This window comes from Pyrus communis, chromosome 2 (assembly GCF_041283825.1).
Source record: "Pyrus communis isolate YQ-2024b chromosome 2, ASM4128382v1, whole genome shotgun sequence".
NCBI classification, from domain to species: domain Eukaryota; kingdom Viridiplantae; phylum Streptophyta; class Magnoliopsida; order Rosales; family Rosaceae; genus Pyrus; species Pyrus communis.
In genome coordinates this window covers 15,619,651-15,691,417 of record NC_142566.1, presented here as the reverse complement: position 1 = coordinate 15,691,417, position 71,767 = coordinate 15,619,651, and the positions used below count along the sequence as shown (strand labels likewise).

Genomic DNA, 71,767 nt, shown 5'->3' with positions numbered 1-71,767 from the left:
TAATAGAAACTATTGGCCCTTTGTAAGTAGCATTTCATTGTACATCTTTCATTAACTGATCAAATTGTAAAGTAATCCTATATTTATCCACCTCCAAGAGTTCGCCCCTTTGTAGCTTCACCACTGCTATCAACAGTAATTCTCATTCATGGCTGGTGACGCTGAGGTTAAGTTAGTTTCTCCTGTTGTGATGTAGTCTGCAAATCAGACAACTCGAATTTGAACATGTGTATGTTTCTTGATGAGAGGAATTATGATTTCTCTCATCCATAATCATATTGTGAAATGAAACAAATGGATTATCTTCGTGTGTTGATGTGAGAATTACTTGACACTCAAATTAAACCCTCGTTTGACAATTGTAGTAGAATGGATAAGTGAGGGATCGTTCTAGACCGGGGATTAGGAGGGCTTGCTAAAACCTTCTAAATTGACTTAAAAACATAAAAACACAATATAAAACACTATTTAATGCTCGAAGAAAGCAAAACTAAAAATAAGAAAGATTAAGACTAAGATTTCAACGAAATAGGGGGGGAATTGGATTTGGACGAATTTAAACTAAAATGAATACTTGGAAACAAAACAAATTGTAAATATGGATTTGACGGAAATGAATGGATGGGAAGCTAGCTAAGGGTTCTTTCTCTACACATGATATTTATGCATATGAATCAATTTCCAGTTATTCCTTCATTGAATTATGAACGACAATGCCCCAAATTAACCGTGACATCACTAGTTAACCCTCAGATTTTCCTTATATTATTGGATTGGATGGCATCATTCGACAACCCAAAACATTCTCAAAAGTTCCCTACATGTCATCATAATAGAGATACAATCGAAGATCATTAAGAATAATGAAAACCATAAGCATTGACAAAGCATTTGCAACTATGACATCATGTTACTCATGCTAAGAATTAAACTTAACGCGATCGTGACAAGCAACCTTCACTACTTTCAAGTATAAGTTAGTAACGATTATGTGAAACCTTCTTAAACTTTAGCCACATATTCATGCATGCTAATTAAGTGTCGACCCTCAATCAACAAACACAAATAAGTTAATCATCAAATAGTTAAGCCAATTGCATTCACGAATCAAGAGTTCATAACCGGAATTCATCAATTCATATCACATAAATAATCATGGTATTGAAATCACCCCTAGCCAAAAAGGGTTTAGTTCCTCATAACTTTGAAATCAAAGAAACACCTAAACATTCCAACAACTCAAACTTGAATTGTATGAACGTTTAGGCACTCTTCTCTTCCATTCCTCATATTACAAAACAAAGAGAATTGAATTTAAACATTGAAATCAAAGAAACGCGTAAACATTCCAACAACTCAAACGTGAATTGTATGAACGTTTAGGCCCTCTTCTCTTCGTCTTCGTTGTAGCACAAGGACTAAGGGATATTGTTGGTGTGTTGAATGGATTGGGGGATTATGAAAATGGAAGAAATGGAGAAGAAAGGGAAGGGAATGGTGCAGAAAATGGAGAGACTCACGGCTAGGGAGAAGATGGAAGTGTTTGTGGTGTGTTGTGTATGAAAATGAGATATGGAGAGATGTCCATGAATGAATGAATGCAAGGGTATTTATAGGAGTAGTGGAGGGAACATATGGCTATGTCATTTGTAGGTGAAGTAGGTGGATGTTGTAGGTGAAGTAGGTGGATGTTGTAGGTGAAGTAGGTGGATGTTGTAGGTGAATTAGGTGGATGTTGTAGGTGAAGTAGGTGGATGTTGTAGGTGAAGTAGGTGGATGTTGTAGATGATTATGAGTGATAAGTGATAAGTGTATGATATGTTAAGTGATAAGTGAATGATTATGATAAGTGATAAATGAATGTATGATATGATAAGTGGTGATGATATGTGATAAGTAATGAGTGGTGATGATAAGTATGGAGCATGTGAATTAACTAATGAAGGAAATGCATGTGCAATGACAATGTGTTAGAATGGATGTGTGTTATGCATGGCATGATTGGGATTAGGAAAGGTTTTAAATGTCCTAAAACTAAAGAGAACAAGGTTCCAACACTTTGATCTTCAATTAGGTCTTCAATTTCATCTAACACTTTGGCTCCAAGCATAAGCTATCCATCCTTAGCCCAAAAGTGCTCCAAAAGTCTCCAAAATGCATCTTTTTGCTCCTTTAGCCCTTTGGACCTATAAACACACGAAAATAGCTTAAAGTACTAAAATAACTAAAGAAACATAACGTAAATGCACGAGAACAAGCCATTTAAGTCGCATGAATATGCTCCTATCAAATACCCCCACACTTAGCTTTTGCTAGTCCTCGAGCAAAACAAAACAAAAGAAACCAAAAACAAAACAAAACGAACAAAACACAACCTACACCTTCCAACAATCGTCTCAGATTTCCAATGCACATGACAAGTTAAAAATCATTAGTCCCATAGATTTTTAGCCATCTTTACAGTTAAGTACATTCTTAATCATAGTCACCACATACTAGTTCACAATTAAGCATTTAAAACACATTTCGAAAGTAGTAACATGCTTTTAGAGAATTTGCTCAAATCCTTACAAGATATGCACTCGTTTTTCACACAGATTTTCTGACTACACACCCTACACTAGTTATATGTGAGAAGATTGATGTAAATATGAATTCTAACACTCACATATGTTATAATAAAGAAAGCAATTTCTGGAGTTAATAAGCATGTTTAGATATGATCTCATGAATGGAATGCTACTACTTAGACGCGAGAACCAGTGATACCATATGCTCATACCAAGTTCAAACTCCACAAATTGAAATACACAACACTCAAGATAGAAGTCAAGGGTTGTAACGGGGCTTGGGGTATGTGGATAACAAAGAAGGGATATGGAAAACAAAGGTTTTTAAAGAAATAGTGAGCAAAGCATTTGAATCAACTTAGAATTCACTTTTGAATGAAAACTCAACTTTTGAACAAAAAGGGAGAATTTAGACAATTTACGCCCAGAATTGGTGTTTTGGAACCTTTCTTCAATCACTTATTCTTTCTTTTTTTTTTTTTTTTTTTTTTTTTTCCTTTTCTTTTTCTTTTCTTTTGAATCTCAAAACATAAACACTTAAACATTCTCTCCCCCACACTTATTTTCTTTCATAATGTAACTCAAAAGGAATTCAATTAAGTCATGCTCACTATCTTTTAAGAACAAGGGTGGGGATTGTCCTAAACTAGGCTAGGTGAGGAAAATGTGGGTAAACAAAGAATAAAGGCTAAACAAGGCTCAACGGGGTTAAAACTTACAACATATACGAAGTATGGGAAGTAAGGCTATTTGGCTATGGTGGTGGTCACTACACAACTTCTTCTTGAATATGTGTTATGCAAATCAATAACATGCTTTGAATGAAATGGGCATGAGTTCTAGCATTTGGAACTATATGATGAAACGCCTTCTAAGTAGTAACCAAGCAAAGAATAATGAGATCATGCAACGACTTTAGAAAACAAGAAATCACAGATTATACTCTCCAAAGAACGTTATAGGTTCAAGTCTCTCAGGGTTGTAGCGTTTGTTTGAGTTCCTTCCTTCAAGCATGTTACAAAAACGAATTTTTTTTCTTTTATGATTGCATGTGAAGTCATACATTATAACCATAACCAAGCATATACCAAGAGTAAATCAAACTTTTCTCTATGTTTATAACTCTTTTTAATAGTCATGCAATTACAAACCAAATCCTTATCATTGTGTTGGAAGGTATCCTAAGACACAAACACACAAAAACGACTCAAAACACTCTTTTTAGGCTTTTTAAAACACGTTTTTCAAATTTTTATGTGATTTTCGGAGTTATAAAAACAACACATACTAAAACACTCTAAAACAACTTAAAAACACCTTAAAACAGCAAGGAACAACATTTGAAGTTATGGGTGATAAAATCCCACGAATTTGCATCAAATATACTTAGTTACCCCCCCACACTTAAATCAAACATTGTCCTCAATGTTTTAAGCATAGATTCACACAAAACATAAGTAAACACACAAAAAGCAACTAAACATACTAAACATGGCAGAATGTAATTAACAAAGAGAAGAGTTTAGAGACGCAAATCTGGTTGTGGAATGTAAATTCCATCTTCTCCTTGTTGATTGCAATGAGGCTTGATGTTGTTGATTCCACAGGGGTTCCTCTCATCGTTGATTTTCCTTTGTGCTACTCTTGAAATGGGCAGCAGGATTCCCTTTAGTGTCTCCCCCGAAGGTCTGAACTTACTCCTTTGGTCTGTTTCTTTGTTCAATCTTTCCAATTCGTATTGAAAAGGGTTGGAGGATAACTCAGCCTAAGTTTGTCTCCACATGCTTCAATGTATCATTTTCACTTGCCTTACTCGCTCCCCTTTGCAGAAGTGGTCCCTTCTCTGGAAGTGTATCAACCGTTGAAGATGACTACTCGAGAGCAACGCTAGGTAAGCAATCAGGAATAGATTCCAGACAGTTGGCTCCAGATCGGAAGACTGACTCCCAATGCCGGCTGATTGCTTCTTTCACTTTGCCATGCAAGTAAGAACAAGGACAAAGAAAAGGACAGGGAAAGAGCATGATATGAGATACTTTTGCTTTAGACCTTGATGATATGAGATACCTTTGCTTTTGAAGAAACGGCGAATGAAGCAGCACATGTATTTGTTGTGGTTGTCTCCACATGCTTCGATCGACCGTTTCCTTCTGCTTCATTTGTACTCCAGGTTTCTGGTATCTTCTTTGGGGGAGAAAAAATTGAGTATTTCAAGAGGCTTTGCTGGGAGTGTGCCCTCAAAGGTGAGTGAGAGTTGGGCATTTTTCTTCAAGTTTGCCTTACCATAAAAGACGAAGGTCGACATATATAGAGATAATATCAAGTGGTGGTACTGTTCTTTTACCCTTGTCGACAAATGTCTCTTCGATATCAGAACGACGTCTCTTCGATTTCTGAGCAGGCGCCCCTTCGATTTCTGAACGACGCCCCTTTGCTTTCTGAACGACACGTAGTAGTGCGGATGCGGCTCCTTTTGACAAAGCTGCACGCGTCTTCTGAAAAGCAGAGAAAGCGTCGCCGAACTTTGCGCTTGTCGGCTAAAGATGTGTAGATGCGATGATGGCCTCCACGTGTTTTCAGCTTTGTCAGAAATCTTTTGACAAAGTTGAACGCGTTTTCTGAAAAGCCGAGGGAGCGTCGCCTAAATTACGCCGGAAAATCCGGCTCTTTGAATCGGTGGACGCGTCGTCTTGGCTTTTTATAGAGCTATCAATCACCCCAACACACACACTCTGAAGATTTCCCATTCCTGAAACTCGACTCCGGCCCTTTGAGAATTAACTCCATCCCTTCTCTTTGAACACTTTTGAAAAATGGCAAACTCATCGAACCTTAGCTTGGAATTGAGCCTTAGCAGTGATACGGGCGCACCGCGTCAAGGTAACGTATGGCGCCCTTCTTTCTTACCTTCTAACAGTCCTCTCACAGGTGAAGACTCAGTGATGCAGGACGCCACAACAGCTACAATAGTAGCTAGGAACCTCCTCACTCCAAAAGATAGTAGGCTGCTGTCAGGACGGTCCGATGAGTTGGCCGTTCAAGAGTCCCTCGCACTTAGTGTTCAGTGTGCGAGTTCTGTGTCCAACATGGGCCAACGCCTGCTTGCCCGCTCCCGTCAGGTGGAATCATTGATGGCAGAGGTGGAGAGTCTTAAGCAAGAGATCCAGCAGCTTAAGTATGAGAATAGAAGTTTGCATGTGCTTGCAAATAACTATTCGTCGGGCATGAAGAGGAAGCTTGATGAGCTGCAAGAATCTGAGGGTCGAATTCACAATGACCGTCAAAGGCTTGCGTCTTATCTCCAGAGGCACCTTTTTCCTGGGTCATCCAGCGCTTGGCCAAGTATTGAGGCCTGGAATGCTCTAGCTCCGATGCCTCCCGCTCCGATGCCTCCCGCTTCTATGCCTCCCGCTTCTGCGCCTTCCGCTTCTGCGCCTCGTAGTGGGGCTTCACGTAAACAACCTTTGTGAAGCTCCACCTTTCTCCATGTTTAGTATCTTTTTTTTTTTTTTTTTTTTTTTTTTTTTTTACATAAATAAAATCAAACGGCATGGAATTTATCTTTGAATGGGCGGTGATACTTGAAATGATCCGGTAATAGTTTAAATTCCAGATTGGGTGCCTGAATCATTAACCACATGTTAGTATAAAAGAAAATTGAAATTCGGGGAGGCGGCTTACCTGTGTGCTCCAAAATGAACTCCAGAATAAACACCCATTCGAAAGTTATGACTTGTCCCGTGTCATAAAATCCAACTTCCTTGGGAATTGTGGTTTCAAATATGTCCTCTTTGATGCCTTCTACATCTTCTCCAGCCACTACCTTCTCTTGAATCATTCTTCTTGGTGTACAAAGTCCTTTGAAGAATTCAACACCATCTAAAACTTGCTGTGTTGCACCAAGAATTTGAATAGCATTTTGCTCCTTTGGGAAGGCTTCCACGATGTCCTTTTTACTCTCTTCTTGGTTGGGAATCAAAAACCTGCTAGGAAAAGGGACATTGGGTGGAATAACATCAGAATAACATGGAATTGGGACGTCCTTACTGGTGGTGGGTGGTTTAGAGGGCTTAGGGGGCTGCGGCAAGGGTTGTTCTACCATTGCCGTGTGCATGTCTTCTTCCTCCTCCTCAATTAGCAGCTCTTCATCCACTTCTAGGCTATGTTTGGACATTTTTAGGTCAGCTCCAACCTCCATAGCACTTCCCAAAGTGATAGCATTATGGATTTCAAAATCTTCCTTCGAGTTTTCAATAGTTGAGTTGGAAAGTTCACTTTGCTCTTGAATTTGTTTCATGAACTCCATAATCTGCCCAAATTGCTCGTCCAATTTACCCAACTTCTTGTCTTGATTTTGTTCGTCCTGCGTCAAAGAGGTTAGTAATTGAAAATTTTTATCATTATCCATGGACATACTTGAACTTGATTGGAATTGTTGTGGGGGAGGTTGTGGTGGCTGCATAGGTGTTGTATTGAACTCCTCATATGGTTGCCAATATGCTTCTTGTTGAGCCTCCTTGGCTTGATTTTGTGACCCCTGCGCCAAAGAATTTATTTCATTAAGAATTTGAATATAATCTATTGGCGAACTTGAATTTAATTGAGCATATTGCATATGAAGTTGTGGTGGCTGCATAGGTCTTGAATAGAACTTCTCATATGGTTGCCAATATGCTTCACGTTGAACTTGTTGATCTTCCCACCATATAGAGTTTGAATGATCCCTCCAATCTCTTTGTGGACATTGATTGGCTTGAAATCCTTGCCTATATGAAGCACCAAATGTAGGGACACTCTGCATTGTGGTCCTTTCGGCATACGGCAACAATTTAGAAGTAAGATTTGCCAATTGAGCTTGAATGCTAGCAAAATCCATATCTTACTTCTCTAGTACCTAAAATCAAAGAAAGAGAACTAAATCAAATATCAAAAGTAACAACAAACAAAGAAAACAACACTAAGTTAGAAACTAAAACGAAAACAACTAAACCAAAAAAAAGAAAAGAACCAAGGGATTAGCAAAGTTGCTAATCCCAGGCAACGGCGCCAAAAATTTGATGCGAGAATTATACGCACACAAATTAAACCCTCGTTTGACAATTGTAGTAGAATGGATAAGTGAGGGATCGTTCTAGACCGGGGATTAAGAGGGCTTGCTAAAACCTTCTAAATTGACTTAAAAACATAAAAACACAATATAAAACACTATTTAATGCTCGAAGAAAGCAAAACTAAAAATAAGAAAGATTAAGACTAAGATTTCAACGAAATAGGGGGGGAATTGGATTTGGACGAATTTAAACTAAAATGAATACTTGGAAACAAAACAAATTGTAAATATGGATTTGACGGAAATGAATGGATGGGAAGCTAGCTAAGGGTTCTTTCTCTACACATGATATTTATGCATATGAATCAATTTCCAGTTATTCCTTCATTGAATTATGAACGACAATGCCCCAAATTAACCGTGACATCACTAGTTAACCCTCAGATTTTCCTTATATTATTGCATTGGATGGCATCATTCGACAACCCAAAACATTCTCAAAAGTTCCCTACATGTCATCATAATAGAGATACAATCGAAGATCATTAAGAATAATGAAAACCATAAGCATTGACAAAGCATTTGCAACTATGACATCATGTTACTCATGCTAAGAATTAAACTTAACGCGATCGTGACAAGCGACCTTCACTACTTTCAAGTATAAGTTAGTAACGATTATGTGAAACCTTCTTAAACTTTAGCCACATATTCATGCATGCTAATTAAGTGTCGACCCTCAATCAACAAACACAAATAAGTTAATCATCAAATAGTTAAGCCAATTGCATTCACGAATCAAGAGTTCATAACCGGAATTCATCAATTCATATCACATAAATAATCATGGTATTGAAATCACCCCTAGCCAAAAAGGGTTTAGTTCCTCATAACTTTGAAATCAAAGAAACACCTAAACATTCCAACAACTCAAACTTGAATTGTATGAACGTTTAGGCACTCTTCTCTTCCATTCCTCATATTACAAAACAAAGAGAATTGAATTTAAACATTGAAATCAAAGAAACGCGTAAACATTCCAACAACTCAAACGTGAATTGTATGAACGTTTAGGCCCTCTTCTCTTCGTCTTCGTTGTAGCACAAGGACTAAGGGATATTGTTGGTGTGTTGAATGGATTTGGGGATTATGGAAATGGAAGAAATGGAGAAGAAAGGGAAGGGAATGGTGCAGAAAATGGAGAGACTCACGGCTAGGGAGAAGATGGAAGTGTTTGTGGTGTGTTGTGTATGAAAATGAGATATGGAGAGATGTCCATGAATGAATGAATGCAAGGGTATTTATAGGAGTAGTGGAGGGAACATATGGCTATGTCATTTGTAGGTGAAGTAGGTGGATGTTGTAGGTGAAGTAGGTGGATGTTGTAGATGATTATGAGTGATAAGTGATAAGTGTATGATATGTTAAGTGATAAGTGAATGATTATGATAAGTGATAAATGAATGTATGATATGATAAGTGGTGATGATATGTGATAAGTAATGAGTGGTGATGATAAGTATGGAGCATGTGAATTAACTAATGAAGGAAATGCATGTGCAGTGACAATGTGTTAGAATGGATGTGTGTTATGCATGGCATGATTGGGATTAGGAAAGGTTTTAAATGTCCTAAAACTAAAGAGAACAAGGTTCCAACACTTTGGTCTTCAATTAGGTCTTCAATTTCATCTAACACTTTGGCTCCAAGCATAAGCTATCCATCCTTAGCCCAAAAGTGCTCCAAAAGTCTCCAAAATGCATCTTTTTGCTCCTTTAGCCCTTTGGACCTATAAACACACGAAAATAGCTTAAAGTACTAAAATAACTAAAGAAACATAACGTAAATGCACGAGAACAAGCCATTTAAGTCGCATGAATATGCTCCTATCATGTGTCTATTAAGGCTTCAGAAGAGCACGACCCCAAGTACGATGATTGGCTATCTGAAGATCAAAAAATAAAGAGTTGGTTACTGTCATCCATGAAACTGGAGATTATGAAATGATATATTTGTTTACCCACTGCAAAGGAATTTAGGATTCGTTGAAGATACCTTCAGCTAGAAGGTGTCACGCCTTTGCTAGAACGGCCGCTCCTTAGCTACCTACTTTGGAGAATTGATGGAAATCTTCCAGGAATTGGAGCACTTTAATAAAGTGGCTATGGAGTGTGCCAACGACATCAAAGCTTACAAGAATATTAAACCTAGCTCTGATACCATTAATAGAAAACAGGGATATAAAAAAGGGCGTAGGAATGGGAAGGTCTTACTACATGCCAATATTTCTGTTATTGAACCCCATTATCCCTCTTCTAGTCCCGTTGGAACTCCCCTTCCTTCAGAGGATGTTATGGCGGTGTTAAATCCGTTTGAAGCCCTTTAATTTTTGGAGATTGTCTTTGACTCTGATATTCAGGCCATTGCCTATTCAATACATCTCGTTGGCCTAACTGTATTTTGGGTAAGGATATTGATGCTCTCCCATCCCAGAGATTTCACCATAAGAAGAAGAAAAGGAAGAATAATAGAAGTAAAGGTACATCTAAGGCTGGTGGTAAGGGTTGTAGTGCCTATGATCGATCTCATTCAAACTCAAATGATTAATCTCACTTGTTGGAATATTAGGATGCTTAATGGGCTTCATAAGCAACTCAAGGTTCGTAATTTCATCGATATGAATAAGCTTTATTTGGTTGTTATGGTTGAGACTAAAGTACGTGTGAATAATATTGATGCTGTTACTCAATTTGTCTTTCATAATAGAAGAATATTGGTGGGTTAGAATCCTACCATTCTTCATGTTTCTCACTTGGCGGAGATTGATCAAGTTATCCATTATCATATTTAAATTCTTCTAACGGGGCAAAGTTTTTATGATTCCTTTGCTACGACTTCAATGATGAAAATCTTTGCAAGGCACTTTGGCCTAACCTTTGCTCTTATAGGCACTCCATTGGTGATGCCCCTTGGATTGTCCTTGGTGACTTCAATGTTGTTCGATCCACTAGAGAAATTGATGGGGGATCTAATTTGAGGTCTAATGTTATTATTGGGTTTGGGGATTGTTTACTTGATGTTGACCTTGATGATTTGAGATTCTCTAGTCAACTCCTTACTTGGTGCAATAAGCAATTCAATGGCATGGTTATCTATCACAAGTTGAATTGCGTCATTGTCAACATCGGTTGTTTATCTATGTTTCCTAATAACTTTGCTATTTTTTTGCCTCCTAGTGCCTCTAATCACTACCCAGTGGTGGTTTCTCAAACTCAAAGAAATTCACCTTTTAAATTCTTCAATTTCTATGCACCATGATAATTTTTTAGCTATTGTTGCACAAGCTTTTATACTCATATCCAAGGTTGCCATCAATTCCAGGTAGGAAAGAAGCTAAAGCTTGTTAAGGCTGAGTTGAAAAGGCTAAAGCTTGTTAAGGCTGAGTTGGGAAATTATTCAAAATTTATCAAAAAACAAGAAGGGGTTCAGCCACTACTGTGGAATTCAAAATTTATCAAAAAACAAGAAGGGGTTCAACCACTACTGTGGAATTCGGCCCCATGGTCTTATTTCAACTAAAAAATAAGTCTATGTCTAAGATTCTAATCTTCCATAAGTGTGATAGCATCTTGAAAGTCGGAAACCTTCATCTTTGCACTCTTCGGATCGTCCACTTGCACAAAGTTTGATTTAAACTTCTTACGACGAGAATGATATTCAGCTAGAACCCCTCATCTTGGCAAACACGGGACCAATGGTTCTTTGAACCACAATGATAACATATATCTGCATTTATAGTTTGAGGTGTTTTGCCCTTATTCTTAAAGTTTGGGGCCTTGGGAGCAAGGTTTAGGTGCTTTTGGGCTTTATTTCCTTCCTTAGATAGGCCTTGACTATGTTGACCTTGGTGGGATGGCTTTTGCCCGCCCCTACCACGTCTCTTTGGTGTTTCGAGCTTTGGTTTGTGCTATAGTGTGCTTCAGGCACAACAATCGCCCTAGTATGTCGAGCTTGATGATTATTCATTAACAACTGGTTCTTCTTTTCAGGGAGAAGTAAAACAGTGATCAAATTTGAGAACTTAGTGAACTTTTGAGCTCTATATTGTTGCTACATGACAATATTAGTAGCAGATAAGGTCGAATAGGTCTTCTCCAGGAGATCCTCTTCGATCAAAGTTTCATTACAAAACTTGAGAAGTGATTGGATTCGACGAACTTCAAAATTATTTTCATTGACAGACTTAAAGACTTGGAAGCACAAATGATGCCAGTCATGTCTTGCTTCAGGCAATAAGATGTCATTTTGGTAATCAAAACAATCAGCCAAAGTGACCCATAATACTCGTGGATCTTCCTCAGCAAGAAATTCAGTTTGCAAGGCGTCGTGTATATGTCTTCAGATGAAGATCATAGCGGTGGCTTTCTCAACTTCGCCAATAGGGTTCTCCGTCTCATCTTCAATGGTGGGACGCAAATTCTTTGCAGTGAGGTGGAGCTTCACATCTTGGACCCACTTGAGGTAGTTCATTCCAGAGACCTCCAAAGCGGTGAAGTCAAGTTTGTTCAAATTCGGCATGTTCCTATCGCAAAATAAAGGACAAGATGTGATTAGTGTAATGAAGAACAAAAATCAATCCATTCACATAGAAGTAGAATATTCATGTTCTAATAGACATGTATTAGTTAATATTCACATGAAAAAACTTCAGGTTTTCATGGGTGATGTTTTTAAGTGAAAAACTTCAGGTTTTCAAACAAGGCATATTTTTAGAAGCTTCATGTTTCAAAATAATTATGAACTTCAGGTTCATATGTTTCTACAAATAAATGCAAATATATACACATAAATATGCAACAAGAAAATATGCAAATAGAACTTCAAGTCTAAAATTATAATTGAATTAATTATTTGGACTTCAGGCCAAATTAAAAGTGTGGGTGAAAATATAAAACCCATTGAGCCTAAAAATAATTAGGCAATTAAACTCGGGGCCCAAAATAAGGCCTAAGCCCACGGGTGGGCTAAATAAATGGGTGCCATGCATCCTAGGCCCAAAGCTGGGCGAGTTTGGTCTCAAGCGGGCTGTAGGCCCAAAAGGAGAGAAGGAAAACGGGTCAGGCTAAAGTATCGGATCGCTTCAGGAGAGTCCAATAAAAAAAACACGGGCTGATCAGATGGTTTTGGGCCAATACAGGTGAGCCCAAAAAAGGAAAAAAAGAAAAGAAAAATGAGGCCGAGTAACAAAGCCCAAATAGGGCTTGAGTTAGGTCCAAAGACTCCCCAACCACAACTGGGTGCATTTGCCGGGGAAGAAGGTCGACGCTGTCGCTTCAGATGGCCATGCTTTGGGATAATGATGCTTGGGGAAAGTCTGTAGGTCAAGGGAGACCACAAATATGAACGGAGATTTGAAAAATCTCAACGTTCTACCAAAACCCTAGAAATACGAATCAGAAAATTGGAAAAATTCTGACGAGATTCAAGATAATCTCGGTCAATCGGTGTCGGGGATAAATTACAGATCGTCAAAACACGATGATCCATGGGTGAGGATTAGCTGCATGCCAACTTGCAACGATGGAGGCACCATGGAAGCTGTCGGTGTTTCTGGGTTTCAAACCTGGAGCCCTCGACTCCGGGTTTGGGACTCGTGGCTCGGCTCAGCCACCCAAGCTGCAGGCTTGAGGTCATGGGTTCGAAGAAACCAGGCCATGTTTTTTATTTCTCTTTTTTTTCCCCCTTTTTTTTCAATTCAATTCAATTTTATGCATATTCAATTCAATAATATAATGCATATATATATATATATATTTATAAATATATATATATATATATATATATATATATATATAAGCAATTCATCACAAATATCAAATTCAAATAATTCAACAATTATGAGTATAATGCATACACAATTTATGTAGAATATAAAATTCGAAAAACGTAAAGTTGGGTCATGCATTATGGTGAATGTTCATGCTATTAGGGCTGCAAAAATATCAAGATAAAAACTGTTATTTTGAAAGAACCTAATTGCGTGATGATATGGATGAACTGCTTTGATGTAGAAAAATCTTCAACGTCAGATTCTTAAGCGCAGCGGTAGGAGCGTGTTGTAGCCTATTTTATCTGATAAGGGGAAGGGGTCCGGTAGCAAGGGTAGAGAGAGAGGAGAGATGTGTTTGTAGAATTGTAGGGGAATTATGTATTGAGGATGTTGTTATCCCCCCATACATAGTGCCTTTATTTATAATAGTAAAAGGAGAGAAGAAATCATTCATCCCCAAGGAATTCAAGTCCATATAAGAAAGAATAACTAGAATTAAATCTAATATAGAATTTACACAATCACACTTAAACTAGGAAAGTTCACAACAAGTACTTATATGTTATAAAATGAGTAATTAATGCCACTTAGTACGGTCTAGCGGTATTCTTCTTCACTTGTACTTAGTACGGTCTAGTGGTATTCTTCTTCACTTGTAAGTGAGAGGTCTTAGGTTCGATTCTCACCAAAGACGAATTTGAACTAGATTATTACTAGCCTATTGTGAGGCTAAGTCTACCCCTCCCCCTTAGTGTAGATGATATCGTTTGTTCAAAAAAAGAAAAAAAAATGTTAGCATGTAATTTGCTTGAAACGAGAGCATGGGAGTTCGTCATTGTATAATACGTGGCACCCAAGGAATCCTATTTAGGACTAAAGCATTCATTAAGGATAAATAAGTCAATAAATAATAGTTCGATTATGTATTGAAATAAACTCCAAATTGTAAAAAGCTATCATTTTTCTTGGTCTAATCTTATATAAACACGCCCACATATAGTTATAATTATCAATGATTACAAAATATACAAGAAATTAAATATTTGGCGCCCAGGGAATCCTACTTAAGAAATGCAACATTCTTTAAAGATAAATAAGTCAATAACTAATATTTTCTAATTATTTCTCTATTATGTAATAACCTCTCTAAAATTATAAAATTGGTTTGATCCAAACTGTTTTAGTTTAGAGGAGTTTTACTGTATTGATAACCCTGGCTCTAGCGAGTAGCGTTTGGGTGATGTTCGACCATTTATTTATGATGACTGTCAAACCATAACGTGTATTTTTCTGCGTCACAAAGTTAGAGTTCATGTTTGGTAACCGGGGAATGGCTAACAAAGTTGGGAGTTCACATTAATACGTAATTAATAATCTAATTATCAACTAAAATTATTTTCAAAATATAGTTTAAATAGAAAGACTCGGAACATTCTCCTTTATTTTAATCATTGGATATGCCTTATTGTGGTTAAAACTCCTTACAAGCGAAAGTAACATCAGCCAAAATGGCGTTTTCCAGCAAGCCATGTCAGCTTATTAGCCTTCTCTCTCAAATCGCCGATTTTGAAACGACAATATTATCACCGTCGTCTGCATCGCACGACTCGATAAAATCCCTAATAATGTCGTACAGAGCTTGGGCCATGCTAGGGTCGAAGAGCTCCACGCTATGATAACCCCCCTCGTCAAACTTGGCCACCACGTGCGCCCCACGTGACTCAAGTAACGCCGCAAACTCCATCTGCCTATCCATCAGCGGGTCCCCACCGTACCCTCTAACCAAACACCTCGGCAACCGTTCGATCCTCCCATCCCCACCTCCCGCCGTCGGATTACAATACTCATGATCCCGATCAACGCCCTTTGGCAAGGCCATTGCCCACAGCAAGTCGGTGGCGACCAGCGGCAATATCCGGTCGTTGATCAACCTCGTCTCGGATTCAGTCCTATGGACCCCGCCGAAATAAGGCTGGTTTAGTATCAGCCCTCGGATCTTCATCGGCAAGAGATCATCACCCGAGAGGCGTAAACCCACGTGGTAGCTGATGTTAGCTCCGGCGCTGCTGCCCATTAGGAAGCACCTGGAGAAGTCAACGGCGTCTTTCAACCAGGGATCGCAGCCGTCGACGTCGGAGGCCTGGCGCTGGACCCAGGCGATGGTGTCGACGGCGTCATCGTAGGCTGAAGGAAGAGGGTGTTCGGGAGCCAAGCGGTACTCGACGGAGATAATTAGGGCTTGGAGAGCGAGGGCCATGCTAGAGCAGGAGTCGTGGAATGGTTTGGAGGCGGCGGAGAAGAGGACGAAGCCGCCTCCGTGGAAGTAGATGATGAGAGGGAGGCGGGGGTTTGGGGGGAGAGGGTGGGGTTTGAAGACCCTCAAGAAGGTTTTTGTTTCTGGGTTTAAGGGAATGTCCTTGGAGAGGACGAGTTGGGGAGAGTTGGAGTCTGACTCGGCGGCCGTGGCGGAAATGGACTCGGTGGGGGTGGGAGTTGGGGAGACGGTGGGGAAAGTGGTCAAGCGGGTGAGGGAGCCATCAGGGTTGGGGAGGATTTTGAGGAGTTTGTAGGGGTCAATGGAGGTTGGGGATGAAGAAGGTTGATCCGCCATGGATGTTGTTGAAACTTGCAGATGAAGTGTTTGTGCAAATGCTTAGCTGAAAAAAGAGGGTTTATAAGTTTACATGTGGAAGAAAATGAGTGACGAGTGATGAGGAAATAGTGGGAAAAATGGGTAGGTGTTTGGTGAAGAAAATTAAAGTCAATACTTGAAGACTACCTGTTTGAGTTGCATGCTATTGAATATTCGACCTAAAAGTCAACTGATTAATTGATTGGGAGTCAGCTAGGTTTGCACGCGGGTGGAGATATGTGTGTTAACAACCAAATTTCACAAGTCACTCAGTATTACAGTTTAGTGACATTTCTATTTGTTTGTAAGTGAAACGTTTTAGGTTCGATTATCGTCAAAAACTAATTTAAACCAAATTATTGCTAATCCGTTGTAAAGTTTAGTCCACCCACTTCTTAATGTAGATATATTGTTTGTTCGAGGGAAAAAAAAAAAAATCAGATCTCACAAAGATTAACATGCGGCTTGTAATCAGTAGCGGAAGGAGATAGGTAGGAAGTGGGGAAGGGTGGAATGAGTCACATGACCAAGCTTCACCCACTCTTCTTAATGTACATATATTGTTTGTTGATAAAAAAAAAAAAAATAAAAAAAAAAAAAAAAACAGATCTCACGAAGATTAACATGTGGCTTGTAATCAGTAGCGAAAGGAGACCATGACCCCAACAACTTTATATTACTCCACACAATTTTGCTATTAATCCCCATATGCCCCAATAAGTTTATATGTGGAAGAAAATGAGTGACCCCAACAACTTTATAGTACTCCACACAATCAATTTTGCTATTAATCCCCATATACCCCAATAAGTTTTTATATGTGGAAGAAAATGAGTGACCCCAACAACTTTATATCACTCCACACAATTTTGCTATTAATCCCCATATACCCCAACAAGAATTTCCAATAATTAGATTCAGTTTAAGTTTATGTCTGCATGCTTTTGATTTCTGTCATTTATCAAAACACTATTAATCAACAGTATTTCGTAGTGAGTTCAATCAATTGAAAGGATTGATCAATAATCTTTAAAAATGGTGTATTTGCTTATGGGAGTCAAATTAAAGGTTTTGGCTGCTTAAGTGGAAAAAATCTAATATTACAGTAAATAAACTTAAGATCATTATATGGTTATAATTGGTTGTATACGTCGAAATAAATAATGACACTATTGATAATGATGTCGTACAATGACTAGTCAAATTTTAAGAACCAATCATGAATTATATATCTAACAAACAAAATGTTAACACATCTACTTTGTAACGACCCGTCCCTAAAAATTATAGTTTTTATAATGTTAAAACTTGAATTTATGAAAACATGAATTTATATAGTTTTTATAATGTTAAAACATGAATTTACGTTGACTTTTGTTGACCGCATTTTCATGTCATGTAAGGTTCATTTTCTTGTTGTAATCTTGTAGTACTCGTTGCTATGAACGTGTGGGCGCAAACGAAACGTGATTTGGACTTATAATGAAGGAGATATTAACGTTTAAAGTCAGAGACATTTTAGTAAATTGAATATTTTCTGGAAAGCTCCAGATTTTTGGAGCAAAATCTAACCACCTAGAACCAACTCCATGACCTTCCTTCTTCATGTTTCACCCCAAAATCGAAGAAGATAGGCCCTAATTCATTGAGTTCGAAGTCGTCGGCTCTGACGACAACCCCGTGAGTTCCTGGGTAGCGATCCACCATTTCTGAATGCAATCACATCGAACCCCACCATCAAACAACTTCCCTTAAGCTCATGAACAATGCCCAATCATTGGTTGAGGCGTCGGAGCGAGGTTAGAGGTCAAATCAAGAAACACCCCTTATAGGGTTTCTGACAGGTTTTAGTGAAATTAAGGCTTTTCCCGGCCAAATTGGCCTTAGTCACAAATATGAAAGTTGTTCCGCTTATCGAGATCTTCATTCATCGCCGAAAGCGGTGTTGGACAGCTTCACTAGTTGCGGCTAGTGTCAGTGTGGATATATGTTATTTTATACAGCTTCACTTATGGGTGATGGACAGGTTATTCAGCTTCACCTATGGGTGATGGACAGGTTATTCAGCTTCACTTTCGGGTGATGGACAGGTACTGCCTTTGGGCGACTATGATACCCCTAGTTTGAGTACTTCACTGATGAGATTTACGGATTTGCCTTTGGGCAACGTTTTCAGCATTATTGAGCATGGTTTTACATGTACATGTTTTACAAATGTTTTACTTGTCATGCTAGGGTTTTTATAAAACCTATACATAGTATTATATATATGTTTTCAAAACATGGGGTTAGTATTTTCATAAATAATATGGTTTTCTTATTAGTATTATTATAACTTTGGTCCACTCACCTTTTCTATTTTTGCGCCCCCTTCAGGAGTTAGGATTCGAGGCACTTGATCCCGGCGTCAAGGCTTTACGACATAGGTATCCTTGAGTCTTCTCAACGTATGTATGCTCTGAACACGTTCCTGTTATGGTTTAACCGTTCTAATTGCATATATTTTATTTGTATGCATGTTTTAAATGGCTTCGTCACCCTCGGGTGTCGGCTAGCACGTGCCTACCCTGGTAGGCAGGGCCATCGGGGTTAGGGCGTGTCATACTTCTTTATCATGACCACAATGAGTTCAAATCCTGCATCTGCCACTGCTTGTAATTGAACTTGAAATTAAAATTAGTGATCTCCTTAGCATTATCCTATTACTTTAAAAATAATGACAGGGAGACCAAATAATTTAAACCAAATTTGCAAACCAAATGATGTGGTTGTTGATGATTGAATTATTACTTAAACATTGATTAACGTGCTTATTTTCTATTGGTGACAAATCATTTGATTTCAAATTTTTTTTAATGAAAGTAAGACAAAATACAAGGAAAAGAAACAGTCGACTTAGTCTTTTTTTTTTTTTTTTTAAATAAAAAAATTATTATCATAGTGTTTGGGCCCAAAATATTATTTTGGGCCGAGCCTAGGATTATTCTCGACCCAGTAGCGTTTATCTAGAATTTTCTTGTGGGCCGTCCAATTAGGGTCGACCAAATCCTATTGCAAGAAGGATTAGTTTAGATAATGGTGAAGTAGTCGACTCCTAATGCAACAACGAGTCTTAAAGTTGAAGATGCTTAAGATCAGGAGATGAATCTAGTTTGTTATGGAGCTTGGCTCAAAGTCCTATTGGAGCTAGGACTGGCTGAAATCTAATTAGATAGCGTTGAGGAGTTCTAATCTGAGTACATTTCTAGTTCAGTTATGAAGGGGTTTCGCTACTATAAATAGAGAAGGAAATGCATCATTCAAAGCCCCCTCCAATTCTACACACAAATTGCCTTGCGCAAAGTTTCTCAACAACCTTGAGATTTTACCTTCTTCCATTTTCTTCACGCCAACACATCTTCAGTTTGGATAAACAGTACTGTGAAGGTAACCGACGACATCTTCAGTTTGGATAAACAACACTAAAGCTGTAGAATCAGCCGATCAAAGAGCATCTTCACTTTGGTTAGACAGCACTGCTTCGAGACCGACTAGTTATTATCCAAGTTTTAGTCGACAAGGATTCCCGAGTCCTTGTTGGTAGAGGTCATCTCATCAGCCTTCTCGGCGAAGATAGGCGTTATAAGTTACTAGGCTCGGCACATTGAATGCCAAGTTTGTTTTATGATTGGGTATTCACAAGTACGTTTTAGAGTTCGGCATTCTGACGGCCGAACCACGTTTACCATCAAGACATTTATCTCATTCAAGTATTTGTGTCTGTATAGTCTGATGCAAGTTCGGCATGCTTATACTTTTACAAATATAATCAACGTGGCCGAACCCAATGTCGATGATCCGTGAACTTCGTAAGACTAGCAGCCTTATCTTCAAGCTCTAGAACCCAAAGGCAGAGATGTGTTCCTTCCTTGGCCGTAATCACAAGATCGAGAAGTCAGCAATGTGCTCAACGCGACATCAACATATTTGACTCTTGACTTGGCATGCCCCGCACATAACCAAATGATGTAGTTAGCTTATTAGTTATCGGCATGTGTACCACGTAAGCTTGGAAGTTTTTAGGGTCAACGTATATGAAGAGAAGAATTTTGAACCCATAACACATGGGCGTAAACCCTACACCCTAGCCACTAGGATATTGGACCACATGCGTGATCAACTCAGTCCCACATCAAATGGAGTCTGCCGAGGTCAAGCTTCTTAAAAGTTAACTTGGATGGGTCTATAGTTGGTGAAAAGACTATTGCAAAACTTTGTTATTAGGGGTTCTTGTCAATCAATCTCTTGGAAACATATCTTTGGAGAGACCAATTTCCTTGTAGATTTTGTCACTAGTGTGGGAATCAATATTAGTGATACTTATATACGAAATCACACCTTCCTACGAATGCTAGTCATGCTGTTGTGTTTGACCTTTTTGGAACTGGTTGTACTCGTCAATTTTCCCTTTAATTGATTTATTTTTTTGGAAGAAAAAAAAAAACACTATGTTTCTTCCTTTGTTACTATAATGAAAATTATAGTTTGCCAACCAAAACGTAATTATAATTATAATTTTGTGTGTTAGTGGAATGCATGTGGCATGAAAAAAAAGTTAGACTGTTAAAATGAGAATGTAACTGAGGATTGAAAGAACTTTATAGAAAGAAAATGAATGATTATGCGATATTTACTCATTGCTAAGCCAGACTTAAACTAGCTCAGTTTCTCCTTTAAAGAATTGGGCCTCCATCATCCCCAATCTATGGTACCCCAACTCAATAAGAAAACATTAAGATATGCTGGACCAAGGCGATGAAACCCAAAAATGCCAACCATTAACCATACGTCTAATAACGAAGGAAGCTTAAAACATCTTACAACATCATTACTGTTTAAGTCCCTTAAAATAGGGGTCATTCAGTATTACGGTTTGATGGTATTTCTCTTCATTTGTAAGTGAAAGGTCTTATGTTTGAACCTCGTAGATGACGAATTTGATACCAAATTATGTTACCCATTGTGTGGCTTAGCCGATCTCCTCCCTACCTTAGTGTAAAATATATCGTTGTTCTTACACAAACAAAAAAGGCCCCCAAAACAGAGATTTTCTAATATGTTATACACCGAGATTTTTGTGTCATTAAATTATTGGTCAATGATCTATACTTAAAGATCTAATGCTTAGAATCTAATGTTAAAAACACCCTGAGTGTATTTTTGCTCACAGCCCTAAAGTAAGGGTGATACTCACTCCATTTTGCTGTTAGATTAGTTTAAATTTCAAGATTCATGTCCCAAATCAATTAAAACAAACTAATCTAAACGGCAATCAATGAAGTGTGTTGATGCACAAAATCAGTGATGACTTTGGAACAATGTAAAGTGTTTGTGACCTTCACTTGGTTGCTCCGGTCACCTAGTGAGGATAATATGTAAAGAGATAGAGATAAGGAAGCAAACACAAGATGTACGTGGTTCACCCTAAGTTTGGTTATGTCCATGGAGTCTCTAGTTCTCATTAATAGTGAAGGGTTTACACAAATACATAGGTTCAAATATAATAATCATTAGTGAGCTCTAACGACTAGTTTAAGTACAATAATGACATTAGGGATTCATTGTAGGAGAATGATCTTCTTTTATAGTTGAGGAGAGTCTTCAGCTTTTGTCCGCAGTCGATGTGGGACTCAATGAGCTTTATTCTAACGTTGAAATGTGTCATGCTATGATTGACCTCTTGGTTAGAAGGAAACTCTTATGCTTTGGCAGGGATGCCTCAGCATGAACCCCTCAGTGGATCCTTGAAGCTATGAAGTTGGCCAGTGCTTGGTAATTTCGAGATTGGTCAAGTGTGGTACAAACAGTGGTCCCCTAAGTTCCCGTGTGAGGAAAGCTTCTTGGTTGGGGACTTGAAAAATCCAAGTCACTAAGTAATCATGAAACTTCTAAGTACCGAAGTGTAGTAGCATATAATGGGAGTCCCCCAAGTATCCAAGTGAAAAGGATAATCGAAGGAGGTGGCTTCATATTCTTGAGTCATTAGAAAAAGACTTCAAAAATTCTCTCCACCTTTTTTTTTATTTTTTGAATGTAGCTCAAGTATATATATATTTTCTTAAGTCCAATTCCTTCTTTCTTTTTTATGAGAAAAGAAAATGTGGTTGAAACCTTTTCCTTTGTGTACATACCTTGAATGGTTAAAGTTTTTGCCTTTGGGCACATAGCTTGAGTGGTTGAAGCTTTGTAGGTGAAACTTTTTTGTTGAAACTTTGTAGGTGAAGCTTTTTCCTTTGGGCACATAGATTGAGTGGTTGAAGCTTTGTAGGTGAAGCTTTTTGGTTGAACTTTGTGGGTGAAGCTTTGTAGGTGAAGGTTTTTGGTTGAAGCTTTGTAGGTGAAGTTTTTTGGTTGAAGCTTTGTAGGTGAAGCTTTTTGGTTGAAACTTTGTAGGTGAAGCTTTTTGGTTGAGGCTTTGTAGGTGAAACTTTTTGGTTAAAGCATTTTTTAACCACATAAATAGATTTTGCTTCCACACACTTGAGCAAAAGTGTGGAAGGTTTTTTGATTTTTTTTGTTGAAGCTTTTTTGAACCACATAAATAGATTTTGCTTCCACACTCTTGAGCAAGAGTGTGGAAGACTTTTTTAATTTTTTGTAGTTAGGCAAAGTGTGAAGCTTCCTCCTTTTAAGGTGTGGGAGGCTTCCCCCCTCAAAGTGTGTGAAGGCTTTTTCCCTTCAAAGGTGTGGGAAGCTCTTTGATGTGAAAATTAACTTGACACATAAATTATACCTTATTTGTGACAATTGTAGTATATGTGCAAGTAGGGATCGTTCTAGACCGGGGATTAACTAGGGATGCTAATCAGCACAACTAAGACTCAAAAACACTAAACTAGACTCTATAGACTCAAAACTAACTTTAAACACTCAAAACAGCAACAAACAATAAAAAAGACTCAATTCTAGACCTAACAAGTGATTTTGACGAAAATAAAACTTAACTTGACTCAAAAGACTAAAAGAAAACAGGTTTTGACTCAAGACTAAATAAAAGAGGGATTGTTTTTGATGAATTTAAAACTTAAAACAGAAACTTTGCATAAAACACTTTGTAAAAAACGAATTTGGTGAAGTTAAATGGGTGAGAGGCTAGTTAGAGGGTCCTTCTCCACACATGACATATGCATATAAACCAATTTCCAGTTATTATTCCTTTAGACTATGAATGACAACGCCTCAAGTTGATTGCATCGCACAACCAACCATTAGATTTTCCTTATCTCATTGAATTGAATGAAAACGCATTACAATCAAATTATCTTTCTCAAGTTCTCTATATGAAACGCATAATAAAGATACATATCAAAAGTCATTAAGTTTTATGAAAATCATAAGCATTGACAAGGCATTCATCACTATGAAATGCATGAGACTCATGCTAAGAATTCACTTAACACGATTGTGACTAACAACCTCCACTACTTGTGAATATAAGTGAATAACTATTACGTGAAACTCCCTTATACTCTAGCATCAAATTCATGCATGCAAATTAAGTGTCGACCCTCAACCAACATACATAAACAAGTTTTAATAACTCAGATAAGCAAATCACATTCAAGACTCAAGAAACAATAACTGGATGTAATCAATTCATATAAAACATATAATCATGGCTTTGAAATCTCCTCCAACTATAAAGAAATTAGTTCCTCATGTTCATCATAATTGAAAACCAAATAAAAACAAACATTGAACTAAAACTAAGGATAGAATACACCTAGAAACACTCCACACTCCAATGGCATGCACAGCACTCCCTTGGATGGCAGGTTGCACAAGTCTTCTTCTCCTTCCTTCCTTGCTTGCGGCACTAAGGTGATGTGGTGTGAATTATGGCTGAATGTATGAATGAGGGGATGGTGTTTAAATAGTGAGGCAAACACTTATATTTATAGGGCTAGGGAATACACAATTTCTGAAAGGAAAAGGATTGCACAATCCTAGGATGAAAAGGGTTAATGCTTTCAGAAACCAAGGGGGAAAGGGATAGGGAAATCAGATTAAGGTGTGGTAGTAATCAGGTGGGAAAATGACTAGCTATATGGCAGAAACCAAAGAGGAAAAGGGATTCAAAAAGTTCAGCAAGGAATAGGCCTTCTAAAGTGGGTATTATGGCAGATTTCTAGAAGGAAAGGGATGAAAGGTGCGACACCAATGTAGGAGAAGGATAGGGCTTCTAGAAATCTGATATTTAGGTGTTCTAATGTCATTTGGAGTCCCCTTTGCAGCAGGAATTAAGGTAGCAAAAGATTAGGATAGGATAGGATAAGATAAGGTTGGATAAGATTTGGATAAGATAAGGTTGTTTGGATAATGTTCCTTCTTTGAAGCTGATTCCTTATCTTCAAAACTTCCAATTTTGATTCTCCCACTCTTTAGCACATTCCTAGACACCTTTGGTCTTCAAATTCATTCATCCATCTTGCTCCACACATAAGCTATCCAATTAGTGCCCAGAATTGCTCCAAATGGCTCCAAAATGCACTTTCTTGCCAACTTTGCCATTAGGACCTACAAACACACAAAAATAGCTTAAAAGACTATAATAAGTAGTAATTAGCTAACTAAGTGCAAGGAAACAACATAACTAAGTAGCATAAATATGCTTCTATCAAAGGGTGTGGGAAGCTCTCTCCCTTCAAGGGTGTGGGTAGCTCTCTCCCTTGGGTGTGAGAAGTTCTCTCTTTTCAAGGGTGTGGGAAGCTTCATCCCTTCAAAGTGTGGGAAGCTTCCTTCCCTCAAAATATGGGAAGCTCCCTCCCTTCAAGGGTGTGGAAAGCTCAACCCTTCAATGTGTAAGAAGCTCAACCCTTCGACGTGTGGAAAGTTTCCTTCCCTTTGAAGTGTGGGAAGCTCCTTCCTTTCAAGGGTGTGGGAAGCTTCCTTCCCTCAAAGTGTGGGAAGCTCCCTTCCTTCAAGGGTGTGGAAAGCTCCTCCCTTCAAGGGTGTGGGAAGCTCTACCCTTCAAAGTGTGGGAAGCATTTTATAGGACTCCATAAATTGATTTTGCTTATGCACTCTTGGGCAAGAGTGTGGAAGGCAATCTACATGTTGTTAGGGCTGGGTTCGGTTCTAATCGGTTCGGTTTTTTCTCAAAACCGAAACCGAACCGAAATTTCGGTTCGGTTCAATTTTTTTTCGGTTTTTTTCGGTTCGGTTTTTTTCGGTTCGGTTTTTCTCGGTTCGGTTTCGGTTTTTTTCGGTTTTTTTTTTTTTTTTTTTTCTCCCTCCAAAATTATTAAAAAAAAAATGGAAATATGAAAGTTCACATTCAAAGCCACTTCTTCAAAGTCATCCACGGCATTATTAATTTTGTTTCCTTTGGGTCGAGGGCTGCTGCAGCATGAGAACATGGCAGCCTGCATAGCTGCCATCCACGGCATGAACAACAACGGGTACGAATATCCACCGTGACTGATCCTTCATGGGTTCTAACTTCAAATTCGGCTTCATTTGCACGAATCACATTGTAAGTACGAGCAAGCGCAACTGCATCTAAAACACACTTTTCGGCAGAAGGAACAAGTATGCCCGTCCATTGCATGCTCATTTCACGACGCTCGTTGAACCAAGTCATCAGATGCCGTCTGATACACTCCATCATCTGAATTATTGGAAGCCCAGATGCTTCTACTATCCAAGAATTTATAGATTCAACCATATGAGCAGTCAACTGCCCAAACCTTGTCCCCTCAAAATATGCTGTTGCCCACAGGCGAGGAGAAATTTGTTTAATCCAATGGGCTGCTTCCTGTGATATAGCTTCAATCTCAATAAGTTTTTGTTCAAACCCAATGCCAGTAAGAGCATAAGCAGCCTCCCAGAGAAGGTTAACAAGCAGAGGATTATTAAATTCCTTCCGTAAACTGTCACTTAAATAGCGCATACAAAACCCATGAAAAGCAGTCGGGAAGTTTAGTTCCACCCCATCAACAATACCCTTCTGTCTATCAGACAAAATGGTAAGCCTAGGCATGTACTCTGCATAATTTTCAAGCAGGACACGCAGCTCAGAGAGAAACCACATCCAATTTTCATCATTCTCTTCGTCAACCACATCCAATTTTCAGATGAGTCCTATCGAGACCAAGAAGAGGTCGACAGGCATTCAGAAACCCGTATATAGATGCATGTAATGAAACAAATAGGCGTTGGAAGGAACTATCATCAGGACTCCCATAAACCTGTGCAATACTTCCAGGATTGGTTCTTCTGATCTGGTCACAGTATTGAGGAAGGAGTCGATAATCTTCTTCAAAGGATCCACGAACAGCTGCCATGAGGCGTTCCTTTCCCCTCCATGCCTGCTTATACGATAATGCAATGCCATGAACTCTGTGAATCTCTTCTAGTATCTCTTTTGGCTTGCGTTTCTGAGTAGACCTGTGTCACAAAGAATGCCATTTGGATCAAATTTATGTTCTTTTTACCATGGACCCCGAAAGAACGGACATACAGTCCAATCTAGAGCACCATTTCATTACGAAATATAATTTTTTGATGTAAACTCATTCGGGAATCAGTAAAATTACAGTAAGTGCAGATTGAGATCAGCACAGAGTATCCGCTGGTGCAGGAATTCCTAACGAATAAGCTAAAAAAGGCTTTAAACTGAAGTATGAAACTTACCATGCTACGTCATACTCTAATTAGGCTGCTTAAAACTCACAAATCCTAAAGCTTCTGATATTTTCTCAGCAACCAAACAGATAATTTACAGAAACAAAGCTGAAGTGCGTCGGAACTTACAGAAACAAAGTCCGCCCAGAAGCTCATGCAGAAGTTACAAACTGAACCTGCAAAAAGCACAACAAAAAAAAATTAATCAAAATTTAAAAAATATCAATCAACAAACTTCAGAGATGGACGAGAAATCAGTAGAGATTGCATCTAATACAGTTAAATAAAAGAAAATATATAAATAATTGTTTCTAAGAAAACCATGAAAAGGAAGAGCAGAGAGAGAGAGAGAGAGAGAAAGAGAGATTTTCCCATTAATAATGCAATACAATCATCAATATACATCGCAACAGATGGAGGGTTACCTTAGGATTGTGGAATATACATCACAACGGATACCTCCAGTGCAATACATCAATATATCTGTCTTTTCTTTGTCAACATTTTCTAACGGATCTGTGGCAATGACCTGAATGAGATACCAATGAAATCGAGAAAAAAAAAATCTGCACACAGCAGGGTGACTGGGTGAGAGACTAACCTTGCAAATGAGGGAATTTGTGGGTCAAGACTGGAGACTAGAAACGGCGAGAGGAAGTCGTGGGTCGCGCGCGGGTTACTGATCACAGCAGGTCACGGGGGTGAGAGACTGAGAGAGAGTAAGACGGCGTCAATGTGTGAGGCAGGTCGCAGCACTGCATCAGGTCACAGGGAAGGAAGAAGACGAATCGGAAGAGCTGCGGAGCTGGGAAGGAGATGGTCCAGAGTGAGAGTGCTGCTGCTGCAGAGGAAGATAAGGGAAAGGGAAGGCCGGCGGAGTGTTTAGGGTTTCTCTCTGAACAACTGAACACTGAGGTAAAGACGATAGTGTGAGAGAGTGCTAGCCTAAAACGACGCCGTTGAAGATAAAAAAAATTATTAATTTATTTCGGTTCAGTCCGGTCCGGTCCGGTTTTCAAACCTCAGAAACCGAACCGAACTGAACCATATTCGGTTCGGTCCGGTTTTACCCTTTCGGTTCGGTTTTTTTTTCGGTTCGGTTTTTTTCGGTTTCGGTTCAGTTTGGTTTTCGGTTTTTTTCGGTTTTCGGTTTTTTGAACCCACCCCTACATGTTGTAGTTATCGTCTATGTGTTGAAGCTTAGTTGGCCTTCCCCACATGTCATAATTAATTAATTTTGGATTTTTTTTTTGGCAGATTTTTTTTTAACTAGTAAAAAATGTGGAAGAGACCACATAAATAGATTTTGCTTCCACACTCTTGAACAAGAGTGTGGAAGGCAATCTACATGTTGTAGTAGTTGAAAGTTCGGAAGAAACATATAAATAGATTTTGCTTCCACACTCTTGAGCAAGAGTGTGGAAGGCAATCTATGTGTTGTAATTGTTGGAGGTTTGTTGAACCATATAATACGATTTTACTTGCACACACTTGAGCAAGAATGTAGAAGACAATCTATGTGTTGTAATTGTTGAAGGTTTGTTGAGCTATATAATAAGATTTTGCTTCCACACAGTGTAAAAGACAATCGACGTATTGTAGTTGTTGAAGGTTTGTTGAACCATTGTTAATCCTAAAAACTACTTAGCCTACGTGGCGCGCATGCCGAGTAATTAATAAACTAATTACGTCATTCGGTTGAATGCAGGGCATGCCAACTCGTTGGTTGAGTTCAGCCGAGGAGTAAAATATGTTGATATGGCATTGGGCACGCTGCTTACTTCTTGATCTCGTGACTGCGGCCGAGGAAAGAACATGTCTCGGCCTTCAGGTTCTAGAGTCTGACGACAAGGCTGCTAGTTTTACGAAGTTCAATATCAAATTTGGCTTTCAATGTGCCGAATGTAGTAACCTAGTAACACCTCACTTCGCCAAGAAGGCTGATGAGATGACCTCTACCAAGAAGGACTCGAAAATCCTTGTTGACAGAGACTTAGATAAATGACTAGTTGGTCTCGAAGCAGTGCTGGTTATCCAAACTGAATGTGCTCCTCGGTCGGCTGATTCTACGGCTCCAGTGTTGTTTATCCAAACTGAAGATGTCATTGGTTGCCTTCACAATGTTGTTTATCCAAACTGAAGATGTCATTGGTTGCCTTCACAATGTTGTTTATCCAAACTGAAGGTGTGTTGGCGGAAAAAAGAAAATAAAAATCTCAAGGTGTTTGAGAGGTTTACGCAGGGCAATTGTGTGTTGAATTGGAGGGGCTGTCTTCGTTGCAAAATTGTCTTATATTTATAAGGGTGAACTTTCACAATGACCAGATAACCAAGTTACAGAGTCTTCCACGAACCATACCTTGTGAAATAATAATCATGAACTACCACGCATTATCCTCTAACTTTTGGTGATATCGTAAGGTTAATCATTGCAATGCATTGGACCTTTTAATCTTCACTATAAATCACCATCCTAATGTTTCAAACGGATAAAAATGGCATATTCATATGCTAATCATCCAAAGTTGCATCCTTGTACCATTGTTCCACGTGGTTCTGCATGCAAACCCATTCAAATATGGAATCCATGTAACTGACTAAATACCATTTTGATTAGGATAGAATCCTAAAGCTGCATGGCAAGCCTTCACATAATTCTCCTTACTGTCATGTTGATTGTAAGGGATTGGTAAGCAGCCAGCTATGCAATCTACTTTAATTTCTCCAAAATTCGATAAAACCCTTGATTATCTGCAAAAGAATCGCACTCATAACTCTGTAAGCTTTAAGGATATTTTCAAGATAATTACTATGATTAAAATCAATAGTAATGCTAAGAAAAATCTCTTAATTTTCATAGTCATCCGACGACCGCGATTGCTTGGGCTGAAAATGTAAAATCGGATCCAAACAACCATATAAGATGGTTTTGCTTCCAAACTCTTGAGCAAAAGTGTAGAAGACAATCTACATGTTGTAGTTGTTGAAGGTTGAACCATATAATACGATTTTGCCTCCAGACTCTTGAGTAAGAAAGTGGAATGCTTTGTTGAGTTTGTATATGCCTTTTCTGAGTTGTAAGGCTTGAAAATTTTCAACTGCTTATGAATGCTAAGAATCCACAGGTGCAAGTTGTACTATTCTTCCCTAGTTGATGAAAAGAAGGTAAGTTCTTTCATCACCTGGTTGGTGAGAAGAGTGGCGAGTTGCTAAGGCAAAAATCTTTACTAAAGTACTCGTTGTATCTTCCATTACCTAGTTGGTGATACGAAGGTGAGTTCATTCATCACCTAGTTGGTAAGAAGAGTGGCAAGTTGCCAAATCTCAACATTGTTTATTAGAGTACTGGTTGTGCTCTTCATCACCTAGTTGGTGATATGAATGTGTGTTCTTTCATCATCTGGTTGGTAAGAAGAGTGGCAAGTTGTCCAAACTCAAAATTGTTTCTTAGAGTATTGGTTGTACTTTTCATCACCTGGTTAGTGAAAAGAACAGCGAGTTGCCAAGGTACATTGTAGCACGTGCCAAAAGGAAAAAATGTATGTTGACACCCTTTCGTAATTATGTATGAATGCTTTGGAGGGTATAAAGTTTATGTTGATTGACATAAGTAATGTTTATGACATGAGTGATGTGCATGACATGCATGTTATTTATGAATGTTTTGCTATGCATGTAGGAATCCATTGTTTAGATATGTGAACCGTGTTAGTTATACCACTTAGTATCACTTACTTGGTGTTGAAGTACGTATGTTGAAGCTCTAAGTTAAAGTATAGACGTAGGTCATAGTTAGACCAAGTGTTCCAATGTTAGGAATGCAAAAGACTTAGACAAAGTTGTTTGAATTGCCTCTTCATTAAATATTTGCCGAATGGTTTGTGTTACAAAGGATGTCAAACGGTTGAAGGTCAAAACATTTGTAATGCGTATGCCTTTCTATAATAGCATTTTCTTTAGTACCCAGTCCTTCAATTTGAAAAAGCGATGCTTAACCCCATGGTCATAACAGTTGAAGGTACGTTCACCCCTGATTATCTTAATATGAACCTTTATTCCTCTTATTGTAATAAGCTTGCTGAAAGTAAAAATTCTTCCTCTTGCCAATAGGCGAATAAGCCTGGCCACCTAGCAAGTTGCTAAGTGGGGTAAAAGGGATGCAATGAGTGTTTGGATGGCCAAAACTTTCTCACTTGGTAGAACTTGACATTCGCTCCCCACTTGTTAATAAGGGTTTACCTTATGAGGGTTCCCTTGGTATGTCCTTGCCTTAGCAAAGGCATAATTGTAAGCTTGCGTCATCATCTCAGAGTAAGTCTTCCAAGTGTTAGCATTGATCATTTACTTAAAGTAGAATTCACGCATGCCTACCATGAAGGCCTTAAGTGTTGTTTTGTCATCTGCCTCAGCGCAACGAGAGTACTCGTGGTTGAAGCGATCGACATATTCACACAATGACTTGTTTGATTTTTGACAAATAGTGTATAACTCATCAGCGAAGTGTAAGTGATCAGCTTGGATGATGTGTTGGGCCATAAAAAGTCTCCTCAGCTCAGCGAAAGAATCTACCGTATCAGGTTAAATACCACAATAACAATTAAGAGTTCCACCAGAGAGAATGAGGGGAAAAATGAGATATCGTTCCTCATTACTGTATCTTCGGTATGACATGGTGGATTAAAAAAGGTGGATATGTTCAATTGGATATTCTCTCCCTGTATTCGATTGCAAGCCAAGCTTCTATTTTATTTCTCCTCATAGAGGAGTGCAAAAGATCATCCTTATCAGAGGGCTTGGCCTTGGCTAATTCCAGTCAGGTATCCTAGCATGACGTTCAGCCTTTAACTTGTTCACTTCCTCAAAGAGTTGCAAGATAAAGGGGTCCTAAGTGGAGTCTGACGTCATTGAAGCTTTCTTTTGTAGGTTTCTATCATTTCTTGAAAATAGGGAAGATCGGTCAAGGATATGTGGCATTTCCTTGGACTCAACATATTGGCTGTTAGAATGTGCTTGTTGAAAGTCCCCCGAGTCTTCTACGCGCTTTTGTTGCTGAAAGGCTTGTCGTTCCTTTCCTGGATTAGGGGTTGGCCTACATTATGGTAGTGGACTTAACCTTTCAATGACCCTTGGGTCTTTGATCTTTGAGCCTATATGGATAGAATTTTCTCCACTTTCTCCACGCTGTCTCAAAAAGTCTCAACAGTCACGGTAGATGGCTCTCGATTATTCCATTTCTTTTGTAAAAAGATGTTTTCCTCCACATATTTTGCTTTGGTATGAAGAAGCTGGGTTGAAAGAAGTCTCGTATTGATCAACATTATGGCAAGAAGGTCGTTCCTCATTAAGAATGCCCATGTTGAAGATATGTGAAGTCTTATGTTGGTGGGTACTCATGTGGTGATTCACAGTCACGGGGGCGATAAGCTTGTAAGACTAAGTCTGTTTAGACTCGTGGAGCATCTCGAAGAGCTTTTCATATTGTTCTTAGAGGATCTCATTTCTGATCGCTATCTTATTGTTCTGAGCCTTTAGCTCTTCAACCTTGGCTTGAAGAATAAACTTCTTTCTTTCCTTCCTTCGCCGCCTCACACTAGGAATGAGGGCGGTGTCGTTCTGCGTGTTATGGCTACCTTCGCTCCCCATGTTGGAGAATGATGCCTAATCAAATGAGAATGTACAAAAGATGGAAACCAGCTTGACAAAGCTGGAGATAGTACAAATAAGTGTTGTTCCCACAGACGACGCCAAATGTTGATGCATAAAATCAGTGAAGACTTTGGAACAACGTAAAGTGTCAAGTTTGTGACCTTCGCTCGGTTGTTTGGTCACCTAGTGAGGATAATATGTAAAGAGATAGAGATAAGGAAGCAAACACAAGATGTACATGGTTCACTCTAAGTTCGGTTACGTCCACTGAGTAAAGGAGTTCTCATTAATAGTGAAGGGTTTACAAAAATACATAGGTTCAAGCATAATCATCATTAGTGAGTTCTAATGACTAGTTTAAGTACAATAATGACATTAGGGATTTATGTAGGAGAATGGTCTTCTTTTATAGTTGAGAAGAGTCTCCATCTTTTGTCTGCAGTCGATGTGGGACCCTATGAGCTTTATTCTGACGTTGACATGTGTCGTGCTGTGATTGGCCTTCTGGTTAGAAGAAAACTCTTTTGCTTTGGCTAGGGTGCCTCAGCATGAACCCCTTAGTGGATCCTTGAAGGTATAAAGTTGACCCGTGCTTGGTAGTTTCGGGATTGATCAAGTATGGTACAAACAAAGTGTATAATGGTAAAAAATCTTAGAACTTCCGCCAAAAGCATAGGCAATTGACAAAATAAATATAAACCTGGATCATTTTTTTTCCACAGTCTAATCGTGGGTATGAAAGAAGGTTCTCACTTCTCAGTAGAATATGAAATTACTCTCATTTTCCCTAAGTCATAGAGATGCCATAGAATTGGGTTATATTCCTCACCGAAGCTATCATGACAGAATGGAACCACATTCTATTCACAAGTGACAAAGACAATGCATTAAAAGGTTTCGCTGATCTAAATAACGGTTCAAAAAATGTTCGTATGTCATACGCATTCGAATGGCACCGGTGGCATTCTCAAGCGATTTACCATGGTAAATTAGGATAAGGTGGAAAATTAAAAAGTTCCTTAGATCCAAAATTTAGAAACCACAAAATTAGTTTGATGTCTGGTTTAAACAAGATAAGACTACCAAGTAATATGTAAATTATGTAATATGTCATCAATAAAAAATAACCGTGTTAATTAATACTTAATTAATAATCTAATTATCAACTAGCATATAATATAATTTACAAAATATAGTTTACATACATGATCTCGTAGCATTACCCGAAATTTTAATTTAATCATTGGATGTGCTTTAATGTGGCTAAAACTCCTTACAGGCAAAAGTAACAGCAACCAAAATGGCGTTTTCTAACAAGCCATGTCAGCTTCTTAGCCTTACTTCTCACGTGGCCGATTTTGAAACGACAACATTATCACCGTCGTATGCACTGCACGACTCGATAAAATCCCTAAGAATGTCGTACAGAACTTGGGCCATGCTGGGGTCGAAGAGGTCCACGCCATGAAACCCCTCCTTGTCAAACTTGGCCACCACGTGCGCCCCACGTGACTCAAGTAACGCCACAAACTCTTTCTGCCTATCCATCAGCGGGTCCCCACCGTACCCTCTAACCAAACACATCGGCAACCGTTCGATCCTCCCATCCCCACCTCCCGCCGTCGGATTACAATACTCGTGATCCCGATCAACGCCCTTTGGCAAAGCCATGGCCCACATCAAGTCGTTAGCGACCAGCGGCAATATCCGATCGTTGATCAACCTCATCTCGGATTCAGTCCTATGGACCCCACCGAAATAAGGCTGGTTTAGCATCAGCCCTCGGATCTTCATCGGCAAGAGATCATCACCCGAAACGCGTAGACCCGCGTGGTAGACAATGTTAGCTCCGGCGCTGCTGCCCATTAGGAAGGACCTGGAGAATTCAACGGCGTCTTTCAACCAGGGATCGCAGCCGTCGACGTCGGAGGCCTGGCGGTGGACCCAGGCGATGGTGTCGACGGCGTCATCGTAGGCTGAAGGAAGAGGGTGTTCGGGAGCCAAGCGGTACTCGACGGAGATAATTAGGGCTTGGAGAGCGAGGGCCATGCGAGAGCAGGAGTCGTGGAATGGTTTGGAGGCGGCGGAGAAGACGACGAAGCCGCCTCCGTGGAAGTAGATGATGAGAGGGAGGCGGGGGTTTGGGGGGAGAGGGTGGGGTTTGAAGAGCCTCAAGAAGGTTTTTGTTTCTGGGTTTAAGGGAATGTCCTTGGAGAGGACGAGTTGGGGAGAGTTGGAGTCTGACTCGGCGGCCGTGGCGGAAATGGACTCGGTGGGGGTGGGAGTTGGGGAGACGGTGGGGAAAGTGGTCAAGCGGGTGAGGGAGCCATCAGGGTTGGGGAGGATTTTGAGGAGTTTGTAGGGGTCAATGGAGGTTGGGGATGAAGAAGGTTGATCCGCCATGGATGTTGTTGAAACTTGCAGATGAAGTGTTTGTGCAAATGCTTAGCTGAAAAAAGAGGGTTTATAAGTTTACATGTGGAAGAAAATGAGTGATGAGTGATGAGGTAATAGTGGGAAAAATGGGTAGGTGTTTGGTGAAGAAAATTAAAGTCAATACTTGAAGACTACCTGTTTTAGTTGCATGCTATTGAATATTCGACCTAAAAGTCAACTGATTAATTGATTGGGAGTCAGCTAGGTTTGCACGCGGGTGGAGATATGTGTGTTAACAACCAAATTTCACAAGTCACTCAGTATTACGGTGGTTTAGTGATATTTCTATTTATTTGTAAGTGAAAAATTTTAGGTTTGATTATCGTCAAAAACGAATTTAAACCACATTATTGCTAACCCGTTGTAAAGTTTAGTCCACCCACTCCTTAGCGTAGATATATCGTTTGTTCGAGAAAAAAATAAAAAATCAGATCTCACAAAGATTTAACATGCAGCTTGTAATCAGTAGCGGAAGGAGATAGGTAGGAAGTGGGGAGAGGACGAGTTGGGGAGAGTTGGAGTCTGACTCGGCGGCCGTGGCGGAAATAAGAATAATTAGTCCCATCAATGAACCCAATTTTATTTTTGGCTCGTAGGGCATGAAGCATAGACTTGCTCCAGGAAGAATAATTAGTCCCATTCAGTTTTTCAGAAACAAGCACATGGCCAGGGTGATCTGAAGGATGAACATAGTATGGATTTGATAATTCCATACTCGGGTTGCTGGAATTGTTTTTGTTGGGATTGGATGTTTGGCTATCTGTCATGGTGTTTGTATTTTTGCTAGGGTTTGATGAAGGGGATCGAAGAGCCTGTGATGATACCAAAATAAGAAAGAGCTAGGTAGTTCCTGGGATTGATAAATGGAAAAATATATGAAGGAATATTATGGCTGAATGCTTTCTATATTCATCAGAGGCTATGTAGCCCATATATATATGTATACAAATACAAGTGGTAAAGTCAAATCATGATTCTAACCCTATAAAGCCGTGATCCCTGCACAATACACGGAATGGCCTCTCTATAAAGCCGTGATCCCTGCACAATACACGGAATGGCCTTTCTAGTTTAGACAAATACAATATTTAATTACAATATATTCTTAATACTCCCCCTCAAGTTGGAGAGTGAAGATTATGAACGCCCAACTTGTCTCGCAGCTTCACAAATTGATCCTTCCCTAAAGCCTTCGTGAATATATCAGCTAACTGAAAAAGCGTAGGCACATACGTAGGACGAACTATACCAGCTTGTAATTTCTCTCGAACTATATGACAATCTATCTCAATATGCTTGGTACGTTCGTGAAAAACAGGATTTGCTGCGATGTACAAGGCTGCCTGATTATCACAAAACAATGAAGCAGGAGTTTTCTGGGGAACTCGTAAATCTTGTAATATGTAACGCAGCCAAGTTATTTCCAGGCAAGTGTTTGCCATAGCACGGTATTCTGCCTCAGCTGATGATCTGGACACATTATCTTGCTTCTTGGACTTCCACGAAATGAGTGAATTGCCAAGAAAAACGCAATATCCCGTAACTGATCTTCTCGTAGTACGACACCGTCCCCAGTCAGAATCACAAAAGGCTTTCAAGTCTAGATTATTGTTGGCAGAAAATAGTAAACCTTGACCAGGAGTCCCTTTGATATATTTAAGGATTCGCATAGCTGCATCCTAATGCGGTTTCCGTGGCTCGTGCATAAATTGGCTCAAAGTACGAACAGGATAAACGATGTCCGGTCTAGTAACAGTGAGATATATCAATCTCCCAACTAACCTTCTGTATTTAGTTGGGTCATTCAACAATGCTCCATCTGTGGATGTGAGTGCCAAGTTTTGTTCCATCGGAAAAGAATTTGGTCGTGCACCGAGTAACCCTGAGTCTTGTAAAATATCAAGTGCATATTTTCTTTGTGACATAGAAATTCCCTTTTCTGAGCGTGCAAACTTAATACCCAGAAAATACTTTAGATCACCAAGGTCTTTGATGCGGAAGCGTTTGAGAATAAATGCTTTGAGTTGTTCCATCTCTTGGATATTATTTCCTGTGATAAGTATATCATCCACATAAATAAGAATGACAGTGATTGAAGTACCTCGGACCTTGGTGAACAAAGAATAATCTGCTTTCGATAGACGATATCCGGCGTTCTGAATAGCATCCGAGAAGGTAGTGAACCAAGTTCTGGATGCCTGTTTGAGTCCGTAAAGAGACTTGTTGAGCGAAGACCCGGAGGGGGATCCATGTAGACCTCTTCATGGAGAGTGCCATGAAGAAAAGCATTTTGAACGTCTAACTGGTGAATGAACCAAGTGCGGGCAGCAGCAACGGTAAGGAGACAACGCAGAGTTGTGAGTTTGGCAGTGGGTGAAAATGTTTCCTGGTAATCAACTCCCTCAACCTGTGTGTATCCTTTTGCAACAACACGAGCCTTGTAACGATCAAGAGAACCGTCAGACTTGTATTTCTTTTTGAAAACCCATTTTGAGCCGATAGGTTTATGACCAGCAGGAAGAGGAACCAAGTCCCAAGTGTGATTATGATGTAAAGCATCTAATTCTGTTTGCATAGCTTGTTGCCAGTTTGGATCAAGGATAGCTTCAGCATAGGTGGTGGGCTCAGATGGACCTGTAATGTTAGCTAAAAAGGAACAATGGGTAGAGGAGAAATGAGAGTTGGAAAGAAAATCAGAGATGGGATAACGGGTACCTTTCGCAGAACGTGGTGCCAGAGAAGAGTGATTGACCTGGTTGGACATGTGGTAATCTTTAGTCCATGCTGGTGACTGTGTGGGACGAGTGGACTGCCGGAGAGAAGGAAAAGGAGGTGGGGAAGAGATGGGAAGTGTAGGGTCGGTATGAGATCCAGTGAGAGGGTTAAGAGAAGGTGCGGGGGGTTCAGGAGGGGTGGGGACATGTAGTAATGGAGGAGATGTAGGCACGGGTTGGGGAATGATGTCTAGGAGAGGAGAAAAATTTGGGATATGTGGAGTAGGAGTGTCGGCCGGTGGAGGGACAAGGGTGGGGTCAGCACCATGTGGAGTTAAGGGGGTGTGATCGGTGATGGTGTCAGATTCATGAATCGGTGGGGTTAAATGAGAAATGGGGAAAAGAGAAGTGGGGTCCGTATTTAGGGGGTTAGTGGTAGGAATATGAGAATCAGGAGAGGAAATATTAGAAAATGGAAATGAAGTTTCATGAAATTTGACATCGCGACTGATAAAAAATTGGTTAGTTTCCAAGTTGTAAAGTTTATATCCTTTGTGGCAGGTGGGATAGCCAACGAAAACACAACGGTGAGCTCTAGGTTCAAATTTATGGGTAGGATGGACAACAGTAGCATAACCGAGACATCCAAAAACTCTGAGATGTTCAAGGGATGGGGGACGGTTGTACAATAGTTCAAAGGGTGATTTGTTGGAGAGGAGGGGTGAAGGTAAACGGTTGATGAGATAGACGGCAGTGAGTACACAATCGCCCCAAAAGATGAGGGGTATGTTGGATTGAAAGCGTAAAGCACGGGCCACTGTAAGAATATGGCGATGTTTGCGTTCAACGACCCCATTCTGTTGGGGAGTGTAAACACAAGTGCGTTGAAGTTCAATGCCGTTAGATTGAAAATAATCTCTCATGGAGAGGAATTCAGACCCATTGTCTACTCTAATGGTTTGAACTGTAGCATGGAATTGAGTGTGAGCAAAAGTGATAAAAGACTTTAAGAGATTTTGTGTCTCAGATTTTTTAGACATTAAAAAAACCCAAGTACATCGGCTAAAATCATCCACAATTGTAAGGAAGAAACGAGCCCCAGAGTGAGTGGGAATTTTGTAAGGACCCCATATGTCACAATGTAATAAAACAAACGGGGTATGAGTTGATGTTGAACTTAAAGGAAATGGAAGTCTGGTCTGTTTGGCTAAAGGACAGACATTACAATTATTGTCAAGGGAAATAGCATTAGAAAGTAATAAAGAAGAAGCTAATTTAAGACGAGAAGGGGATGGATGTCCGAGTCGTTGGTGCCATAAATTGGAAGGATGAGAGACGTGATGAGAGGTAGGTGTCCGATGGATAGGTGACATGTAGTAAAGACCACCACGCATCTTACCCGAACCAATCATCTTCCCTGAAGCCAAGTCCTGCAAAACACAAAAGGTGGGAAACAAAATGGCACAACAATTGAGAGAGTCAGTGACTTTGCTAGCGGACATAAGATTGAGATTAAAAGACGGAACACACAAGACATCGGTTAAAGTGATATCAGAATTAAATGGTATTGTACCAGTGCAAGTGATTGGGATTGAAGAACCAGTGGGCAAATTAACAACGGGTAAAGATGGAGGTTTGGTGTTAGAAAATAAAGTGGAATCAGAAACAATATGATCAGTAGCTCCGCTATCCAAGATCCATGGCTTAGTAAACACAGAATTAATGGAAGTAATAGAAAAAGAATTCGGACCTGCGGCGTTTGCATAAGTGTTCCCATTACCAGAAGAAAGCAAAGAGAGCGCATGAGTTAACTGTTGAATTTGATCCGCAGAGAGTGCACTCAACGGATTGGAAGATGCAGGAGGATGTGTTGGCTGCGGCATGGATGGCCTTTGAGGGCTTGAAGTTGTTTCTGCTGCATGGGCAGCAGGACGGGAAAAAGAGCCTCCTTGAGGTCGTTGTTTTCGACCAGTTTTGTTGCCATGGCCTCCATTGGGATTGGGCACCCATGTTCCATTCTTAATTTTGCACCTGTCCTCTGTATGTCCTCTTTTGTCACAAAAACTGCAATGGTATTTTAGAGTGCGGCAATTGTCGATGGTGTGTCCCTCGCGGTTGCAATGATTGCAGCGCTGATCAAAGCGAGTTTGTGCCACGGTAGCAAGAGAAAAATTGTCGGATGGCAATTGGTTGTGTTGTTCCGAAGACAACTGGCGTTGTTGTTCATGATTGCTGACGAATGAATAAGCTTGATGAATATTGGGCAATGGTGTCATCATGAGAATGGTGGTGCGAACAGTGTCATGAACATCGTTGAGGCCCATAAGAAATTGCATAAGTCGGTATTTTTCTCGCTGCTCATAATGCTTCTCCATCAGGTTGCAGATGATGGGGTCTTCATATGCATCGAGTTGAGTCCAGAGATGCTTGAGTTCTGTAAAGTACGTTGAGACCGTCATGGAGCCTTGGGATAGAGAAGCAATCTGTTTATGGATTTGGTAAATTGTTGGTGTGTTTTGCTGTGAGAATTGATGCTTGAAATCCTCCCAAATCTTGTACGCAAATTGGGCATGGACAACGCTTTTAGAGAGATGAAACTCTACTGAATTTGAAATCCATGATAGTATCATGCTGTTGCATTGTGCCCATAAGGCATAGTCACCTGGTTTTTCGTCTTCTGAAGGGGGTGTGATGGATCCATCAATGAACCCAATTTTATTTTTGGCTCGTAGGGCATGAAGCATAGACTTGCTCCAGGAAGAATAATTAGTCCCATTCAGTTTTTCAGAAACAAGCACATGGCCAGGGTGATCTGAAGGATGAACATAGTATGGATTTGATAATTCCATACTCGGGTTGCTGGAATTGTTTTTGTTGGGATTGGATGTTTGGCTATCTGTCATGGTGTTTGTATTTTTGCTAGGGTTTGATGAAGGGGATCGAAGAGCCTGTGATGATACCAAAATAAGAAAGAGCTAAGTAGTTCCTGGGATTGATAAATGGAAAAATATATGAAGGAATATTATGGCTGAATGCTTTCTATATTCATCAGAGGCTATGTAGCCCATATATATATATATACAAATACAAGTGGTAAAGTCAAATCATGATTCTAACCCTATAAAGCCGTGATCCCTGCACAATACACGGAATGGCCTTTCTAGTTTAGACAAATACAATATTTAATTACAATATATTCTTAATAGAAATGGACTCGGTGGGGGTGTGAGTTGGGGAGACGGTGGGGAAAGTGGTGAAGCGGGTGAGGGAGCCATCAGGGTTGGGGAGCATTTTGAGGAGTTTGTAGGGGTCAATGGAGGTTGGGGATGAAGAAGGTTGATCCGCCATGGATGTTGTTGAAAGTTGCAGATGAAGTGTTTGTGGAAATGCTGAGGTGAAAGAAGAGAGCTTATATGAGGAAGAAAGTGAGTGACGAGTGATGATGTAACATCCCGTCTCGGGATTATTAAAACGTACGTGTGAATTTACGATTTTACCCCTAGATCATTTTTGTCACGTTATTGGTTGTTGGTGTGGTGTGGAATGTATTGGATCACACCCACACACACACACACACTATCACTTTCCGGGATTCCCTCCCTCTTTCCCTCACTTTCTGTCACTCTGTCTCTCTCTCTCTCTCTCTCTCCCCGAGTTCTCCTTCTTCTTCATTCAACACACGAACATACACACAAACATACTCAAATTTTCACCAATCGAGAAACCAAGACCACCCTCGTGCTCGTGAGGCTGAGAGGAGTCCAGTGGTGCCATTTCCAGGTAAGAACTTTGACGTTTTCACGTCGATATCACCATGGCCGATTTGAGCACTGTTCATGCAAACCTAAACTAGTGTGTTTTTGGAATTTCTAAGCTTGTAGATGTGTTTGTGAGGTCCCAAGGAGCCTCGGAGTGGTTCGTTGGACGAGTTTGGACGTCGGGATCGTCCTGTTCAAAGTTGGCCGAACTTGGATCGTTGTTGCAGGTATGATCGTGTGATTTTTAGGCCTTAAAAGTAGTCTAACGTGATTCTACTAGTCCTAAGCTTCATTTTGGTATAAAGATCGTGAAAAATGGTTGAAAAACGAAGGAGAAAACTAAGTTTGATTTTTTCCCAGTTTTCCGGCGCCGTCGCCGGAGAAGAAAGGGGAATATTCCGTTAAGTTTAACGGAATATTCCTAACGGCAGTTGACGGCGTCAGTTAAGGTTAACGGAATATTCCATCAGTTTAACGGAATATTCCTGACGGCGTCAGTTGACACCGTTAGTGTGCATGGCACGTGGCCGCGCGTGGGGGGCACGTAGGTCCGTGCCTAGGACGGCGCGTGGGGGCGCGTGCGGGGTCCAAAAATTATTTTAAAAATATGGGTGTGATCCTGAGGTTGTGTAGAGCACGTTGGTATATTCAATTGTCCAATTTGAGCAATGTATGAGAAGTTATTCCAAGAAGTTGGTTATGTGCTTTTAAATTAACGTTTTCATAGCTTTTTCGCGTATAGGTGATTCGTATTCCGAGGACGAGCGTACACACTCGAGGCAGGGGGGCTACGACCCTTCTAATTATCAGTGAGTGGGCTTTTGTTTTCCGTATATACCTATATACATATTAATTCCCAGAAATTAAATAGAAAAGGTTATTTGTTTTATGCCATGCATCATATGAATGTTGTTTACGCATCATCGCATGTATTAGTAGTGGCATACATATATATATATATATGTGTATTTGGTGCTGTGGACGCACAGGTAAGTGCCAGGTAAGCGGTATTCATGTTGTTATGCAATAGTAGTTTGAGATGTTTAGAGAGCTCATAATCTGCACCCCCGGTGTTAGTGCTCCCGCCCGAGGCCAGGGCACAGCCTTCACGTGTATGTTCACCAGCACCGCATGCTCGCCTTGGATCCAAGTTAGGTGCAAGCCTGTCGTACAGACCACATTAGGTGGTTCCGACTTGTAGGTGACCCGCGATTTATCGCCCAGCTTCACATGATCGTAGCACTAGAGCATACATATATATATTACACCCAGCCTGTCGTACAGACCACGTTAGGTGGTTCCGACTCGTGTGCAGATTCAGTTATTGAGTTGAGATTGGAGCTCTATATGCAGCCGTACAGGTCACGTTAGGTGACTCCCGGCTGTCAGATTGTATGCTATTGATGTGATTTACGCTTGAGCATTTACATGTGATTATGAGTTTCCGTTGTGGCATATTCTCGAGCATGAATGGCATATCATGGAGCATGATTGACATATCTATACATACGTATATATGTTCATTTTCTGGGAAGTATACAGGTTTTACGGCGAGGGGTTAGAATGTATTTTGCTAAAGAGTTTTCAAAGAACTTTGTTTTTGCCCACTCACGCTTTTGTTTTTGCGCCCCTCCAGGTTCTAGTGGTCTAGCAAGTTCGGTGGTTTATCCCAGAGGGCGTCCCGGCATTTCTGACAGACACTCACCATTGTAGGGTCACCTTCGGGTGTATATATGTCGCATCTTTTCCTTTTGACTGCTGTAGACTTGCTCTGAAATTGTGTCTCACCTACACTAGTACTTAGTATGCTAGTTAGTTTTTAATTATTCGTACTTTTATATTACTATCTTCTTAGCTTCCGCACGCGCACATGGCTACGTCACCTTCGCGTGACGGCCAGCACGCCCTGATCTCGGTCGGGGTGTGTCAGATGAGGTAGTAGTGTTTGGTGAAGAAAATTCAAATGAAGACTTGGGGACTACCTGATTGGTTGATTGGGATTCAGTTGGGTTTGCACGCGGGTGGAGAATGTGTGTTAAGAACCAGATCTCACAAAGATTAACATGCGGTTTGTAATTAATATTTGGTTTATAAATTTGATCATTTTAGTATTACTTTTATTTTAGTAAAAGTTAAACAAAATGCAAGGAAATGAAACGTTCGATTTTTTTTTTTTTAAAAAAAAAAAAACATGGAGAATAAGAAATGTTCGAAATTATTACTATAATTTTATAAGGAGAAAATTTCAACTTTGAATATATGAATGTAAATCTTATCTATTAAGATATTAGGTCACATGCGCGATCTAGTCCGTCCCACATCAAATGGAGTCCACCATGGTCAAGCTTCTTAAAAGTTAACTATGATAGTTGGGTGAAAAGACTGGTGCAGGGATTGTTACTAGGGTTTCTTTTCGGTCAATCTCTTGTAAACATATCTTTTTGAAGAGGCCATTTTCCTTGTTGGTTTAGCCGCGTAAGACTCAGTATTAGTGATACTTGTATATGGGATCGCACTCTGTTATGAGTGCTAGGGCTAGTTTGGGATCGCACCCATAAACATGTCTCATTGCAAACCTCATCCCTTCGCTCTTCCCACCCCTTTTTCAATCAAACTCTCCCATCCTTAAGTTTTAAAAACCCAAACAAATAAATAATGAAATTTCAGACAAGATAAGCTTACCAAAGGAAGGACGCCGAACCAGGAGAACACAACGAAGGAGATTGCTGGGAGGAAGGATGACTTCTTTCAGATATAGTGTGGACTGGGTTCTGGAAAAAGTGGCGAGACTAATAGCGTGAGAAAGGGGAGGGCAGGATTGAAAAATTGAAAAGCTCATTTAAGTGTTACTGTTCACCCGTGTTTCTCTAAATAAGCTGATTTTTCAAAGCTACCGTTTCCAGCTTCGGGATTTTAGCTTTTTTTCACCCATAACTTTGAAAAAAAAAAAAAAAAAACTGTTTTAAAGTGTTTACCGTACACCTAAAATGTCCCAGCTTTTTTTCATACCCATTTTTTAAAAAAAAAAGTTAAGCTAAATCAAACCAGGGCCTATTCATGCTTGTATTTGATTTTCCTAAAATTGGTTGCGCTTGTCAATTTTTCCTTTAATTGATTTATTTTCCTGAGGGAAAAAAAACACTATGTTTCTTCCTTTGTTACTACAATGAAAATTATATTTTGTCAACCAAAACATAATTATAATTTTAGTTTTGTGTGTTAGCGAAATACATGTGGCTTGAAAAAAAGTAAGAAAGTTAAAATAAGAAGGTAAAGTAAGAAAATTGGAAGCACTTTACAAAAGGAAAATGATTGATCATGCGATATTTACATGTTGCTAGGCCCGACTTGAACTAGCTCAGTTTCTCCTTTAAAGAGTTGGGTCTCCATCCTCCCCAATCTATGGTACCCAACTCAATAAGAAAACATTAAGAAATATTGGACCAAGGCAATGAAACCCAAAGATGCCAACCACTAACCATACGTTTAAAGTTAAAAAGACCTATAGTGTAATTTTGCTCACCTCTCTAAAGTAAAAATGATGCTCACTCCATCATTGATTTCCGTTAAATTATTTTAAGGGAGATTTTATTTAAACTCATATAACCTATTTCTATACCTAACTTATTCTTTGCACCCATTTGATTTTTAACTAAACTATTAATGTCTCTTTAAAGCCAAATTTGATACCTAATATACCCCCATAAACCCAATTCAATATGTGGATTTATTTTTACATGGTTTTCCACAACACAAAAGCTAAATTTGATGAGTTTAGACCTAAGTTCTTTGCATGGTTTTCCGCAACACAAAAGCTGATAATTCAATTGTTGAAAGGTGTCAAGAAAGGGAATGAAAGGATCAAATGGATGGACAGAGAACCTTATGCATACTGGAAAGGGAACTCCTTTGTTGCTGATACGAAGAAAGACTTATTCAAAAATGTAATGTCTCAGAGACACAGGACTGGAATGCTAGCCTATTCATCCAGGTACCATTAAAGATAAAAACTAATTTCGTTTAAACAAATGGCATATGTTATCAACAACATTAACTTTTGATTGAAAACCCAATTAGCCAATAAATCCACAAACTAATTAGGTATAATTTCAGGATTGGATTCTTGATTCTCAACAAGGCTTCAAGCAATCAAATGTAGCAGACCAATGTAGACACATGTATTTCTTGTCGACATACAAATAAAATTCTCCTGTTTGGTAATTAAATTTCACTTTTAATCGTCATTCCATTTTATCATGATTTATGCAGGTACGAGATCTATATTGAGGGTTATGCATGGTTTGTGAGTGAGTAGTACATTCTAGCCTGTGATTCAGCAACATTGCTGGTAAAACAGAAGTACTATGATTTCTTCACAAGAGGTCTGCAACCAGTGCACCATTACTGGCCTATAAGGCATGAAAACAAATGTAGATCCATTAAGTTTGCTATGGATTAGGGCAACAACCATAAACAAAAGGTGACTCCTCCTAATTAACTTTCCATTTTGTTCGTAATTTATGGTATTGTCCTTTTTAAACTCCGAGCAGAGCTATTTGTGCCACATTTATACAAGTGCGGTCAACAATGTGATCCCCCTAGCATTACTCTGGAAGTTTATACTCTACGGTTTCTGTTACTTACAGATTTTGGAACAGGCACAAGCAATTGGAAAAGTAGCAAGCGACTTCATTCAGGAGGAGCTAAAGATGGACTATGCGTTCGACTACATGTTTCATCTGTTAAATGAATATGCTAAACTCTTAATATTTGAGCCACGAATACCCAAAGGCGCTACACATTTGTGCTCGGAGAGTATGGATTGTCCTGTAGATGAGTCGCCCAAGAAGTCTATGATCGAATCATTGGTTAAGAGTCCATCAGCAACAAACCCTTGCACCATGCCTCCTCCCTATGAACCCCGAGCTCTTGCAAAGTTATACAGGAGGAATATTAATTCAATTACAATTAACATTTAAAATTTTAAATTGGGTGTAAAAAGAGGTTGAATGGGTTTAAATAAAAGTTCATTTAGTTTAAATTTCGAAATTCATGCTTTAAATCAATTACACCAAACTAATCTAACGGCAACTAATGGGGCACAAAAGGGTAAAAAAATCCTAGAATTTTCACCAAAAACATTGGCAATTGACAACATATATATAAGCCAGGATCATTTTTTTTCACTTTGTCTGAATTGGGTATGAAAGAAAGTTTTCACTTCTCAGTAGAATCTGAATTTACTCTCATTTTCCCTTTAGAAGTCACAGAGATGCCATAAAATTGGGTTCTATTCCTCACCGAAGCCGTCATGACAGAATGGAATAACATTCGATTCACAAGTGACAAAGACAATGCACTTAAAAGGTTCAAGCTCAAACAATGTTCGTATGTCATACGTATTCGAGTGGCACCGGTGACATTCTCGAGCGATTTACCATGGTAAATTAGGATAGAATGAAATTTAAAAAGTTCATTAGATCCAAAACTTAGAAACCACAAAATTAGTTTGATGTGTAGGAATTGAAGATTTCCAGCATCCTGTTCAGCTCAAAAAAAACACTTGCTTCATTCCTATAAGCAATGCGTAGTAGTGATGGGGTGGCCAAAAAACACTTGCGTCATTTCTCAAAATAGTACAAAGCAAAGCCGACACACAAGTCTTCGAATGTTTTTTATCCCCCACAGAAAATCCAATTCCCAGTGTTCGTCCTAAACCCTACCTGTACCGAGAAGTAAGCACACCCCCGGTACTCCACTATGGCATCCCAAAACGATGCCATGAGATTTAGCGTTCCCATAACATTGCCTTATTAGCCCGGGACGCCACAATGGTGTAACGGGTGTAACGGGAGCACAAGCAAGTCTCTCGTACATTCCACCTCCACAATAAGCACTAGGCTTCTCATAGAACACTAAGAACAGTGAGAGAGAGAATTTAATTCTTCCAAACAGAATGTACCCCTGCCCTGCCTCAAACATACACATAAGCTCTCAAATAGGCCCTGCCCTGCCCCAAACACGCACTCACCCACCCCAAGATTAAGTGGCACAGCTACAGTGGTTAACTGATGAGTTTGAAATGGGACCAAGATTTGACCCCTTTTCCTAAAATTTATGCTAATTTGGCACAAAATGCTCTGCTTCTTTTCAAAAGTAAGCAGACAACTCAAAAGGAGTCATGTTTCAAGGGCCCTATAAAGGTACTAAAAGTCACAAAAAGCAAGCTCCTCATTCGAGTCCCAGGACGGGAGGAACTTTGCAAATTATCATGGCCTACAACTATTGCAAAAGTAAGAAAAGCAATGTTTCCATTTGCTTACTTTTTACTCTCAATCATGAAATTTCCTAGATGTCAACACCTTCAAGGAGCAAAACAATGAGTTGGGTTGCTTTCAGTGAAATTATGTGCAGGCAAAACTTAGTGACATCCAAACAACTGAGTAAAAAAGGGGACTGAGGTTATGAGAGTGATGCAACTTTTCTTTCCTTTTAAGCATGAATTTTTTACACAACAAGATAATTAGAAAGAGGGCCTACAAAAGTACACTCTACAGTTAACAAAATAGGATAAACTCACCGGGCCTTTTTCCGGGACTTGAACGGAAAATTGGAAGGCGGCGAAGGTGAAAATTCGAAGGGCAAATGCGGCGGCTCTGATTGGCCCAGAAGCATCCCCACAATCTCCCTCATGGTTGGCCGCTTGCCCGGTGTTCTCTGCAGACATAGCAATGCAATTGTGATGCATAGCAATGCCTCTTCCTTATCTAAAGAGTGTATGGATTGGTCTACGAGATCCAAAAGCTTCCCATTTCGACCAAGCTGCCTAGCCCACGAAATCAGATTGGCCCTTTCGAATTCTGACATTGGGGAGGCCGTGACTTGCAGCGGCCTCCTACCAGAAATCAAGACCAAAACCAAGACTCCAAAGCTATAGACATCACATTTCTCGGAGAGCTGCCCACCACCGCCATATTCAGGGGCAACATAACAAACCGTGCCTCTCATGCTTGGTGTGCTACTAATACCACCACTTTTTGGTACATCACCACCGCAAGTACTGCCCCAATCTTGACTATTCCTCCTCCCACTTCTAACATCACCACCCATTCCATCCAACCACCAATCAATACTCCCTCTGCTGCTCTTGCTCTTGCTTTTCCTCTTCTTCTTCTCTTGCCCCAAATCCTCATCCTTTTGCCACCACAACTCTCCACCACCACTAGCCGCATCGAAAGCCCTCTTCTTCTTCTTCTTCTTTTTCTTGGTGAGCTCGTCACAAAACTCCTCCTTCCACCACTCCCTCGGCTTCCGATTCTTCTCCTTCTTCTTCTTACCCCTCTCCTCATCCGATGACATCCACCAATCGAATCCCTTCTTCTTTGGCTCGGCATTGACACCACTTGTGCTCGGTGACGCAACCCATTCGCTCTTTGGCCTCTCCTTTTTTATTTCACTCCCAATCCATTCCATCACATAGTCCTTGACTCTCCCGGACTCAGACCCCAAGCCGCCTCCATTGTCCTGTTTCCACCACCAGTCCCTCCCTGAACTTCCTTTAACCCTCTTCCCCAAACCCAAATCCATCTCACTCTCAACACTCACCTTATCAAAACCCCCTTCCGGCGACGTCGCTGCAGCGTCGGAATCCCCAATCCTCACCAGAGAACACTCCGGCGATCGGCCCTCTTCAAGCCCGCCAGTCACAACACTCAAACTCACACTCTCCTCTTCCAAAATCGACCCATTATCATCCCCATCCCTCTTCTCCCTTCCCCTGCTGTCTTTCTCCTCCTCCTCTTGCCCTTCCTCCACCGCCACAACTCCGCCGTGCTCCCCCTGCTCTTCGACCTCTGTTTTCAACCTCGCCAACCCAAAATCCCCAATCTTTGCATTGAAATCCGAGTCCAGCAGCACATTGCTAGGCTTGACATCGCCATGAATCACCGGCGGGTCACAAACATGGTGCAAATACTCGAGCCCACGAGCCACATCAAGCACAACACTGAACCTCTTCTTCCAAACCATAAGCTCCGGGCACTTCCGATCCAACAGCGCCTCCTGGAGGCTTCTATTAGGCATGAGCTCATACACCAGCAGCAGCTTCCGGCCGCGGCGGTCGGTGGAGAAGCCGAGAAGAGAGAGAATATGAGGATTGGTGAGGTTCAGAGCTATGGAGAGCTCATTGTGGAACTCCCGCTCGCCTTGGAGAGAGCCATTGGAGTCCATGAGCTTCACGGCGAGGGATTGGCCGGAGGGGAGTGAGGCTTTGTAGACCGAGCCGAATCCGCCATGGCCCAGCCGGTTCGACGCCGAGAACGAGCCGGTGGCTCGCCGGAGTAGAGTGTACGAGAACCGATGGTTGTTGTCCCTCTTCTTGCTGGGTGTGGCGGTGGGCGTGGTGGTGGCGCTGCTGTGGTGGTGATCGAATGGGGTTGTGCGGTTGTAGGACAGCTTGCGGTAGAGGAAGACAAGGAAGACGACGAGGGAGACGAGAGTTAGCGTTAAGGATACGGTTATCAGTGGTACGAGGATACGGCGGTGGTGGTGGTGGTAGTTGGGTGGCGAAGATGGTGGAGGACGGGATGGCATGGTCGGTAAATACGAGGGAAAAGAGGGGCGTTTATTATAGTTACAACAGTTAGTTTTGTTTGAGAGAGTAATATGGAAATTGGACTTCCAACTATGGATATGGAATGATGTATTATCGGATAGTCCACTGAAAACGAAAGGCAAGGAAATTACCAACAATACGGCTGTGACCATATAAGCTGAAGGTCCAGTGAGCTTAATCCTTATACACGTGTTTCTTCCCTATTCGCCCGTTATTTCTATTTCCAACTGCCCGAGGTAAAGGTAGTGTCTGGTTGGGGACTATAATTTTACGCGCCACCTTTGGGCAGCCACGTGAGTGGGGGGTCCACTTGTAAGCGAACGGATCTAACGCACCAGGGGGGCGCGTGTCCGGAAAGTGTGCTTTGCTCTTGAAGCTATTTTAATTTGGCATTTTCAGTCAAAACAATTTACGGGATTCCCATAACTTTACATTTTCATCGGAAGATTTGAAATCAATAAAAGTAATACTTCAGATTATCCATCATCAATTATTTTTATTTTTTTTATAAAAAATTATGTTAAATAAAGATAAAAAATATCTTCAACTTAATAAATAATATGCCAAAAAATGATAGTATTTTTGTCATTTTTTCCTTATTTAATGAAATTTTTTTACGATATAACTAAAAGTCTAAAATAATGTACAGTAAATAAATTCAGATATCAATGTTTTAATTTTTTATATGAAGTTTTATATTTTAGTTTTTAAGTATGGAATAAAATTCACTTCCCTCGTATTCTCATCTCCTTCCTTCCTCTCTTCTTACATATTGATTTTTCTCTTATTGCCTATATAAAAACATTAATATAAAATATTAACGTGATTAAACCTTAACATTTCAAATAGAAGAAAAAAAAAAGATAAATTAGAAGAGACGATAATCCTCCTCATTTTAAGTATATCTGCTCTGCTGTTGCTATTTGTCTGTAGTCCAAAGGTACGCAGAGCGCGCATTTTACAAGAAGGAGACGTAAAAAGCGCAGGTGGTCCTGGATGGCTTTTCATAGCTTAGACTTTCTGTACAAAATAGTTCTGAGGGCTACTGCTGCTGCTACACAGCTATAAACAGAAGGTGCCTTTTCTTATAGAGATTTTTTTTTTTTTAAATGTATTTGTAATTGACGAGAATTAAAAAGTCAAAATATGGATTAATGCAAATATTGGTGTCAATGTTGGAAAACAAAGAAGTTGACTTAAATTTCAATGTGTGTTTTGAGTAATGTTTAAACACAAGTTACAAAATTGAAAATATATAATAAGAAAGTTGAGGAGTAGAAAGAGGTTTACTTGTATATTTTATCAATTCATTACTTCAAACAAAGAGTTATAAAATAGTTAAAATGTATCGTGACCGAAGAGTATTTGATACCCAACTATTATTATTAACATTTATTTTATCAAAAAGAGGTGTAATGTCTACATTCCAAAGCAATTAAGCTTTTTATTCTACTCTATGATAAACTCTTAGGCCCCACATGACCCAAGCACCATCATCATCCATAATTGTGTACAACTTACCCATTTGAGACTCGGTCTATTATTTTTGTTATATCTCGGATGTGATATTTTATTCTCCAACTCTTATACATAAGTGAATTTGAAGAAATTTTTTTTTTTTTTTTTTAATTTTGTATGGAGACGGATTGAAATAGTAAAGTTGATTGACTAAACAACATGTCTATTTATTAAATACAATTGATTCACTAAACAAGCTGGATATGATATCTTTGCATGAAGTTTTTTGACTTAGCCACCACGAAGAGTTTTGAATAGAAAATCTTAGGTCATCTTTAAAGGAAAGGGCTAAGGGTTCCAAAGCCAAAAAATGACTTGATTTGTCCAAAAACTCATCTTCAATCGATGGTTGGGCTATAATTTTATAGAGCCCACTAGACCATTATTTGGCCAAAGAGGCATTAAGCCATCTCCAACCGAAGGGTCCAGAGGGCTGAAAATAACCCGAAAACCGTCTCCAACCGAGGGCTCGTGGGCCCCACGGAATTTGAAAGGGCCAAAGGGATGGCCACATGCAACCAGCCAGCCAGCCTGGGGCTGGCTAGAAATTCAAAAAATCCTGTCGGATATAACCGACAGGAATGCTTAAACAAAATTTTGAATCCAACAGCTAGCTAACTAGCCATTGTATTCAATTTTTTTTTTTTTTTTTTTTGGGCCAATTTTTTTTTTAAATTCTTAAAAATTCTAATTTTTTTCCCCTATAAATACCTAAACCATTCATTAAATTTTATTTCTAATTTTTTTTGGTTTTTTGGGCCAGTTACCATTGTAGTTTTTAAATATAAGTTGTATTTTTTTAATTTAAGTTGTTGTTGGATTTGAATTTAAGTTGTTGTTTTTAAATTTAAATAATAAATTATGTTTGGCTCTAGGTTGGATATGGTTTTTTGTGACAGGGCTAAAATGAGCCCTATGACCCTTTGGCCCTCAGTTGGAGACGGAGGCAAATATGGTCATGTACTGTTCATTAAAATATTAATATCTTAGAGGCCCAAATGGCTAAAACGAGTCATCTGGTCAGCCCTCAGTTGGGGGCCCATCTCGTAAATTGCAATAATTGATTAAATTCAATGGGAAGGTTGAAAACATCCAAAGATAATTTAATCAAATTAACCAATAAATTTAATATATAAACTTAAAACTAATAAATTATTAGGGGTTATGTTTAGCTTCTTCGGTTGGAAATGATATAAGTATAGTCTAATATTATTTATTTAAAAATAATTTTTTACAATACTATAATTCTGAACGGAACTATATTTAATTATTTGTATGGAGATGGCTTTACTCGTCTTTAGTCAAGTATTATTTTATACAAAGGTTGGAAACATAGGTAAATATGGAGGGGTATTTAAGTAATTGGGAAGATAGAATTTGACTTTTGTAACATCGCAGAAGGAATCTGCCCCGGCGTCGTAGACTTTGGGGGGTTTACGCATTGCTTGCGACGAGTGAGCGTTACACTGGGATCATGTGAGTCCCACACTTTTCCATTTAATTTTTAAATTAAACATTATTTTATTTTTTTCTCAAAAAAAGTCGAACCCACGCTTGTCGGGGTCTTCTGAGTCTGTGACCCGTGAGAGAAAAGAGACGGCGATATTTCCCAGACACCCATCTCCTATCTGCTCCTATCTGCTCCTTCCTGCAATGCTTGCTTGCGACGGATTTGGATTTTATCTTCATTAGCGATTTTAAAGATTTTTTTGTCGTATTTATTGTTGTGCGGTTATAAATTATTTTATATAAAATCAAATGTAAAGTTGTATTTAACGAAAATTGATCGCATGACGTATGATGAAAGAATAAAATATGAGAATTTTTTAAAATTCTCACAAAGAGAATTCAACTCATCCGCTTGGGACGGTGATCATGGTATAAATGATATTTCAAATAATTAAACAAAAAAATGGGGGGTCTTTGAGATTTTTGTTGCAGGGCAAATTGTGATATATAGTTATTTTATAGTTGAACGTGAATATATTCCTGCCTGCACCGTTTTTCAAGATATGTACAACGTGTCACGTGGCTGCATTTTGTGTGCCTTCTTCGTATTTTATTTATCATCATTTGCAAATTTATTTAATGATAAATGACAAGCCCAATCCTGTTCAATTAGATGTACAAAAGGTATGATTTCGGCACATTGTCACGATGTTATTTCATGTTAATGTTTAAAATTATAATTTTATTAATACGAAGACGTCACGTGTTAACATAGCAATACACTATAAATTGTTCTGGCGGTGTAATCAAGTTATTATGGTAGTTTTGGAACTTAAAAGGTAGTTGGGTATAACACGTTGCCAAGTGTTAGTATTTTATGTAACTATGGTTGAAAAATTCACGGGTTTGGATCCTCTCTTGAGTTAATGGAGAGAATCCTCCTGATCAATCATCGTAAATCATTGGATTTTTATTCAACGGCTACAATCATTATAATTTTAAAAGAATCCCATGTTTATAGCCGTTGGATAAAAATCTAACAGTCCACGATGATTGATCAGGAAGATCATTTTCATTAGTTCAGGAGAGGATCCAAATCCAAAATTCACGAGGTCTACTCTGCGATTCACTTATTTTTCACTTATTGCAATTCATGGATCTGATCTGTACTGCCACTCAGTCTGCTGCCAATAGTGTGAAAGTCCCATGTGAATTCATGCAGTCACCTCGCATTTACTTATTTGCCCTTATCTGCCGCTGCCGCTGCCGGTGGTTAAAACTATAAATACAAGGGCTGCAGCCCTGTACCTATTTTCGTCCTTCCGGTCTACTCTGGGTATATCCGTATGTGACACCCACACACACACACACTAGTCGTTTTTTCTCACTTAACACCGACATCATCGGCTCACCTTGCCTGACCTTAATTCACTCGTATATTTGCCGTTACCGGCATACAGAGTGTATACATACGCCTTTACATCTCATTTGCTAACAAATCCCGCGCTCAATGTTTGGAGCCGTTGGGTTGCTAGATTTTAAACAAAATAATCCCCATTCATCAATCCAACGGCTCCAAACATCACTTTTCCCATGCTCACAAGAGAATTTCAAAATCTGAAACTGATAAGTCTAGCAAAGTACCATGCAGACGAGACAACATAAAACCAATGTAGCAATTCATAAATTTGTACAGATACTTTAAAAAATTATTACGAATTCCAGCTATCGTAGAAGACGAGCAAGAACACAGGATGATACAGACGAAAGACGGGCGGGAATAAACCAATACCTATTGCCGTTATTATCCAATTATAACAAAGAAAAGAATGTAAACTGTTGCAAAGGAGCAAGCATGGCAAAGTATATCTCTATTCATTAAAACCTACCATTCACACAATATAGCAGCAACAAAGCAAGTGCAGGCAGGCACATTACCGCGGCTTTGCACCGCCATTTTCTTGGACACTGTTCACTGGAGTTGTGGAGCCACTTCTTCTCCTGGAATGGCTAGATTGCCCGGTGATAGTCCTACCCATGAACTTCCCAGCTTTGCTCAGGCCACTGCCAACAGCCCCCAGCCCACTCCCAACCATTCCAACTCCAGAATTAACGCCACTTCCCACAAGCCCAGCTCCAGCTGTAACACCACTTCCCACAAGCCCGGCTCCAGCAGTGACACCACTTCCCACAAGGCCGGCTCCAGCAGTGACTCCACTTCCCACAAGCCCGGCTCCAGCGGTCACACCACTTCCCACCATTCCAACACCGGATCCAACCACTGAAGCTGCTCCATCAAGTGCATCCATTGTGCTGCCGATAACTCCTGCTTCTTTCAGTTTCTTTCTTTCTTCTAGGATCCTCTTCTCTTCTTCTAAAGCAATCAACTGCTCTTCCTTGTTAAATTCATGGTAAAAGACCTAAAGTATAACCCGACTTAGTTTAAAAAATTGGTAAGGGAAAAAATAGTAAAGATTCAGACCTCTAACAGCATCGTTAAAAAGAACATATAATCAGGCAAATTAAGTTAAGTATTTCAAGGCTTCCCAAAAGTATAAGTTTCACACAGTTGTCATAGGATAGAAAACGAGAAGTTGAATAAGACAAAATAAATATACAAAAGGACCATATATATAAGGCACATATTAAAACCGATAAAGTACGGAAACAATATTCGTGGCGTTGAACCCTTACCTTGATTGTAATGGTTCCTCTATCCTTCTTTTCCTTTATTTTTAGCATGTTAAGTGATGGCTGCAGTCTCAGTTCAATCTCTTTAGGAGTTTCTGCTTCCAGCTCAATCAAAGGTAATTTTGTTACTCCCAATCGCTTGTCTTGTCCAATGTCCTTATCAAAAACCTGTTTAAAGATTTGATTAATGTTAGTTTGCATTTAGATTTCCTCACTAAAAAAAACATAAATTTTAATGTTAGTTTGCATTTAGATTTCCTCACTATAAAAACATATTTTTAATTTTGAAGTTTGCTCATAAGGCACAACAGATCCATGATACCAACCGTCCTAAATAAAATGTGAAGTTCTGATTAGGAACCATGGCTTCAATAACTAACTTAAGTCCATGATACCGTCAACGTATAGGGATGAAATGATTCAGAAAGTATTACATGTGTGGACTTAAGTCATAGTTCAAATCTAATTTAATATAGTGAAACTGCGACAAATTTCATACTTCCTAGTATCTATTGGGCATAGAGACATCTGCACGCAAGTTTCTTAACCAAACATCACCACTTACAAACATTTCAAAAACATTAAATAGACATGCAAGATTCCAAGTTATGCATACATGTTTGGAAGAAAGCAAAGAAGCAAAAGCCAAGGCACAAGTGATAAAGAAAGGATGAGTGATTGGTAAATCACCTCAAGAATAAGTGATTGAGTCTCCTTGTCTTCTGCGATCAACTCGAAAGTTTGGTCCCAAACAGGATTCAGATTGTTATCAATAACCTTGGTCTTAACCTTGAACAGTGGACGAATGTAGACAACAACGTAAGGGTCCGATTTTCCAATCATTTCCATGTTCTTCAGATCATTTGCTTTCGCAACAGTCAAGGTGAGCTTTCCTTGAGGTTTAAGCTCCAGTTCACTGCATAACCCAAAAAAAGTGTTATAGATAACAACCCTTAAAACATAAAGGAATATAAAAATCCCAACGTCCTAAAACAAGAATGGTCATCGAACCAGAGGGAAAGGAACAACGGTCAAACCATCAAACATAGTTAAACTTTGATGAAGTAATAGAATACAAATATGCATAATTCTATATATTATCATCTTTTAAACGTTAAATTTGATTATCAGATATAAGTATTATTACTTGATCTTTTATGCTTGTGTTTTTACATCAAGCGTAAATTCTTGGTACTAAATTTTGGTAGGCACTTCTCATCTTTTACTGCATACTGCTATGTGCTAAGGAACTTTATTAAAAGCACTTTTGGATAAGCAAGTTTATTATAGGTTTAATCTACTTAAAAACTATTACTTTGTTTTTCACTGTTTCTGGATAAACTAAAAGGACAAATGCTTTAAAAAAAGAGAGACAAATGATAACTATAGAACAAATAAATCCTCGGTTCAAATCTATACAACTACAAATCAGAACCTTTTTAAAATGTAAGTGCATTTTAATTGGGTCAACCAATTGACCAGCATATTGCTTTGATCACTGGTGCCAACTGTAAGAACAGTGTAATTCCTAGCACTCTTGTATCACTAAATTAACTACTGAACCAATCTCTCCTGTGCCTTATATCTTGAAGTCAATAGGTGAAAAGGGCAAACAGATAACAAATGGACAATTCACCCATGAGTGTTGAACTGAATTTTATGAGTTTTCTGACACCAAGTCACACCACCAATTTCTAGCAGGGAAAGGAAGAAAATAACAATTCAAAATTACCTTGTATCAACAGGCACACCACCTATTGGAACAACAATCCTGTGTGGCCACTGGAGCATGTCTGTGACAATGGATTCCACGGTATCCTAACAAATGGTTTGCAAACAGTAAAATGAGTCTAGTAACTTACAAACAAATCAAGAAGATGATGACTTCACATCAAAATTACGAAACTTACATCAATCATATCTGAAATTCCAGGGAGTGCTGTTAAGCTTCCACCAACAGCCTTCAGAGTGTAATCAATTCTCGGCTTTGGCTGATCGGATGTAAACAAGAAGTAATCATTCAATAAACAATTTTGTAAAGACAAGTGTAGAAAAGTTTGTGATGTAATTCTACAACACCCCCATACTTCTACAAGATATGAGTCAGATGACAACTTGATGATAGACTACGCTCAGCAAATATAAATGATGCAAAACATGTACTCCAAACAAACTTAAAACTCCTAAAATCAAAACTTTGAGGCCATGTTAGATAATCACCAGGCTCCAAAAACTCCTACAATTAAGCTGTAAGGGAACGGACCAACAACTTATATCAAGCTAACGCCAACAAGGTTAACTAATAGTAATAACCACCCTGAGAAATGTATGGACTTCAAATCATCACCTATTTGCACGTAGTTAAACATTTAAAAAATACCTCTGCAAGTAGAGCAACAACAACCGCAGAAATACAAGGGATCTCTTCCGCAAGTTGGAAAATCACACGAACAACGGTAAAAACTTGAAGATCCTTCAACTGTAGCAATATATGCCACAAAAAAACCAGAATTAAGACTACATTGCAAGTTAAGATTTGATATGGAAAAGAAAATAGACCAACAAAAAATTCTTATAAAAGAAACAAACACTTATCAAAAACAAAGAAAAACTTTTCAAAAGTAGATCATCCAAATGGGTGATATATCAACCTGAATGGGGATGGAAGCAACAAGTGCAGCTTCAACACCTAATACGATGTTGGGATCGCCACCCCAACGAAAGTCAATGTCCATTGTAATTTGACCTTTTTTAAGACTTTGAACCCGAATACCTGCATAAATTGATTACAAGAAGGTTTGAAAGACATTTATAATTTCCAAATTAAAAAAAAATAAAAAAATAAAAAGGTAAAGAAGCTTGCAAGTTATACGTAATCACCATGTAACAAGTTGACAACTAAATCAAATTCTTCACAATAAGAGATTAGGAACTAGTAACAAAATGCAAAGTTGAAATAAAGGCACTATTTAATAAAAAGGTTTGGGAAGTAGAAACGTCAAGCTCAACAGTTATCATTGGCAGCAACAACTGCAAGGGGACAAGACAGGCTACCGTCCCCACAACCAAAAGAGGATAAGTTCAAGTAAAACTTCCCACTCTTTGAAACCCTAACTCTCTAATGCCTCAGTACAGTCGTCAAATCCGAAAAACATAGTCCACCGTGAAAACCATAGCAAAAAATAGAATGCAAGACATACCATAACAAAGCTACAGATTAAATCCACCATGAAAACCAGAGCACAGATATGATCTCAAAGTCATATATTCCAAATGATCCAGAAAACAACATCAATATCCTCCTTCAAAAAGCAATTATAAACCAAAGGCTATACTAATTAGAAAATTAAGTTGATATTGAAAAAAAAAAAAAAAAACAAAACAAAACAAAAGAGAGAACCCTTTGACCTTAACGGGACTTCGACAGCCTGAGGCATATGGTAAAAATGTAATACCCATAAAGATTATTTTAACAGAATACCATCAAGTGGGATTAATATGCCAAAAAAAGAGGTGAGAAAGAACTGATCATAGATAATACCTTCGATTTTGGGTGCCACGGTACCAAGAGACAGTTTGCTGAACTTCAATGAAGTAATTCCTGGAGGTCGGTATTCTTCCAGTAGTGGTTCAACAGAATCTTTTATAATGATTTCTGCTGCCTGAATAAATAAATGCAACAACCACAAGGTTATTGCTTCAAATGCATTTCAGAATCATATGTACAACGAAAAAAAATAAAATCTTACATCTGCCACATACGGCCACAGTTTGCTCAATTGCTTATTCAACCATTTCACCTGAAGGGCAAACCAAGGTAATGCACTTAATTACAATTGACAGCGTATTAGCAAAACTGAGTACATTAATAAAAACAATAATATAATAAAAGTTCACAAAAAACCTGTTCAAATACAGGGAAAGATATCCATTCAGGAAAATTGTCCCCGCATATTTTCTTCAAGTCATCTCTGTTTAGCGATCCAAGGAGCTTTATGTCAACTGCCTGTGAAAGAATAGGTTATACTAAAGATTAAGACAAAAGATAATCCAATTCATACAAAATATATCAAGTATTATAACTCCCGGGGTGAAATAGAAACAATGAAGAACGATAGTGAGTGAATCCGTGTTTGTTACATTGCCACAAATCTATGAATAAAAAAAATATGAACGACCAAGTAAGCATAATCCAGCTAAGCATAACAAGATGACCCAAGACCTTTTCAAATATTCATGAAAATAGAAATTACAGTAAACTGACAATTGAGTTCCCATCAGATTATGCATCTGACAAAAAAAAAAAAAAAAAATATATATATATATATATATATATCAACCGGTTTTGCGTGTGCATATATATAAGAAAATGTTATTTGTCTCCATATGCAACTGAGCTATATAAACTTCGCTCTGCCCCTTCATCAATCAGTAAAGAAAGATGAAGCCAAATGTTAAAGAAGCCACATTAAGTCAGCACACTTGCCTCCTCTTAAGGATGACAATCCAACTGAGTATGGTTCACTAGACACGTAATTAGTCAGTTGTCCACAAATCAGACTCCACCAGATTTATAATTTGTTTTCCTTCCGTTCCTTCACTAAAACTGCCTCCTATTACTCTGACAATATACTATTCATCACCAAAAGTCCTTCCATCTGCAGGTAAAGCCAAAGTGAACATGCCTCCCAACTTTGTGTGATCGTCCTTAGACAAGGATAATCAACGTGTTGAAGCCTCAGAAAAGCAGTTTAACCTTGTCGGTTTCTCAATTGCCACCGAGCTTTCTCCATCTAATTCTCGTCATTTCAGTTTATGCTAGTCAGTTTCCTAATCTTATTTATTCTCCTAATTAGCAAAATCCTCTACGAAATTCTACCAAATTTCAACAAAGATTATAGTTCTTTCCCTATACGTATCTAACTCCCGAATTCCGACAATGTGAGAGCAAAAAATGTACAATGCAAATCCAACCGAAAATTCGAGACTGGCAACAAAAAGCATTTCAATTACCAAACAATTGAGCAACAACAAGAACAAACAGTAATAAACGTCAAAGAGAAATCAAAGGCAAAGCCGTAAGAGTACCTTAGCGACTCGTTTGGTGCTTCGATACCTCATCATATGACGCCATCCGGCCATCAATGCAATTCCGAACACCATCCCCATCAGAATCCCCGAAATCAGCCCCATTTCCCCGGAATCCAAACACAACCTCCCTGCAAACGATCAAAAGTCCAAAAATGAACCGACAAAATTCAAATGCGGAAGAATCGAAGCGCGCGCATGGGGGAGAGAGAGAGAGAGAGAGAGAGAGAGAGAGAGAGAGAGAGAAGCATTACCGGCGAAATCGAAGGTATGGGAAGGATCGAGAGAGCGAAGGAATTAGGGATCGGCGAGAGAGAGAGAGAGAGAGAGGATAAGACGACGTTGGTGGAAATACGAAACGAAGAAACCGAAGCTTTGAAATATAATCTTGTTGTTAATGTAATATTTAATTTGGATATTAATCTCTTTCTCCTCACTTGTCTAACAGTGTGGGGTTCTTGCCTTAAATGTGCCTCTGGAGATATGCCTGTCTGAGGGTAGAGTGTTTTGGCTGTGGGTTTGCCTCCACAGGATCATGGCAACCACTAACCAGAGAGAGAGAGGAGAGAGAGAGAGAGAGAGAGAAGACAGAAAATGAAAGCCAGGCGAGCATTCAATTCAAGCCTTTGTTGTTTGTAGGCCAATTGGAGAGCGGCCTTTTTTGCTTTCCAATTTTTATTGTTATCGCCTTATCGGTTACGTTTTTTAATTCAATTACGAATTTGTCACTTACGCTTTTAGTGATGCCATGATTATTCAACGCTTCTAGGTTCATAGAGGTTATGAAATTTTTTATTACCACAGTCAAATAGACAGACTTATCAGTTCGAAGTATCGAATCCGAGACTTTCTACATTTTTGTTTATTGAAAAATCACGTCATTATTACTAGGTCACTTGATGTAGTTGTTTGACTTTGACCCTTTGATATTTATTTTCTAAGTTGGCTTGTTACAAAAAGTTGACACACTTGGCAAAGGGCACGATTCGATTCGGTTTGATTGGGTGGGTGGGTGTTTTTTGTTGGGACGGACTAACTTCAAATGGTCACAACTTTTGTTATTAAAGAGATGTGACTGGGGTTCCAAAGTTTATAAGGTGTTTCGAAAATCAAATCGACATTGAAACAATTACTGAAATCGAAATTTATAGAAGCTAATTACTTCAATCATATTGGTGCGTCAAGTCAATTACGATTGTTTTTTCTTCAAGTGAAATTAGGTTTTTTTTGTTTTTTGAACAAACGATATTATCTACACTAAGAGGTAGAAAAGTGAATTAAACTTCATAATGGGCTAGCGAATAATGTGGTTCAAATTCATTTTTAGCGAGAATCGAACATAAGACCTCTTCAAGTGAAACTAGGTTATTCTTGTTTTTTTTTTTTTTTTTTTTTTTTTGGAACAAATGATATTATTTACACTAAGTGATGGGTGAGTGGGTTAAGCTTCACAATGGGCTAGCAAATAATGTGGTTTAAATTCATTTTTGGCAAGAATCGAACTTAAGATCTCTCACTTACAAGTGAAGATGAATACCACTAGACCGTAATATTAAGTAGCAAACTAAACCGATAAATTTGTTTGGCTAGTTTCATACCCAGGCAGATCCTCACCAGATCCTCTTTGTGAGGATCCTGAGGTTCCTACAATCACATCTGTTCATCGTACATCGTGCAATCAGAAATCATTATAATTTTTTTTATTTAAAATTGAATATAAACGATACCTGATAAAAACTGACCGCACGATGTATGATGAACGGATGTGATTAGAGAATCTCTGGAATCTCGCAGATTTCATACTGTCATGTATAAGTGATCATGCACTGATCAAAGTATACTTGACTAGCGAGATGCCTTTCAAAAATTAGATACATGTTTTTTCCTCAACTTTTGTAACAAAAGTTAGTAACTAACACATTATCAAAATTTGCTGAGCAATCTGGTACGAAATAAATTTTTAGGAGCTATAGTGAAAAATCCTAAATATTTTAGAGGACATGTATAAAAATAACTCTTATTACGTAGCATTTGGTTTTTGAGATTTGGGCATTTTTTGTTTTTTATTACACGTTTTGTGTTGCTCTTTTAGACATTCAGTTTACTCTCACACATTCTTTTAATACCCAAAATAATTTACAATACTGTATAAGCCCCCTTTATAGTAATTATACGGGAATAAGATTATTGTTGTTCTTGGAATAATACAAAAATCAATTTTCTTTTTGTATTTTCTGGACAAACGCCTTGGCTGTTTGGGCCGATGCTAAATATTAATCTTCCCACAACCGTTTTCATATAATGGCCGTGACATTCTACTTTTACACCTTTCTTATTTTCTGTTTTTTGTCTTCTTTTTGGACATCTTTTGGCTTTTTGTCATTTTGTACGTTTATATAATTAATTTTGTTAGTTTAAAAAATAATGCACACAGCTGAAATTAAAAAGTTAGAGCTTTGATATATTATATTTTCAAAAAATATTTTGAGCACGAAAAATAGTGTAAGAACATTTGTTAAACTTTAATGTAAAAGTGATATAATTATATACAATATATAATGACAAAAATGAATATGGTATAAAGTTTTAATGTGTAACTATATAATTGTAAAGTGTGAAATGCTAATTTAGTCCTTGAACACCTTAGTGAAAATTAAGTTCCTAAATTAATTTTTGGGCAAAATAAATTCCTAAATTCATTAAAAATTGCTAATTTCATCCCTACTATTATATTAAAAGCTATTTTATCCAATTTTTCGTCAACTTAAGTCACTTAACACACTTTTAAGTATAATACCGTCATTTTCTTGCCTAGAAACTCTTAACATTTCTTATAAGTTGCAAATCTAACGTCTAATTTACCCTCCAAAGTTAATTCCATACATTATTTCTTTATGAAAAATTACCAATTTATGTGTATCACATGTAAGTAACGTGACTTAAATTGACACAAAATTGAATACAGTAGCTTTGAATCTAATATTAGGGATGTAATTGGCAAATTTTTATAATTCAATGACTGATTTTTTTTAGGGATGTAATTGACAGATTTTTATAATTCAATGATTGATTTTTTTACAAAAAAAATAGGTAAGGGACCTAACTTTCACTCAGGTGATAATTCAAGGACTAAATTGGTAATTCACCCTAATTGTATATATTATATAAAGACAAAAATGGAGCTCTTGTGTATATTTGCTTTGTTGGTAGTGAGTTTTACCCCTTTTTTTTTACCAAAAAAGAAAAGAAAAAAAAGGATAGTAGTGAGAGTGTTGACGACAATGGTGGTGATGGTGGTGGTTGTGGTGTCAATGGTGGCAGTGTTGGTGATGGATGTAGTGGCAATAGTAGGGTTATGGTGGTGGTGCCAGGAAGGGGCTATGGCAGTTGAGATGCCAAGTAACAATGGTGGTAGAGGCGGCGACAACAATAATGATAAGGGTTATGGTGGTGATGGCACCAATGATGGTGATGGCGGTCATGGCTATGGTGGTGACGGCAATTGTCGTGACGATTGTAGTGGTGCAATAATGGTAGTGGTACAGACAGTTACGGTGTAAAGTTGGTGTTTCTAGTGGCAAATGGGATAAAATGTGTGTTGAAGGATAAATAATGTCATTTTACAAACTAATGGGGGCTTTACAATAATTGAAAATTGATTAAAGGCTCTATTCGCTTTTTATAAAACCAATTTTTAAAAGCAACCTGCAAGTTACTTTTAAAAGTTGTTTTCTGGAGGTTATTGCTTTTAAAGGGTAGAACTTTTGAAGAAAAAAAAAAGCAATATCAAACGAGGATGATGAAATTTCTGATTGAGAAGAAAAATGAGTATGATACCACTGTATACTTCACGTGGGAGTATGGGACACAAAATTGCTTTAATTCTTAAGTCGCTGCTTAGTGTCATCTAAGCCCCGCCTAGGTGCTAGGCAGTTAATCACCACCACAATTAGTTTCTAAATGTTTCAAAAGTAAGAAATGACCCCTAAACCTATCTAGACGCTGCCTAAACCGCCTAGGCACCTGCCTAGGTCGCCAGTCTCATTTAGACAAAATATAGATAAATTATGCTTTGGATTTTATTTGTAATCGACTTGTTGGATATTTGAGTGAACAGTCATTATATTGTTGGTTCCCATGTTTTGAATATGTTATGGTACTTTATAATTTAGTCATTCTACTTTGCAATTTATGTATCCCCAAATAATTATGTATATTTTCTAGGTATAGGTAGACATTTATTTATTATTATATAATAAACTTAATTAAAATAAAATAGAAAAGGCCAGGCCCTTGGTTGTCCCCCCACCCCGTGCGACTAGTTTGTACTACCACGTCATCCGTGATACTTCCTTTTGAAATTTGACATGTGGACTCATTTAACAGGATTTCTAATTTATTTTGAAAATTAAAATAAATTAAATACTTTGAAAAATAAAAAAAACCCAGCGACCATCCCTCTGACGGCCTACGACGCAAGGGCGTGGCGGAGCTTCCAAGGTAGTAGTCAAGTGTCTTTACGTCTCCAGCATCACCATCATGTTCTACCCACCCAAGTGGTCACTCAGGTAGTTTGTTCCGACGCGGGTACGAACACATCCTTCGCCGTTTGGATTATGCAGCACAACACTTCGACACTAGAGTACAGACACGCCCTTCACCGTTTAGGTTAGGACCTTGAAACCCTCGAATCACAAGCTAAAACATAAACAATTCTTCAAAATTTCAAAATCTGCTGCAAAAAAAAAAAAAAAAAAAAAAACAACTTAAAAGTAGCAAATAAATGAGGATCAATTGGGAGGGATTTTGTTAGCATCAAACAGAGTTAAAGCCGAATCGTTTATACATAAATAAGATCAAATTGGCAAAGAAAGAAGACCAAATTGGGTTTTTTTATTTTTTTATTTATCAAGTATTTTATTTATTTTTAATTCCTAAAATAAATTATAAATTTAGTTGTGTTAAATGGGTCCACATTTCTAATTTTAAAAGAAAGTATCATGAATGATGTGGTAGTAAAGTACTGCCTAATTATTTCTCCACTTTTTAGGAACTTTTTTGAGTAAGATGATTAGTTAAAAATAGGATGTTGTGAAAGTTAAATGACATAGGCTTCATTTGATGTTATAGATTGAGTACGATTTGGTTGTTTTACTAACTCTTAATTGACACGCTTGACCTTAATATCCTCCAAACACCAGGGTAGGTACGTGATGGTCGACACCCGAAGGTGACGAAGCCATACTAAGATGCATGAGAAGTAACGAACATAAATGCAACTTATAAATTTAAATACAATGATTATACAATTGTGGAACGTGCTTAGAGCATACAACTAAACCAAGGCACAAGAAAAGAACACTATAAAATTGAATCAACAAAGGAATGGGTCCTACACCGAGAGGACTCGAAGATGCCGATGCGGGAGTGCCTTGACGTCGGGATTGTACGCCTCGATTTGAAGTCCTGAGGGGGTGCAAAACAAAACATGAGTGGACCAAGTTGATATATAAGTAGTACTAAAACAGTTATTCAACAATGTACTAACCCCCAAAGTTTATGAAAACTCAATAGCATAATATGTAATAGGTTTTCCGAAAACCTTAGCATGCCATAAAACCTTCAATAAAACATATATCATATATAGTGTGCTAAGTAGTGGTATCAGTATCGCCCGAAGGCATATAGAACTCTTCATTCGCTTGAAGGCATATAAAACACTTGATTCGCCCGTTGGCTTCTACAGCACCCAACCAAAGCCATATATAAATATCAATCAACCGTAGGCTCCTACAACACCTAACCGAAGCCATATATAAGTACCAATCACGCGTAGGCATATAGTGACCACTAGATAAGCACAAAAATCAGTGAATATAATATTTCCAAAATACATATGCATAAATATCATTAGATCTCAATAGCTTAAACATCATATCATAAAATATATTCGTAGTATATGGTCATCAATCATATATACTACGAAGAATGTAAAATCGATAAAGCATGAATATCATAAAGCTTAAATCCAATTTACTCATAAACATTTCATAAAATGTAACCATTAAATCATGCTTTTCATGTTTGCATTTCTAATAGTAAAATATGCATTTTAGAAGCCGTGCAAACTAGTGAAGATAGAAATACCATAATAAATGCACCTAAGCACATAAAGGGTCCAAATAATAAAAATCTACCATAAGAATTGAATTTCAGGAAACGGACGTCATAAACAGATTCAGGATGTAAAAAAACATGAAAGGGGACCTCAGGTTCATCTACGCGCCGCCGTACTCGCCACGACGGGGCGACGGCCTAGACGGTCGAGCGCCACATCACGTGCCAATTTAGGTCTTCGGAAATTTGGTTGAAAAAGTCATTGGCGCTGCCGTGGGCGGCGGCGGAGCAAAATACCTTCAGTGGAGGTGCGTGTGCTCCATGCGCTGACCAAGATATGCATTCACGCCTGTGCATGCACCATCCACGCGCTGGCCAGGGTTTTGGGATCCAACTAGGTTTTGGCCGGTAACCACTTGGATTTAGGTCGAGGGTTTTAGGCTTAATTCTAGGCTACAAGGTTGGTCCTAGGGTCTTAGGGTCTTGGGATCCTGGGTTAGGTTATAAAGGTGGGCTTGGGTTGCATTAGTTGAGGGCCTGGCTTTAGATTCTAGGTTTATTATGTTAGGCTAGCTAATTAGGCCGGGTTCCATCGCCCAATGAGTTGGGCCAGCTCAGGTTTTTTGGATCCGGTTTCACCCATTTTCAGACCAGTTTTCACGAAGACGAAAGCCGAAGCTTCCCAAGCTCCGATTAACCTCGATTCTCAACCTTAACATACAATTTACCCACCAAAATGAAGACAACCAAGTGTAGATTAGGATCATACCTTTGGTTTCCTTAGTAATGGCTGGAGTTGGCTGGAAATCAGCTCGAAGGCCGTCGAACTTCGTAGTGAGCAGAGAGAGCGTGCGAGAGATGTTTGAGGGTTAGTTCCAGTTCAGGTCTCGAGGAGAGAGGCAGGACGAACAGGTGTGATGGTGGTGTGGCTCGCCAGTGAGGTGGGCGATGATGGTGGTGCAATGGTGCACCAAGAGAGGTAAGAGCTAAGAGAGAGAGCTTGGGGGAGTTGAGAGAAAGAAAGAAAGTAAGGGAGAGAATGAGAGAGAGAGAGAGAGAGAGAGATGAAGTGTTTGGGTCCGGGGAACAAAACCAAAGGTGGGCCCCACTTGGGCACACCAAACAAGACCCAAAAGCAACAATTTAAAATATCTATCAACCCCACTGAAATTACCAAACTACCCCTTCTTTCCAAAATCTGTAAATAAAAATCAAGATGGTTTGTTACAATCTAACCCCGTTAAGAAAATTTTGTCCTGAAATTTGAAATAACTTGCTATACTTAGGGGTGGTTCGGTATGGGATCCCATACCGAAACCTTTGTCCCGATTCCCAAACCGAAATTTTTGGGAATCCCAAATTCAATACCAATCCCAAACCAAATTTTCGGGAATCCCAATTTTCGGGAATCCCGAAATAATTTCGGGATTTCGGGACAAATCGGGAATCCCGAAATGTTTTTGGGCTTTTGGACTAAAATTTGACATATTATGTTTTTGGGCTAAAATTTGACATATTATGTTTTTGGGCTAAAATTAAGTTTCAATCTACCCACTACCCATTTGTGCACAAAGTTTTTGGGCTAATGCCATCTCACCCCACATTCCAACTTTGATTCCTCCTCCACATAGTTGTAATTAAATGAAAATTTTGGCGGCGCCCATGTCTGAAAGAACAACTATATTGTGTACTCGAAAACAAAAGAAAAAAATTTGAGCTCAACTAATTGCATGCCCTGTACCCACCTTGTCCGTGTATATATATACAATATATGTATACTGATATGTTCATGCATGCATAATGGTCTTTGCTCCTTTGTTTCCTTGATTTGCCTAGGTATGCAGGAAACTAATATCCACATATTAATCACACTAGTGGCTAGGTATGCAGGAAACTAATATCCAAAGATTAATCACACTAGTGGCTAGGTATGTAGGAAACTAATATCCAAAGATTCATCACATTAGTTGAGACAACTGGAATATAGAAACAAACAAATTAAACAAACAAACATTAGTTATTTAGTTGAGACAAAGATTAATCACACTAGTGGCTACCAATACCATTAATTAAAAAATAATTCTCTTATAATTAAAAAATAATATATATAATATTTATTTCTATTCGGTATGGGAATACCGAAAAAATGGAGATGTAATCCCGAATCCCATACCGAAAATTTCGGTTTGGTTCGGGATGACATACCGAAATTTTCGGGAATTTTGGTTTGGGATTTTTTTGGTTTGGGATCGGGATTTTTTCGGTTTGGTTTGGGATTTTTGGGATTTTTTTCCAGCCCTAGCTATACTCGAAAATAGAAAGAAGAATATATATATAAAGAAGAAATCAAGTCAGAGTGGTTGCACAAAAGGGAAAATGCCACACCGTCGCGATGGGGTTGCAATGATTCTTCTTTCATGCCTCCAGGCTTACACCTTATTCCCCCATAAGTATGAAAGTAAAAATATACTTTATAAAAATATAAAGTCGAAAATATATAGTAACGTGAGGTCAAAACTCAAAAGTATGTACATATAATACGATAACGTCAAAATAGATATGTAATAACAAAGAAGTCGAAAACTCATACTGAAATTAGCATTGTAAGTGGAAAATACTCAACCAACATTTGTAACATCAAAAATACAAATATATAACTATAATAAGGTAAGTTAAAATACTTCCACTGAAAATCAAGACCGAAAGTGAAAGTGGGTCTCGTCAAAGCATTCGTAACGTCAAGTATGTCGAGAAAAGATGTGTGTTTTTGGGTCGAGCCCCAACGATAACCAAATAGTAACATCCATCGCAGATGGGTCTACCTGCCCACTTGCTTAACGAACCCAACGAATAAGCTATTGATATTACGGTCAGCTGCCCTCAATATCGACCACACATTTGTTGTCTCGATAAACAAAAGATTGAAAACTCACAACCAACGTCACGAAAAGTAGGGATGGGAGCATGAGTGCGACGATGTTCCAAACACCAAAAATTTTGTTCCCAACATTCAATCTATGAAGATTTCTACAAGGAAAATGTGTCACAAGATTTTCAAGCAAGACGGTAACCGTTGGCTCAAGGTTAAAGATAGGGTTGTTCACAACGTGCGGTTCCAACCGTCAAGATAAACACGCGTCACTTGATCCTGCTGCATCAGCGTGCAGCCAAATATTTAATAATACATCACTGCATAAATTGAAAAGTGTAAGAACTACGATCAAATAAGACAATACTTTGCTGTCAGAAACTTCATTCACCGTTAGCATCGCAACAAAATTGACTGGTTTCTTAGCTAGAAAGGAAATAGGGCTAAGCTTAAAGAATAGTTAAGAACTGCTGAAAGAAAGTGATAAGACTAGGATATTCGTATTTCACAACACCTTGTAAGGATTTTCAATTTCCAATGGTTGCAACCCCTTTTGGAAATTGATGAGAATAATGTTTGCTACCAAAGAGTTTCCTAAGAAAGGTATAAAATATAAGCGACGTCAACGCTTGAAGGATTTGGTGTGAAGCTGACAGTTAATGGTTAGGGAACTTGACTTCGTTATTGGAGCAAGCAAGAAGGTTATCGACAGAACAATCGTCGAGAATTGCTCTAAGAATCCACACGAATTTCCTCAACAGGAACGAGTCCAAGAACATTGATTCGATCCCACTAACTACCACTTACTAAACTTTGTAATAACTAGCGTTTACTGGCTTTTTCCAACACACATTTTGAATGTTTCGAGTAATTACCATAAAGATATGACTTTGCCTGCCACTCAAAGGGAACGCATGTCGTAAAGTAACATCACCGTTTCAGATCTCTGAATTCAAACCACTAAAATTTTTCCGTTTCCCAACACTCCTATGTAAATCCGACTATGCCCGCAATTCTTAGAGAACGCATGTCGCAGAGTAACATCACCATAACGAATCTTTAGTTGGTCTTAACCAGACTTTCCTTTACTGAGATTTCTAATTCATGTCACTTCAAAGTAAAAACCGACTCTGCCCACAATTCCTAGGGAACGCATGTCGCATAGTATTGGTCCGATGTTGAAAGTCGTCTAATAATCCATTTCGTCACCGATGAGGCATAATCCCAACTCGAATTTCTTATTTTTCAAGAGGATGTGACTATTCACGCAGAATGAGGGTTGCACCACCATGCCGAATGACAACAAATCCGGAAGTCGTGACATCCAAATGATGTCATAACCGACACACCACTACAATAACAGAAGATCCTAAGTATGCTCTGAACAAACCACGCTCTAATACCAAATTGACATGTCCGACCCTGATATCCTCCAAACACTAGGGTAGGCACGTGCTGGCTGACACCCAAAGGTGACGAAGCCATACGAAGATGCATAAGAAGTAACAAACATAAATAAAACTTATAAATTTAAGTACAATGATTATGCATTTGTGGAACATGCTCAAGCATGCAACTAAACCAAGACTCTAGACAGGAACAATATAAAATTGAATAAACAAAGGAATGGGTCCTACACCAAAAGGACTCGAAGATGCCAATGTGGGAGTGCCTTGACGTTAAGATTGTACGCCTCAATTCTAAGTTCTGATGGGGCGCAAAACAAAACATGAGTGGACCAAGTTGATAAATAAGTAATACTAAAACAGTTATTCAACAACGTACTAACCCCTAAAGTTTATGAAAACACAATAGCATAATATGTAAGAGGTTTTCCGAAAACCCTAGCATGCCATAAAACCTTCAATAAAACATATATCATATATAGTGTGCTAAGTAGTGGTATGATTATCACCCGAAGGCATATAGAACACTTCATTCACCCGTAGGCTCCTCCATCACCGAACCGAAGCCATATATAAATATCAATCACCCGTAGGCTCCTACAACACCTGACCGAAGCCATATATAAGTATCAATCACTCGTAGGCATAGTGAGCACTAGATAAGCACAAAAATTAGTGAATATAATCTTTCTAAATTACATATGCATAGATATG

The 71,767-nt window shown here is 38.9% G+C and overlaps 4 protein-coding genes, 1 long non-coding RNA gene and 3 pseudogenes across 8 annotated transcripts; 2 read left to right on the top strand and 6 right to left on the bottom strand.

Moving 5' to 3' along the window:
• Positions 1-14,888: 14,888 nt before the first annotated feature.
• Positions 14,889-16,679, bottom strand: LOC137747518 (putative carboxylesterase 8). Its single transcript, XM_068487643.2, has one exon. The coding sequence runs from the start codon at positions 16,059-16,061 to the stop codon at positions 15,003-15,005; it is 1,059 nt and encodes a 352-aa protein (XP_068343744.2). The 5' UTR covers positions 16,062-16,679; the 3' UTR covers positions 14,889-15,002.
• Positions 16,680-25,385: 8,706 nt separating this feature from the next.
• LOC137738650 (uncharacterized) lies at positions 25,386-27,663 on the bottom strand (annotated as a pseudogene). Its single transcript, XR_015955847.1, has 4 exons — positions 27,349-27,663; positions 27,173-27,263; positions 26,877-26,923; positions 25,386-26,509 (listed from the first exon to the last, which is right to left on the bottom strand). The product of XR_015955847.1 is annotated as an uncharacterized LOC137738650 (transcript).
• Positions 27,664-33,552: 5,889 nt separating this feature from the next.
• On the bottom strand, positions 33,553-34,908 carry LOC137748968 (putative carboxylesterase 8 pseudogene; annotated as a pseudogene). The gene has a single exon (XR_015955845.1). The product of XR_015955845.1 is annotated as a putative carboxylesterase 8 pseudogene (transcript).
• A 3,649-nt stretch (positions 34,909-38,557) lies between these two features.
• On the bottom strand, positions 38,558-40,706 carry LOC137724324 (uncharacterized). The gene is made up of 2 exons (XM_088684551.1): positions 39,294-40,706; positions 38,558-38,973 (listed from the first exon to the last, which is right to left on the bottom strand). Exons 1-2 carry the CDS (start codon positions 40,444-40,446, stop codon positions 38,939-38,941), a joined length of 1,188 nt encoding a protein of 395 aa, XP_088540677.1. The 5' UTR covers positions 40,447-40,706; the 3' UTR covers positions 38,558-38,938.
• A 143-nt stretch (positions 40,707-40,849) lies between these two features.
• LOC148698631 (uncharacterized) lies at positions 40,850-43,470 on the top strand. Its single transcript, XR_015955840.1, has 2 exons — positions 40,850-40,987; positions 43,237-43,470. It is a non-coding gene; the product is annotated as an uncharacterized LOC148698631 (long non-coding RNA).
• A 1,568-nt stretch (positions 43,471-45,038) lies between these two features.
• On the top strand, positions 45,039-47,832 carry LOC148698630 (uncharacterized; annotated as a pseudogene). Its single transcript, XR_015952622.1, has 4 exons — positions 45,039-45,292; positions 45,415-45,479; positions 45,571-45,781; positions 45,960-47,832. The product of XR_015952622.1 is annotated as an uncharacterized LOC148698630 (transcript).
• LOC137748271 (Protein kinase superfamily protein) lies at positions 47,764-50,386 on the bottom strand. The gene has a single exon (XM_068488398.2). It carries the CDS (start codon positions 50,065-50,067, stop codon positions 47,878-47,880), a length of 2,190 nt encoding a protein of 729 aa, XP_068344499.2. The 5' UTR covers positions 50,068-50,386; the 3' UTR covers positions 47,764-47,877.
• Positions 50,387-54,544: 4,158 nt separating this feature from the next.
• Positions 54,545-61,311, bottom strand: NTMC2T4 (Calcium-dependent lipid-binding (CaLB domain) family protein). Its single transcript, XM_068487215.2, has 12 exons — positions 60,916-61,311; positions 60,662-60,792; positions 59,478-59,579; positions 59,323-59,373; positions 59,115-59,235; positions 58,225-58,346; positions 57,954-58,052; positions 57,484-57,564; positions 57,306-57,391; positions 56,264-56,489; positions 55,577-55,741; positions 54,545-55,302 (listed from the first exon to the last, which is right to left on the bottom strand). The coding sequence occupies exons 2-12, from the start codon at positions 60,764-60,766 to the stop codon at positions 54,817-54,819; spliced, it is 1,644 nt and encodes a 547-aa protein (XP_068343316.1). The 5' UTR covers positions 60,767-60,792; positions 60,916-61,311; the 3' UTR covers positions 54,545-54,816.
• Between the last annotated feature and the right edge of the window lie 10,456 nt (positions 61,312-71,767).

Coding starts and splice junctions, on each gene's coding strand:
- LOC137724324 (XM_088684551.1), bottom strand. CDS start 40,446: ATGACAGATAGCCAAACATCCAATCCCAACAAAAACAATTCCAGCAAC. Junction 38,974..39,293: donor CACTTATGCAAACGCCGCAG/GTCCGAATTCTT, acceptor TGTGTTTTGCAG/GACTTGGCTTCAGGGAAGAT.
- LOC137747518 (XM_068487643.2), bottom strand. CDS start 16,061: ATGGCGGATCAACCTTCTTCATCCCCAACCTCCATTGACCCCTACAAA.
- NTMC2T4 (XM_068487215.2), bottom strand. CDS start 60,766: ATGGGGCTGATTTCGGGGATTCTGATGGGGATGGTGTTCGGAATTGCA. Junction 59,374..59,477: donor CTTTCCCTGTATTTGAACAG/GTTTTTTGTGAA, acceptor TTTGCCCTTCAG/GTGAAATGGTTGAATAAGCA. Junction 55,303..55,576: donor GAGGAACCATTACAATCAAG/GTAAGGGTTCAA, acceptor GTTATACTTTAG/GTCTTTTACCATGAATTTAA.
- LOC137748271 (XM_068488398.2), bottom strand. CDS start 50,067: ATGGTCACAGCCGTATTGTTGGTAATTTCCTTGCCTTTCGTTTTCAGT.